We start from the raw sequence: 72089 nt of genomic DNA on the forward strand, positions 1-72089 counted from the left end.
GCCTTGAGCGATCACGACCCTTTTGGTTTTTGAACCTCTCCTTAGGCCTTCCTCTTGTTTCCACTGATAGTGCAGCACTTGATGATTCTCCTGTGCTTCTCCTTCGCATTTCCTCGCTTAGGAGAACACCCACAACATCATCAAACTTAAGAGTATTTGTGCCAGAGATAGAATTACTTACAGCCATCACAAGGCTATCCCAACTATCCGGTAGAGATGATAGTATAAGGAGAGCTCGCACTTCGTCATCGAAACTGATTTTCACTGATCGAAGTTGACTATGTTTGTGTTAAATTCATTTAGGTGTTCTGCAACTAAACCATTCTCTTCCATCTTTAGATTGAACAAGCGCATCATAAGAAATACCTTATTGGATGCCGATGGTTTCTCATAGAAGTCGTCAAGTGACTTCATCAAGTCCTCCGTGGTCTTCATCTTCGAAACATTGAAGGCCACCGTTGACGCCAAGCTTAACCAGATTGTTCCTAGTGCCTTTCGATCAAGCACAATCCATGCTTCATCTGCCATTGTTGCGGGCTTCTTCGTAAGACCGCCTAGTGGGAAATAGAGGTCCTTCTGGTAGAGATAGTTTTCAATCTGCATCTTCCAATGTTGGTAGTTTTTGCCGTTGAACTTCTCAATCTTGAGCTTCCCTTCCTCCGCCATAACTCCCACTCAATTCACGGAATCCTTTCCTTGAGATAATTTAGCTACGAGCAAACCTTGCTCTGATACCAGTTGTTAAGAAAATAAGACGTAACTAAATAGATTTTTGAGTAGATTACTTAATGGAGAGAGATAGATTTCACACACAAGAGATTATAGAGCAGAGAGAGAGAGAGAGAGTACACACGATATACGTGGTTCACCCAATGTGGGCTATGTCCACGGGAAAGTAGTCACTCAATGGCTTTAGCACTTCAAAAGAAGAAGTAGTTTACAAAGGGATTAAACCTTTGATAGAGCTCCCGCTTTGCTTCACTCTCACCACCTCACACTCACCTTGTTGCATCAACTTCACACTATGAAATGTGTGTAGAAATGGCCTCCTTTTATAGGCCAAAAGGGCTGTCCTCTCTTATGAGAGACAGCCATGTGTAGCCGCCCTTGTGCGAATAAGTCCAAATCGAATCCTCCAATCCGCCCATGTGTGGCCGCCCTTGAGAAGACAAGTCCGCTTTTGAATTCGGACACCGGTCATTGACTTTCGACCACCGGCCACCGGCCATTGACTTCCGACCACCGACCATCGTCCATTGACTACCGGCCACCGGCTAACCGACCGGTTGTTTTCCGACCACTTTTCGGCCGCCGTCCGGCCATAATATTCCAGCGGAAAAAAAAAGTCTCGGGGGCCTCTGCCCTCGAGTCCTCTAAAGTTGCCCCTGATTCTTGTCCGTGAAAATTTTTGTTTCCGGTGAGTGATTTTCCTTCACGCACGATGGCTTCTCCTCATAATGGGGGCCTTGCAAATGTGCGCTTTTACCACAGAAAATTACAAGGGTAAATCAGGCTCCATACTTAACAAATGTTAGATGGAAAAATCAATCTACAATATACTCATTGCTATAAAGAAAGTCAAAGTGCAAAACCTAAACTTTTATATGTTGCACTCTCTCTTAGTCTCAATATCATAAGTTCAATTAGATCTAAGTCAATTAGTAAGTACTACTTGTCAAAGGTATGCTTGACGTGCATAAATTCTTGACCAATTCGCATTTGTAGAACGGGTGCTTAGGTATCAAGTCTACCACTTTTTCAATATAAGATCCATTTGGACATGGAAAGAAAAACTCACAACCACTTGTGCAAGTGGTCAAATAAAGTTTAAATCTTGATTACTATAACATAGGGTTTTGACTAATGTCTACTCAATCTTAGCATATATAGAATTAAGGTGCACACTTGTCCAACCTAAGCATGGGACATTAATATAATGTACATGGCCTATTCTCAATTAAGGTGTACACTTGTCCAACCTAAGCATGGGACATTAATATAAGGTACATGGCCTATTCTCAATTATATAATGTGGATTTATTCTTAAGAATCCCAAATAATCTAAAGCTAGGATTCATTAAACAATGATGAAAAAAACTTCAACCATTATCCGTGCTAGAGCCCATGTGGGTAAATGAGCTATGGAATTCAAGGGAAACCACTTTTCTACAAACTTATGATTGTTTGTAGCATGGGGAATTCGTTTTGAAGGACCACTGCTTGTCCATGGTTGTAGCACGGAGAGAAGCAAGGTGAAATTATCCAAGTTAGGATTACTTTTATCATGAAGAGAATCAATGAGAATCGCTTGTCCAAGCTAGGATAACCTATTGATACAATGCCACCACATGTTCAACCCAAGTGGTGGACCTCCTCGTGGTTTCCATGCATAGATTGGATGAGCGGTAGAATTTTCTTCTATCCATGTGTCAGTGGAGCCCAACTTAGATGAATGATGGACATTGAAATTGAACCCCACATGCTACAACATATCATAAGTTGAGCAAATGATAGGAAAAAACACTATCCATTCTGTAAAATAACATAGGTGTTGGACATTATATCAAGTGGTTTTCCTTATATCTTGGACCAGTGGTGGACCTTGCTTCTGTCTATGCTTCAATAGGGCTTAACATGCTCAAGTGGTGGCTCTCACTTCTCTCCACTCTCCATTAGATCCTAGCTTGACAAATGCTAGACTTTGAAACATAACTCTTCATGATACAAGATAGAGAGGATTACTGGAAAAGTAATGGACCTTGTAGAGTGGTTTTGTTTGTTGAGATGTAGAGAGAGAGAGAGAGAGAGAGAGAGAGAGAGAGAGAAAGAGAGGGGGATAGAGACGAGACAAGAGACACACCATGTACACTCCCAAACACAAATTTATATTGAGGACAAGATACATATATATAGGTGAGACCAAGTTGAGTAGAGTGATCCATATATAGCTCCAACACCCCCACTCAAACAAAGGTATCTTACTTTGGATGAAAAAACCCTTGGGGAGTTCAAGGGAAAAACACAAGCCCCTATAAAAATGGAAAAATATGAACCAGCGATAATGATGTGAAAGTGCATTGTGTATCTATGTACAAATATACAAGTGACAAAGAGGTCACAATATGAAAATGTGGAGTGTGCATAGTGCATGGTACCTGTATGATTACAATGTCATATGTACAAAACTACCGTAATAATAGAGAGGCTAATCTAGAAAGATTGAGGCCAAAGCAGCTCCAAGCTCCAAGTACAAGAGGATGAAACGTGACTCATTGAGGCCTTTGGTAAAAATATCTGCAATCATCTGGTCACTTGGATTGTGTTCAATCATGATAGTGCATTCGCGTACTTCATACCGAGCATAATGATAAACGCACATCAATATTCTTTGACTTGCTATGTTGAACATAGTCTTTTGCAAGACTAATAGCACTCTGGTTATCACACTGCAAGGGTGTGCTAGAAAGAGGAGAATGACCAATATCAATCAGCATTTTTCTAAGACAGATCAAATCACAAGCTACAAATGATGCGGCAACATATTCAGAATTGGTCGTAGAAACTTCAACACAATGTTGTTTCTTGCTGGTCCAAGAAGGGCACACACTTTTGTCGGCACCAACACACGCAAAGAGCAATGGAAAAGAGAGAGGAAGGGGAGAACAACACCAAAGACGGGGAGAAATGAATTTAAATGTCTTAACCAGGGGATGTACAATCACCCAAGCACCACAAATGGCTAGTTCACACAAAAAAACCACCTTCAAAACTCACACTAGGCTCCTTTGCACTCAATTGTTCAAGAACAGGGGAAAAAAGCCAATAAAAATGAGCAAAAAAGGGGTTTATAGGGGAGCCTCACCCTTTTTTAGTAACTACAATTTGATTGGACCATTGAAAATCTTAATTTGACCACTTCGATGAGAAGCCCATGGGCCACCTCCTCTTTCACTGTCTCCCACATTCCACCGCTCAAGCTATCAAGGACGAGGGGCACTAGTATCTCGTCAAGTTCACCTTCAAAAATTTGTTTTGGGAGGCCACCATGTGAGCCCGGGCCCAAGCGGGCGCCCTCTACCATGTCATCAACTATACGCACCACAACCAGCACTATCCACTAGCATGCCACCACCGTCTACACCACCGCTCCACCACTTGACGGCCAAAACCGCTGACTGCGCCCACTCACGCCACCTAGAACCACCCGTGCACAACCGCATACAACACCCATGGAAGGACGCCACCGAGAACCACCCATGCATAACCACCCACTTGTGCCACCTAGAACCACCCGCGCACAACTGAATGCAGCGCCCATGGAAGGACATCATCACCACGAACAAAGGAGCTCGTTTCCTTTGCGATGCCCTCAAAGAGCTCACGCTCTATGATATATACACTACTCCTCATGCTCAAAACCATGCATGTGGAATTGTAGGGTGCCAAATGGTGCCTCCCAAGCGACTGTCCCTCCACACTCCACAATTTTACAAAGTGACCTCTTCATTTTTCACTACATAAAAAAAAAATCCCACCCAATTTAGGGTTCTAGTCAGCCTTCTGCTCAGTGATGCGATTCTTGAATTGCAAAGCCCAGCCAGTAGACCCAGAACTTGGTCCCCAACTTTGATCCCCATAGTTTTCCTTGCAAGCCGTAGGCCTCGAACCAAGAGCCCAAAATTCAAAAAAAAACAATTTGGTATGTCCACACCTCCAAATGTGTCAAACTTCAATTTAGCATATCTCGCCACCCAGAAATCTAATTCCCAAGCTCTCAATTTCTATCAACTCAACGTTGTCAGGAGTTTTTTGGAGTAAGGGATTGCACATATGTTCATACCCATACATGGTGCATCGAATAAAGGATTGCCCATTTTTCAGAGCCAGGTGGTTACGTGGGGCCCACGTGTGTACAGGTAGGACAACATGTACATAGTGCATTGATTTTCACTGTTACTAGTACCAGTGTGTTTTTTCTACAATAATGAGGAGTTGGTGGCACGTAAAACGTCTCGAGGAAGCTATCCACGAGCCGACGACATGAGGTAAGCAGGCGCGTCAAATGGCATCTAGTGGCGTCAGAAGGCCGAACGCGGTCAATATTTGCACGTGGATGAAGTACGGACACAACGTGGGTGTTTCCTTGTGATAATTATGCAGAAAGGTCATCGTGAGGACCACTTTTTGGGGCCACTTCACGTGGTGGCGGGATGCATTATTGAAAAGAAATGAGTGCCAGGTGTGCAGATGATGCAAAAAGGTGACAACTATGCACTGCGAGGTCAGTTTTTGGCTTGTTCAGGGTCCGTTTGAGGTCATCTAAAAGGCCAAGGGTGCCCAAGTAATAAAGCTAAGTGTGGGAACTGAAAAAACAGAGAGAAAACCAGAAAAACGTGGAGAAGAGAGGAGGAACGGCCGCAGGTGTGTTTTTGCTCATTTTGGAGCATGTTTTGGCCGTAAACTGCTCATCCGAGGTCGGATTTGAGCACTTTTACATTGTAGACTAGGGTTTTGGGCCGTTCCGGACGCGATGGCGCTCTCCATTTTGCCAAATTCCTTACTCTTTTTCTGCTATTTTTCTGTGTAAGTTTCTCCTATGAGCGAAATTTCTGCTCTAGTTTGTGATTGTATCTGGCTTATTTCACCCATATTGTGTGAGCTATTTGCCCCATTGGTGTTGGCCCAAGCTCATTTGTATCTAAACATCAGAAATCATCCCCTTTTGAGCTAAGTTTTTTGGGGGTGTGTGTGTGTGTGTATCTCTCTGTGGAGTGGGTCAACGAATCGTCTCTCTCCTCTCGCTCCATAGGTGTGTTCCCTGTCTCGGCCAGGTGTGTTGTGTAAGCCGAGTGGTGCCCCATAGTGTGTGTGTGTGTGTGTGTGTGTGTGTGTGTGTGTGTGTGTGTGTGTGTGTATCTTCCCAAGAGTGTGTGTCGGGTAGTTATAGAGGCGCTGTGTGTGTTTTCCTACCGCTCACATTCTTTTGGCACCCCCACGGAGGATCTTCTTCGAGTACCTTCTACTTCGAGCTTCAAGCTTCGAGATTCGAGATTACAGGTTACAGGGAGAGGTATAGGTACAGGTGATTCACACAGGTATAGGTAGCTGGAGTACACTGATATACTAGCAATGGTGTCACTTGCAGTTGTTGTGGGTATGCATCATTTAGCGCCTGTTTGAGCGCATTGTCTGTTGGATTGTACGTTACTTGTGGAAACTGCTATTGTACGCCTTTGTGGAGCCATACTTGGTTTTATTTGGCAGTCCCAACCATTTCTGAGACTTGGTCTGGAAGATAGTCATTTCTGAGACTTGACTATACGCGATTTGCATTAGCCTTCGTGTGAAGGTCGATAGCGTGAGGTTTTATTGAGCTGGGGGATTCTCAAATGTGGAGCTGCTTTCGGTGATACAGGTAGCTGGAGCACCCTTTTCGTGACCTCGCCATAGGCTATGTACTAGTGAGTCCTATTTGATGCTCGGGTTCTATTGTTGATAGTTTATACATACATATACAGTCTATATTTTGGGTTCCTACTGCTCTACTTCTGGGGAAACTCTGCCAAAATTTTTCCAAGGTGTGATGGCTGGTCTTTTGGTCTTTTAAGGCATTTATGATGTTATGCTGCTGAAATTTTGGCAAAATCAGAGGATAAGACAGGTGTGCTTTCTTGGGAGCTTCATGGTTGGCTTCAATGATGGATGATCAAAACGGACCTCAATTCACTCCTTTTCATTTAACTCAAAGAATCCAGATAAATGTTCATATGTCCAGGAAGATCTTTTTCCAGTAGCGCATAGTCTTCATGTTCGGTCCAAGAAGATTAAGGGAGATTTTGGAATGTCCTTTGCGTGTTGTAATTCCGATGATCAACTATGAAAACTCATTTGATGTGCATGTGTTTGTCCTTATCTAAAGTTGAGCTCCATTGAAGTTTCTGGGAATTGAGTTAGTAAAAGTTTTGGGTTCTTGCACGTGGGTTCAAAGGGGTTCTCAAAGCATTAAACTTGGGTAGCCATGGCTTTCTCTTATCCGGAATTTCATGGAAGAAGTGGTGAAGATGCAGAAGACTTTCTGGAGCAAGTCGAGGTGGCATGCATAAGCAACAATATGCGTGATGAGGAGAAGATTTTGAGGCTATTTGGATTGCTTTTGAAAGATGAGGCCTGTGTTTGGTTCATGGATTTGGAAGCTAAAGAAGCAGTGGCTTCTTCTTATGGTTTGAGTCTTGACAAGTTTATAGAAGCTTTTTTAGAGCGTTTCCAGGTTTTTGAAGATGCAAATGAAGTATGGAATGAGCTCAATTCTCTTAAGCAAGGATCTTGTCAAGGTGTTGATGCCTATGTACAAGGTTTTACAGATTTATGGACTCATTGGTGTGTTTCTCTTAAGGATGAGACCCCCTCTTGTTCATTGAAGAAAAGTTCTTTTGTTGATGGTTTGTCACCTTGGTTGCGGTTCGAGGTTAAGTTGAAGACGCCCGAGTCTTTTGAAGATGCGGTATGCATTGCAAAGCACAAGGAATGGAAGTTTAAGCGTCTTGAGGAACATGGTATCAGTACAGGTATGCATGTGCAAGATGGATTTGGCATGGAAGATGAAGTTAAGCCTAAGCAGGTGAAAAGTAGCCTATCCTATGATGTTTCTCGTTTCTTCCCAAGGTCTATTGTGAAGCGTAAAGAGATCTTGCAGGTTGACAGGTTTATGGAAGAGACTAAAGAGGTGAGTAATGCTTTGGATACAGGATTGAAAAGTCTTGAAGAGGATGCATTGGCTACTTGTGTACCTTGTGATTCTGGGTGTGAGTGTGAGTGTGAGGTTGAGGTTATTGATGATGAGCACGTATCTTTGGATACTAGTTCCTTGGAAATTAGGGAAGAGGGCAAGGTTGAGAGCCATTTTGTGGATTTGTTGGATGTGGAGCCTGTTTTGAAGCCATATTTTGATGTATGTGCAGTGATTGAACCGATTTATGAGCATGCTTGTGGTTTAGAGTAGGGATCTGTATTCTTGGAGAGTGATGAACCCATGCTAGAAGCTATGGATAGTGGTGCTAGCCATGATTATGATGTGGATAAAGTTATGTGTGATGATGAGTATGCTTATGATGATGAGAAGGGGTTTGGCATATATGAGTCCAATCTCAGCTATGTGGATGCCTATGCTAGGGATATGTGTGCTGCGGGGATACTTTTGTGCTTTGGATATCAACAACTTTACCTTCACACAATGCTTTTAGCTACTTGGGTGCATGATTTGCAGGTTGTTGCTATGGCTGGTGAAGCCAAGATGCCAGGTGATGAGTCACTTGAGTTGTCTCTATCGACGGTTGGGTTGAATGTGGCATGCAATATTTATGCTTTTGGAACTCCAGACAGGACGGATGTGTTATTTGGATATGGCTATGGTGCATTTTGGCTGATTGTTGACAAATGTAGGTGTGGTGTTATGATGCTTCTTGTGAATCAGGCGATATGCCTTTGGCCTTTTGATCCAGGTGGAATGAGCATCTACTAGTGCTGCTGCTGAGCATGAATGCTCTAGCAAGCTAGGGGATGGGCAAATTATGTCAAGAGTTTTTTGGAGTAATGGATTGCGCATATGTTCATACCCATACATGGTGCATCGAATAAAGGATTGCCCATTTTTAAGAGCCAGGTGGTTATGTGGGGCCCACGTGTGTACAGGTAGGACAGCATGTACATAGTGCATCGATTTTCACTGTTACTAGTACCAGTGTGTTTTTTCTACAATAATGAGGAGTTGGTGGCACGTAAAACTTCTCGAGGAAGCTATCCGCGGGCCGATGACATGAGGTAAGCAGGCGCGTCAGATGGCATCTAGTGGCGTCAGGAGGCCGAACGGGGTCAATATTTGCACGTGGATGAAGTACGGACACAACGTGGGTGTTTCCTTGTGATAATTATGCCAAAAGGTCATCATGAGGACCAATTTTTGGGGACACTTCACGTGGTGGCGGGATGTATTATTGAAAAGAAATGAGTGCCAGGTGGGCGGATGATGCAAAAAGGTGACAACTATGCACTGCGAGGTCAGTTTTTGGTCTATTCGGGGTCCATTTGAGGTCATCTAAAAGGCCAAGGGTACCCAAGTAATAAAGCTAAGTGTGGGAACTGAAAAAATAGAGAGAAGACCAGAAAAACGTGGAGAAGAGAGGAGGAACAGCCGCAGGTGTGTTTTTGCTCATTTTGGAGCCTATTTTGGCCGTAAACTGCTCATCCGAGGTCGGATTTGAGCACTTTGACATTGTAGACTGGGGTTTTGGGCCGTTCCGGATGCAATGGTGCTGTCCATTTTACCAAATTCCTCACTCTTTATCTTCTATTTTTCTGTGTAAGTTTCTCCTATGAGCGAAGTTTCTGCTCTAGTTTGTGATTGTATCTGGCTTATTTTACCCATATTGTGTGAGCTATTTTCCCCATTGGTGTTGGCCCAAGCTCATTTGTATCTAAACATCATAAATTCTCCCCTTTTGAGATGAGTTTTTTGGGTGTGTGTGTGTGTGTGTGTGTGTATCTCTCTGTGTGGAGTGGGTAAACGAATCGTCTCTCTCCTCTCTCTCCATAGGTCATGTGTTCCCTGTCTCGGCCAGGTGTGTTGTGTAAGCCGAGTGGTGCGTCATAGTGTGTGTGTGTGTGTGTGTGTGTGTGTGTGTGTGTGTGTGTGTGTGTGTGTGTGTGTGTGTGTGTGTGTGTGTGTGTGTGTGTGTGTGTGTGTGTGTGTGTGTGTGTGTGTGTGTGTGTGTATCGTCCCAAGAGTATGTGTCAGGTAGTTATAGAGGCGCTGTGTGTGTTTTCCTCCCGCTCACAACGTGATGTGAACTACTTTCTTGAACTTGGTCGGGACCCAAAAAAACTACTAGATGGCCGGATCTCCAATGCGACCACGCGGGCACAAATCTGGTCTCCCCACAAATCTTCAGCTGGTCATAACTTGCCTTGTAGAGCCCTGATTAAATATCCAAAAATACTGACATGCCCCATAATTTGAGATCTTAATAATAAGTGCTTGCACTATCTCTGACCACTTGCCCATACCTGCCCTACCCATCATGGATCTGCAATGCAGTCCAACTTTATAGAGCTCTATCTTTCACACTATGGCTCCGTTTGATGAGACGTTTGGACGAGCTTCTAGACAATCTCGAGTACTACATTCTCGGGCATTATCCTTGCACTTTGATCACTTTTATCAACGATCCCAATTGGAACATCTAGAGCGTTCTAGGCCTAAAAATATGCATTAGACATACATTCTGACTGGCCTTTGCTTGCCCAGAGCTTGCATACCTGCTTTAACTTCCCATCTTGTACATGTAGACACCGTTATCACTGCCTGGCACCGCTTCTATTTTCTACTAAATTTTCATGTACCATCATTGCCCACCCCCCTCTTCGAGCATTTATGTTTGACCAAAAGCATATTTATAGAACTTGAAAAACTGCAACACGTAACAAGCAATCAAAAGCACTCAGATAACAATAACCATATGTACGAGCTATATACAAAATACTTTCTTCTCCACTTACTGTAGGCTTTTAAGTGGGTTTCCCACCCCCCTTGGTTACAGTCTGATGCATGTTAGGCACCACTCCTCTATCAAAGTACAGCTTGAGCCGTACTCCATTTACCATGTGCATGAGAAGCTTACCATTAGCTCAGGTCCCATTTAGAAAGGCCTTTTGTACTTTATACAGGCCCATCCACTTCTTCTTGAACTTATTTTGAAAGGTAAAATCCAAGTAGCTTCCATACTTCATCACCATGTCTCCTTCTTCTATCTTCTTGTCTTGCAGACTCTTGTTGAATTTGGCTACTCGCTACTTTACATAGTAGTCCGCTATTGCTTCCTTATTCATCTGCAATGACTCAAGGATGACAATATTATCATGTAAGACCTCCTGCGGAGTGGAATTGATGCACCACATACCCTTTAAGGCACCTAGATGTGCAAGCACTGGCAGCATCCTTACCATAAACCAAGTCGAATGGAGTAAAGTTGAATAGATGTGCAGGCACTGGCAGCATCCTTACCATAAACCAAGTCGAATGGAGTAAAGTTGGTTGCCACTTTGTAGGACATCTTGTATGCCCATAAGCACTTCTCTAGATTGACCTCCCACTCTATCTCCTACCCTTATACACATATTTTATTGACATATGGATGATTTTCCCATTGGAACTCTCCATAAGACCATTGCATTGGGGATGATAAGGTGAGGAAAACCAATGCTGAATCTTTAGCTTCTCTACCAATGCCTGTGTAAGCTTGCTCCTCAATCCTTGTCCTCTATAAATATTGAACACCCACAACACTCCAAAACGGAAACAAATGTTTCAAAAACAAATTGGGCTACAACTTGTGCATTTACCTCCTTCATGGATTTGGCCTTGACCCACCTAGTGAGGTAGTCGCTGGCTACCACAACATACTTCTTACCACTTACAGACTTAGGGAGTGAACCGATGGCATCCAAAACCCCACATCTTGAAAGAGTTTTGAGCAATAATGTCTCCCTGTGACTCTACTACCAGATGCCTCTTTCCCAAAGTCTGACATTCGTGGGAGGTCTTGCACCAATAGTGCACATCTTTCACTACCGAAGGCCACGAAAAATCCGCTCGTCGTAACACTCAAAATAGTAGTTGAGCTTTCCCTGGATGTCCACTCTCCTCATGACATTTCTCCAACACCAAGATAATGTCTTCTTTATAGAACACTCTCCTTAGTAGTCCATCTCTACCGTAGGTCATTAGGTCTTCACCTACTAGTGTAAACTTGCAAGCTTTTTGTACTATCCTCCTCCTTTGTAGCTTGGACAAACCTTCAAGACATTGTCCTGTACCCAAAAAATCTTCTACCTCTTTCAATGATTCTCTACCCATGTGTGTGGCCGGGGCAGTATATATACTTGTGACATGTACCTGCACCTTGTTGCTTGCTAGGTGGTCCACCTCTTGGTTTTGCTCTCTTTTCACATGCTTAAACTTCTTTGTATCTGCTTCAATTTTGTTTTGTGACACCACATGGCCCAGCAACTATGCCCAAGGCTGTGCTAACTTGCACTTCTTAAAGTTCAATTGACCTTTTTCCTCATCAAGACTCTGAAAACATAGCCGTAGATTTGACAAACGATCCGCTCTTGAGCTATAACACCCAATGTCATCCATGAAAACTCGAATGCACCTGCCCAAGTAGGGACCAAACACCCTAGTTATCCAGTGTTGGAGGGTGGCATAGGCATTGACCAAACCAAACGGTATCCTGCAGTATGCAAAATATCCCATGGAGAGATAAATGTTGTCTCGGTTTTTCTTCAAGAGGAATCACTATCTGAAAGTACCCTAAAACCCATCCATAATAGAGTATCTCTCATGACCGGCCACTTGATTTAAGATTTCATCTTGAAATGGCAGTGGGTACTGGTTTCTCCTGGTCACCGCACTCAATGGATTGTAGTGGACGCACGCCCATCATTTCCCATTCTTTTTAGGGGTAATAAACATCGAGGAAACGCACCTTGACTCCTTCATGGGGTAGATTATAACTGCATCGAACAACCGGTTAATCTCGTATCAAAGAGTTTCTTTTTTAATCTCCCCTAATCTCCTTAGCTTTTGTGCTTTTGGTTTGTACGCTTTCTTAAGGAATATCTTGTGCTCTACCCCCTCGTAGATCCTTATACTTTGTTGCAAATAGATTTAGAAAAGAGGCACACAGCTAGACATAGCCTTCTCTCTCCTGATTGGTCAAATCTTCACTTAACATAGTGGCTACCTCCTCCGCACCTATTCCATGAACCTGTGGTTGCACCTCTTCTTTAGCATGGGAGCCTTCAACATTGATTCCAAAAAAATAGACATGTATCTTTAGCATATCATCCTCGCTTTCCTCTTCCTCGATAGTTGTGTAGCCCTCATAATATGTTGTCTCGGTCTCATACTCATAGCTTGTTGTATCACCTTCATCTCTTGCCGCCGTAGGCTGGAAACAACTCTGCTTGGCCTTTAAATTGAGCACCACATGTCTTCCTCTCTCCTTATCGGGCAAGGTCAGCACCCTGCTTAGCACCTATTGTAAGCAACCATGATCTACCCAAGATGTGAGTGGGTATGCATTATCACCTACTTTCATATGAATAAATCGATCAGGCACTCAATGGCCATCACCTTCACTCTTACATCTTGAGTCATGTCCAAACACCTGGCTTTGATACGATTACCCATTCTCATACGCACATTTGATTTAGCTACTTCTTTGACACTTGTTTTCTTCATAGAAGTCTCTCTTAGGATGCAAACTCGTGCTCCACCGTCTATATAGGTCTGCACCTACATCTTTTTTTCAATGTCCGCACCCACCAGAGGAAGAACATTCGCTAGGCTACCCACCCTTAATGCCATGTTTTGCACTACATGCACATTCCCCTTATCTTTTGGCAGCCTTGTGCTAACACTCGTAGACCACTATCTTTGTATCTTGGGATTCAAAGACAAAAAATGACCAAAGGTAATGTTAGCCATTTGGTTTTTCACATCACTTACCAGGTCATATTCAGTGTAGTCGCATCCTAGCTAAACGTTTGCTTGCTTGATTTTATGATTCCTCCTCTTTCTGCTAGTTTCAAGTTGCTCTTTGCCCTCATATACTTTCTCCTTACCTTTACAAGCTCTTGTTTTTCGCTCAATTTCCGTTTACCTTTACATCCTTGATCTTTTATTGGCCAAAAATTCCACATCCTGCTTATCTACTCCAACGATGTTCACCCTAGGGACTTCACCACCATTCAGAGGAGGTGGCTGCACTGGATTCTTGACTACCTGCTCTCTTGGGCCGTTGAGCCATGCTTGGCATCTCACTCTGCCAAATAGCAGATAAATACCACCTCGCTCTCTCTGTGGATGAGGCCAATCCGATGCATAGTGTCCTCATTCACCACAATTGTAGCACCTGTTGGGAAATGGCCTTTCCCTACTCCTTGCTCCACTTAGTTGTCCTCTATCCATCACGCTTAGCCATAATTCCTGCATTTTCTCAATCTTGCATGGTTCGCACCCAATTCTGTGGCACAATGTCTATGCCTCGGTTCCCATGGTTCTCTTCATGAACCACATCCCTTGGACCCGGGGTTGGGTAGGAATCACTGCTTTGTAGCCCGACATGCCCCGTTCGATTTTCCTTTTTATCTTCCTTTTCTTTGCCTTTGCAATGACCACTGCACAATTATAGTTCTCTGGGCTTTCAAAATCCAATTTCTCGCTCACCTTAAGATGTAGGCACGTCATGAATTTATCTAGCTTAAAGTAGTCTCCATTATCCAATTGCATGGCTGCCACTAACTCTGCCTAACACACTTCAAAATGATCCAAAAACAAATTAGATTCTTCACTTACATCCTCTTTGAGCACCTTCAGTTTGGCATCCATCTTGACTAAGGCCACCTCTTTGCGAAAGTCATGTAGGAAACACGCCCATAGAGCTGGCCAAGCATTCCTTGGCTCACTTTCCAAAGCTTTGTCCTATAACTTTGCTATACTGTGCATCAACAATGAGAATGACTGCATCTTGTTGTCCTCATTCCGCAATACATTGATAGAATATATAGCTCAAAGTCTGCAATCCACTTGTTTGGACTCCCTCCATCTGTAAAAATTGGCCCATAGCTTCAACATGACATGCCAAACAATGCCAAAAACTACTTCCTCTTGTCTAATTGTGAGCAATCAATGTGCTCCTCCATGGAGGCACCAAAATATGGAGAGTGGAAATGGGGAACACACGCAAAACACAAACAAATACCCCTGTTATAGCTCAAGGCATTCACAACACCCCTATCCTCTCGGAAACACATTCAAAAGATAGAAATCATGCTGATAGTATCTGCAAACTTCTCAACACACATGCTAGCAAGACCACCATCCAACTCACCCACATTGTCAATGCAGCTGACACACACCATCGCTCAAATTTTCACTTCCTTTACATGACAAATTGGGCCACAATCACACACTTACGTCAGCACTGACACATGCAAAGAGCAAGGGAAAAGAGAGAGGAAGGGGGAAACGATTCTAGAGATGGGGGGCAATGACTTTCAATTGCTTAACCAAGGTAAGTACAATCACCCAAGCATCGCAAATGACCAGTTCACACCAAAAAACCACTTTCAAAACTCAGACTAGGATCCTTTGCACTCAGTTGTTCAAGAATTGGGAAAACAAAGCCCATAAAATTGAGGAAAAAAGGTGTTTATAGGGGAGCCCCACCATTTTTTAGTAACTACAATTTGATTGGACCATTTGTAAGCTTAATTTGACCACTTTGATGAGATTTGAAGCCCATGGGATGCCGCCTCTTTCCCTCTCTCCCACATTCCACCCCTCAAGTTGTCAAGGACAAGGGTGCTAGTGCCTCATCATGTTTTCCTTCAAAAATTTGTTTTGGGAGGCCACCGTGTGATCCTAGACCCTAGCGGTGCCCTCTGTATGTCATCAGGTACACGAACCATCACCAATGCCACCCACTCATGCACCATTTCTATCTACACCACCACTCTGGCACCTGACGTCCCAAACTGCCGATTGCCCCGCTAGCGGCCCCCAAGACCGCCCGCCCACAACTGCACGTAGCACCCATGGAAGGACGCCATCACCACAAGACCAATGAGCTCGTTTCCTTTGTGATTACCTCAAAGAGATCATGCTCTATGATATATGCACTGCTCCTCATGCTCAATACTTCCCATGTGGGATTGGAGGGTGCCACATGCTACCCCCCAAGCAACTGCCCCTCCACACTCCACACTTCTACAAACTGACCTCTTCCTTTTTTTCTATATAATTTTTTTCCCACCCACTTTAGGGTCCTGCTACCTTCTGCTCGGTAACCCGATTTAGGATTTGCAAAGCCCAACCAGTAGACCTAATTCTTGACTTCAATTCCTTCCATTTTCCTTGCAATCCAACCTTGTCAAGGCCTCGAACCAAGAGCCCAAATTTTGGAAAAAACCATCTGGTATGTCCTCACTGCCAAATGTACCAAACTTCAAGAGAATATCTTGCCACCCGGGGGATCCGATTGTCGAGTTGTCCGTTTCTATCAACTCAGCATGATGTGCACTACTTTTGAACTTGATCAAGATCCAAAAATTTCCAGATGGCCCGATTTCCAATGCGACCATGCGGGTACAAACCTGGCCTTAACAAATCTTTAATTGGCCATAACTTGCCTTGTAGAGCCCTGATTGAAGATTTGAAAAGACTGACATGCCCCATAATTTGAGCTCTTCAATCCATACACTCACACTAGCTCTGACCACTTGCCCATACATGCCCTATCGATCACGGATCTGCAATGCAAGTAGAGAGCTATATCTTTCACACCGTGGCTCCGTTTGATGAGCTGTCTGAACGGGCTTCTAGGACATCTTGATTACTACATTCTTGGGAGTTATCCTTTTACTTCAGGCGCTTTGATTGACCATCCCAATTGGCACATCTAGAGCCTCTCGCCTTTGCTTGCCTAGAGCCTTCATACCTGCTTTAGCTCCCTAGCTTGTACTTGTAGGCACCCTTATCACTTCATGGCACCACTTCTAGCTTTGACTAACTTTGGATATACCAACGGATATGAGTTCCAACTGTACCAAAATTGGTAGAGTTAGGAAATAAGACTTCCCTCACTAGCCTCAACAAAATATCGATTCATGCTAGTTGCAATAGGTAGAACAAGACAAGATAGGTGAGGAGTGGTGGGGGTTCTACCTCACTCATGCAGATATGTCCAAACTCTTCAGCTATTGATGAGGCGAGGGTAGAAGATGGTCAGCAAGCCAACAAAATGTAGAAATAGGAGGAAATAAATCTAAAAATGCAAAAGAAAGAGAAGAACATGAGGTAAAACCTTGTTTTTACGGTGTTGAAGGTATTTATATGTGGGCCGAGGGTCTGAATGTAGTTATGGTACTAAAATACAGCTATGATAATGTATCATTATCGTGCCACCAAAATCTCTTGCTCCATTAACCAAGCATTCAAAACTGAATCTCCCTCCATTGGAAGCAAGTTCACGCTTTCTTCTACCACTCAAAAAGAGCCATGGTTTCTTCTTGTTCTTCTTCCCGCCCTAATAGCTCTAAGGGGTGTTGTGCTCTCTCCCCAGCCAGCCTCACCATTAGTCTCCCAAGGAGGCCAAGTGGTGCCATAAGATCTATCACTATCTCAAACTCCATCAATATTGATAGTCAATGGCAACAACAGACAATATACAAACGTTCTTGGGTTCTTATGCAACCAAGAAGGAGGAAAATATCCTCAACAACAAATCTATTTTTTTCAGCATGGAAAGCACGAGCGCTAGATTTCAAAGTGGAGGTGGGCAAGAAAATTGTTAAGGAGGTTTTGGCACAACATGTCTATAGTCACTTCGACGAGATTGCTAATGACGGAGATGTCTCATTGGCTTATCATCCTCGATGCAACTGTGACTGTGTTCATAGCCTTCCATCTCTATTCTTTTCTTTAAACCTTGCTGTTCTGTTTATTTCTTTTTTCTTTTGAAGAGGTAGAACAATATTAACAGAGCAAGATCAAGTTCTCATAAGTTCTTCATTCGTTTCAGTAGTTAGACTAGGTGGTCTATTACATTTTGTTGTTGCAATTGCAGATGTCTATCCTTCATCATACAAGGAATGGGAGCCAATGGAGTGTATTATAGGTCTCGTACCTGTAATCCATGCAAACATTGGTGTTTTACAATATGATGGAAGAACTAGCAAGAGTCTTGTAGATGAGGGAATTTTCTTCTACAAGCATTTCTACCAGCTCAACCAAGAAAATAAAAAAGGTACTCTGGTTAAAGTCCCTCTCCCTACCAATTTGAGTTGTATTGACTGGCTAATCCCAGACACCACCGTGTGTGAAGCTCTTAGAAGCAAGCTATTTAGGGATGTGTCGAGGTCCCTACAAATTCAGTGCACACTAAATTGGTAAAGATTGCTAATTTTTGTCATGTAAGTTTATTTGTGGAACTATTTCACACCTGTCACATACATGTTGCAAAGACAATGTTGGTATGTAAATCTCTAGATGCTTGCTTCTATGACAACCTGCTTGATAGAGGGTGGTATGTTAAAGAGGTGGATGACATACATTGCGAGGTTTCTCTGGACACTTTGGTGGCCAAGCCCATGATTGGCACACAGTCCCTTCTCATCTCCTTCTGGTACCAGTGCTCTCAAATTGTTGTAGGCTACTCTAAGTTTATTCCCATTGATCAAGAGTTAGCAAGCCTGGAGAACAATGGTGTCATATATGTGGAGGTATTTGACAAAGAGCTCAACCTTGTGACAGTGGTCACAATAAGAGAGCAATTCAACCTTTAGCAACTTTGGCACGACTGCGTGGATGAGTAGGTGGAGAACAAGCCCTCGTTGTTCTATTTCTTAATTGGTGGATGTAGAGTAATGCAAAGAAGGGAAAAAGAGATTGTCTGTAGACAACTAACAGGACGAGTCCAAATTGTGCCAATGGAACTTGAATGAATCTATACTCATGACTTCCGTTCCAACATCTCTTGCAATTTAAATCTTTGTTTCAATTGTGAGATGATTCCCACAATTTGGGTATATCTTTATTTCAATTGTAAGATGAGGTCTGTCTCACTACCTATGTCCCTTTGTTAGCTGGTAGTGTGATTACTGTATATTTTGAACAACATAGGCAGAGTTTAATGTATAATCTCTCTCTCTCTCTCTCTCTCTCTCTCTCTCTCTCTCTCTCTCTCTCTCTCTCTCTCTCTCTCTCTCTCTCACACACACACACACACACACACATTTCAAAGAATCATATTAATCTAGATAGCTAGCATTTTAGAGAGTATTTGTAAGTACAAATTCTGAAACAATCAATGGGCTTAAATACAAATTTTGGAGATAAGGGATCAAAATATCCTCTAGGTAAAAGTCATGCTCATGACTTTCAAATGAGGGTGGGGAGAGAGTGGTACCCGGTGGATTTAGCAAGCCCTTATGGGGTGTGTCATCTATCAACAAAGTGTTGATATCATCACGTGGGACATGGATTTGGGAAAAAGGTTTATAGAATAGCAATACATTTGGTTTGGTAGGGTTGTAGTCTCCTTCAATGTAAACAAACTCCTTCTGCAAATACAAAAAATCAAATTGTGAACGTTCAATTCCCGCTACGTTGCAAAACCATATTTACAAGGGGATTGAGGTTTCTCTGCAACATAGAGGACCATATCGCAACCCGCAACCTTGGAAGTAGAAACTGTATAAATTCCTTGGTTCTTGGATGCACAATGACTTTGTGATCTCATATCCTAAAGTTATGCAGGTTGACAACTTCTACGTGGGGATCATACAGCTCCCAAAACAACAACAATCCATTGACGTCCATATTCTTTAATATAATTTATTACCGCAACAATCATAGGGATGTCTAGCAAAGGTCCATATTGGGTTTTCCTGCCATCGAGGTTGTCTTGTCTAGTGTTGACATCCTGGAGCGTCTTCTCTTGTTCTTCTGCTATTTGAGACTCTTGTGTCTCCAGTGTTGAGGGCTCCATTGCACCTGAATTTGCTTCTAATGTGCTATGATTTGTTTGTATGTGAGACATAAAAACCTCTTGATTTTCAAGCTCAATAGGTGGAGGTGTGGCAGAGGTATGCTCTATTGCTTGAGGGTTAGAGTGTTCTTTCTTAGCCCCTCCCTCTGCATAAACTTCATCTTTTAGAAACCCTCCAAGCATAGAGGGAGTTTCAACATTTATTTCTTTGTGAGCCCCTCAATCTGTGTGATCTTTCTCTTGTGTGGGATTCCCCTCATTTGGATTTTTCTCCTTATCAAACTCTCCCTCTGCAGCATTTCTCTTGTCAGAAGTCCCTTCCTCCTCTTGTTCCTGTCCTTTCTCAACTGCCCTTATGGAATCTATTTTTTGCAGTCCATCAACAGTCATCATTAACTTTACAATGTGGTAATCCAATAGGGTTTGTTATGCATCCATGCTCACGATATGTGAAATTGCGAGCAGATGTTGGATTAGGGTGGCACGGTATCGGTACTCTCCAATGGACTTTGCAAAAGACAAAACAAAAACAAAAAGGAACTGCGACACATTTTTGTCCAAACTATCACAATTTTATAGTAATGCTGTCTAAAATGCATACCTTTGACATGAATGGCTTTAATGCAAAAAAGCTCTGCATTATATACTCAGCATGGAGGAGGCATCTCCATACATAGCTTCCATCATTCTGTAAAGGCATTGTGACTTCCATAATTTTTGACCTGTATAGCTCTAGATTTCAGCATAGCCTTCCATATACGTGCAGCAGTCTTTTAATGCATATGCAACAAGCAGGAGGAGTTGGTATGAACCCAACACAATAACTGTCTCCATTTTCTATAAAAAAAATGAAACCAATAATTATTTACAATACTCACAATCTCAATTTTGGATGCGTTCCTTGAATTACGTTTAAAGTCCAGACAGCTGGCTTGTCAAGTTCAATGCAAACGAGGCTCCTGTGTGGCGGTTGCTCTCATAGGGAGAAATTATGGTTGTTACTTGCAACATTGGACAATGAGCAGCGACTTCTCGAATGTGCTGATAGGGGATATTTTCATTCCGAGAAAGGAAGAAATCTAGGAATCCAATATATATATTTATGCATGGCTTTGTGGAGGTAGATGGCTCTTTATCAAACTACAACATAATTTGATGTTGTTAGTCTCTAGCCTCATGGATGAATAAAAGTATGCTAGAGCTAGTGAAAGCATCTTACTTCAGGATGATATATACAATTGAATCTGTGATTTGAGCATCTAGATCCCGCAATATATTGATATCCATAGAATCTAATGCAAGTCTTCTTATACTATCTTCTAGTTGTATATCTACTATTAGTCCTTCCTCCATAGATGACAAAATTTTGTTGTTGTTGCTGACATCTATTTCGTGTGTAACAATGTGGTAGCTATTAACCTCTTCTTCTATAGCATGTATTGCCTTTTCCTTCTCTTTATGTTTATTTATCTCCTCTGCACACTGATTTTCCTACTTAGCCCTTGCCTTGGTTTTCACATCGTGGGTGGCTTCTACAATCTTCACCGCCTCTGGCTTTGATGGAGGAATAAGCAAAATTTTCCTTAGTTTATTATCTAGAAATTTATTGGGCTGGAGCAGCTTATTGTATCTCCACCTTACTCTTTTCAGAGTTTCACTATCATTGTCCATAATCGTTACCCTATGTGCATGTGATGCAACAATTGTTATGTCATTGAAATATTCCAGCAGAAAATCTTATGTTGCCTCTTGTAGTGCTAGCAATGCAACAGGTTTCCACCTTATGGTCCCAAAACATGCTTCCTCACATATTGACCTCACTAGTCTTTGAAGTGGAAGCTTTGGTACTAGAAGCTTGATACATTTCTAAGCCTTCCTCATTTCCCTAAACAATCTGATGTGTCTTTGTAGCCTATTCATCCTTGGAGCATTCAAGATTTTCATGGGCTTTCTTGGTCTCTTCTTTTTACTGGTAGATCTTCCTCCTAATTTAGCAGCCAAACCTGGTCCTAATTTGCTAGCCTTTCTCGCAGTCGCCTTTGTTCTTGCCATTTACATGTAAGCCAATCTATCTCTCTCTCTCTCTCTCTCTCTCTCTCTCTCTCTCTCTCTCTCTCTCTCTCTCTCTCTCTCTCTCTCTCTCTCTCTCTCTCTCTCTCTCTCTCTCTCTCTCTCTCTCTCTCTCTCTCTCTCTCTCTCTTTGTGGCATTATGGCATGCAAGAACGATTTAGCGAGTGATAGAATGATATCCGTGCGCCATTGTGCATACAAGAGCTCAATTTTTTTACCACAACATTAAAGTTCTTCTCTCTCTCTCTCTCTCTCTCTCTCTCTCTCTCTCTCTCTCTCTCTCTCTCTCTCTCTCTCTCTCTCTCTCTCTCTCTCTCTCTCTCTCTCTCTCTCTCTCTCTCTCTCTCTCTCTCTCTCTCTCTCTCTCTCTCTGAGTGGCATTATGGCCACAGGAACGATCTAAAGATTGTTAGAATGATATCCGCGTGCCATTGTGCACACAGGAGCTCTAATTTTAACCACAACATTAAAAATATTTTATATCACACATAGGGACACACACGTACACACACATTTGGGACAAAGTGTCATTATGGCACGCATAAGATGTTTAGCTGAACATAGAATCGTCTCCAAGCGCCATTGTGGAAACGTGTCAAATTTTTGGAGGGTTGACATCTAAGCTTGTGTATCAGTACCAATAAAATACCATTTTGAGTTTAGCATTCACACAAACACACACAACACTACTCTCTGTCTCTCTCTCATACCTGTAGGTATATGCGGGCAACAATACCCTCTGCATTGTCACCCTGTGTGCTGCTCTCTGAGCTGTTGTCCCTCTCTGTCTCTCTCTTTGTCCCTGTCTCTCATGATGGATGCTGGCACTATCTCTCTCTCTCTCTCTCTCTCTCTCTCTCTCTCTCTCTCTCTCTCTCTCTCTCTCTCTCTCTCTCTCTCTCTCTCTCTCTCTCTCTCTCTCTCTCTCTCTCTCTCTCTCTCTCTCTCTCTCTCTCTCTCTCTCTCTCTCTCTCGATCCCTCTTACATTTTACTCATGTTGGCACACCATTGGCTCATAATCATAATCATAAAATCTTAGCATAGCATAGCATAGCGTAGAAGTATATCTCCTCACATAATCATAAAATCTTAGCATAGCTTAGTAATTAGCTGGTAGAGGAGATGAGCATGCATTGAAGCTTGGCTCTTGGTTGGATTTGCATCACAAAGCCAAGAGTTGTTGGTGTAGGCCTCCCTTCTCACAAGCTTGGAGTAGATGATGATCTTTCCATTAAAGCTTGATAAGGAGAGAGAGTCTTCTTGCTTCACACATGAGATTGTGAGTGTGTGTGTGTGATAATTCCTTGCCAAAATCAGCCCACTCTCTCTCTCTCTCTTGGTCGACCCCTCTTGTATTTTACTCATGATGGCACCCCAAAGGCTCATGCCAGGCTTAGCCAATAAGAATTTGGAAGCATAATGGCTATCCTTCTGACATGTGTCCCCCTTTTCCCTTTTATGAGATCTTTAGGTAATTAAATAAATCAGTTAATTTCTCATTGGATCCCTTAGTCTTCTGGCCAATAGGAATCAAGCAAGCCATTGGGCTGCTGAATGCTCATTGGACCCCTTGGAAGACTGTCCAATAGTCTTCTAGAAAGGTTAATTTCTATTGTTTATTTTATCAAGTGTTTTTAAATGAATTAAACTAAAATTACTCTAGCCTAATTCTCATTGGTCCACCTCTATGGCCATCCAAAAGGATTTGAATGCATCTTGGGGGCAACTGGGCTAGGGAGCTGACATGTGTCCCCTATTCCCTTTGTGTAAAGGGCTTGCAAGTGTGTATGCGTGTGGGTGTGTATGTGTGTGTGTGTGTGTTTCTCTCTCATCCCCTACTAAAAGGGCTCGCCCCCTCCCATCTAGGGATTTGCAAAGACTTTTTTGGTCTTCTCAAAGGCATCCAATTTTCCTAAGGTTTGACCATTAGACTTTACATTGAGTTTTGGAACCTTAGCATTTTGGAAGTCTTAATGGGCTGAACCTTAGGGTCTTTGAAGCCCATTGTTTGTACACTGCTCTTTTGCAGATGGCCCCCTCTTTGGATCCCTATATTTCCTCCTTTAGATCCCTACTATGGCCGGTCTGCCAGCTTAACCAATATTCTAGCTTTTTCTCCCCTTGTACTTCTCCATATTACATGATCAGTTTAACATGAGAAAATCATTTAGGAGATTTAGTTATTAGTTTTTATGACATTACCTCTCTCTTGAAATCATAGTCGTCCTCGACTATGGGGTAGAGAAGATAAAGCCTATTCATTAGTCTTTTTTCTAGCGGGTAGAGGATCCCTATCTTACCCTATGACATCATTCCAGAGTGGATGACTAATCCATTTCGCACTTGAGAGCCTAAGCTGCCGCAAGCATGTTTGCACATTAGTCCTATCAATCTTCCATAGTAGAGTGACAAGCTCTACTTGGTGTTTGGAAGACGTCGTCTCCACAAACTTGATTCTAAGCATGCATACTACTTAACATTTGTGCACAATAAAGAAAAAGAGAGTCTTATAAGACAAAAACTTTGTTCATTTTAAACATTTGTACATTTTCTTACTCTACGGAAGCATTGTAAGCATTGACAAGGTTTAGGCTATCCTTTAATTGTATGCCTTGCATCCATCTAGCATCTTCAAGAGGATAGTTCTTAAACTTAATTAGATACCGTCGGATAATCTTACCTCCTCTCAATACCTTGTCTTCATGTTGGAGAATGGACTCGGGCTGTAGCACCTCTTCTTGGTCGTCGATCTCCGATGGGTCTTCAATAGTTGGTTCTTGAGGTGGTTGTCCTTTGTAAGGCTTTAGTAGGCTCACATGAAAAGCATTAAGTATGAGCCAATGACTGGGCAACTTGAGTTGATAAGCCATGTCATTGATTGGTCTAAGAATCTGGAAGGGACCATAGTACCTTTTTTCTAACTTAGCATAGTACTTTTGGTGTCCCGTAGGATTCTTTCCTGTCGTGTGCCTTAATCGAGCCTTGGGGAATTTAAGCAGACCTAATCATTTTCTTTAAAGATTTGGGCTATTCTGTGCTTATCAGCCAACAGCCTTTTGCCTTTGTTGTAAGATAGAGATAGCATCCTTAATTTTTTGGAAAGATTCTTGTTGGTCTCAACTATACTCATCTGCAACGAAGATCTTTCCATGTAACTTAAGTAGCAGGGGAATTTTTTATCTTCCCTCAATTATCTCAAAAGGTGCTTTTACCGTGGAAGTATGTACAGTATTATTGTAGGCATACTCCACTAAAGGTAAGTACTTCTCCCATTGGGACCTTTGATCTACTTCCGTTATGTAGGCTTTTAGTAGATCAAGAATTGTTAGGTTAGCTATTTCACTTTGGCCATCCGTTTGCGGGTGATAGGCCAAAGAGAAGTTTAGCCTTGTCCCTACATTCTTAAAGAGACCCTTCCAGAAATTACTATTCATTCTAGGATATCTATCTGACACTATGGACATCGGCAAGCCATGGTACTTGAAGATTTGTGATATGAAGAGGATTGCCATTTGATGGGCTTTGATAGTCTTTTTGACAGGTATAAAATGAGCTTGTTTGCTGGACCTATCTACTATCGTCCATATTCTCGTATTCCCATGGATAGACTTGGGCAATCCAAAGATAAAATCCATGTATATGCTCTCCCATGGTGAATTAGGGATTGGCAAAGGTTGAAGCAAACCAGGTTGCTTCCCTCTATCAAACTTTGTCTTTTGGCATACCACACATTTAGAAACATACTCTTGTATGTTTTCTTACATGGCAGGCCAATAGAAATATGTTTCAATCCCTTTTAGGGTAGACTGAATCCCTCTATGTCCCGCATAAGGAGGAGCATGAGATGCATACATTGTTCTCCTTGGCAGACCATGTATACCTTGCATTTTTCTTTGTTATGTCATGTAATGGTCCCGTGATTTGTGATAACTTTTCTATGAAGCGTCTATAGTATGCACACATATCTATAAAGCTTCTTAGTTCATGAATTCCTTGGATTAGGCCATCCTTTTATTATCTCTAGCTTTGATGGATCCATTTGGATGCCATCTTGAGAGATAATATGACCTAAACACTAAATCTCTTCTATAAAAAACTCACTTTCTTTTTATTAATATAAAGTTTATTCTCTCATAAGACTTGAAATATTACCTAGAGATGTTGCTTGTGTTCTTCTAATGAATTAGAGTAGACGATAACGTCATCAAAGGACGACCTCTTCCACGCGGCATAGGATTTCCTATGGCCTCTTCTTTTTGGTGGTTCAAGAGTTGCACCATCGCTTTCTTTAGAAGATGAAGAATTTGAGGAAGATCGAGAAGAGGGTGACCTCTTTCTCGTCTTTTTCTTGCCTTGTTCGTCCTTGTCTGCACCGTCACTTTCTTCGTAAGAGGAAGAGGATGAAGAAGATGGAGAAGGGGGTGACCTCTTTCTCGCCTTTTTCTTCTTTTGTTTTCTATCATCCCTCTTTGAATTATGGTGTGGAGAAGTATGTGATGGTCTTCTCCATTTAGGAGGTGATGGAGAGCGTTTTGCCCTCCATCTTTGTGGAGCCATCTCCATCGAGGTGGCAGGAGACTCACTTCTTTCTCGTTATTTTGGTGGTGGCTCTTGAGTTCTCCTCTGGGAAGGAGATGCGTCATCAAGAAGTAAATTTTTGATCCCTTCGTATGGATCCTCTTCTTCTTCCCGAATCGGAGAGAAAACTCTTTTGGAAGTCTCACAAGGAGGCTTCCTAGGTACTCTCTCTTCATGGTGGGGAGTTTGGAGAATCCCATGAGCACGAAGCTGCCGTTGCACTTCACTTTGGAGGAATGGATTGCCCATGGCTTGTTGAAGCCTAGAAACAACGTAGTTAACAAGCATAGGGGCATCATTAGTAGCCTGCTCATTAGCAAAATCAAAGCTATCAACATTAATTTCACTCTCTTTACTATTGTCAGCCATTCTAACAACTTTTAGGTGTACTTCGGCACTTCAAGCCCTAGTTGCTACTCCTCTTTACCCCTTTAGAAAAGCACTCAAGCTACTGTACCCGTGGCTCCAACATCATTAATTGCATTAAATAGAAGAGAGTTTCTTTTAACACCAATACAATGCCGGCTCGTGTCAAGCTTCTAAAAATAGCTAAATAGTGGTTAAGCCATAGGCAAGCCCCATAGGACTCTGGGATCCTCCTCCCTACCGCCCCTTATATAGGCTAGCTCCTAGCACTTGCCCTAAGCGGATCCCCAGTCCGCACTGGTCCAGCCAGCCCTTGGCCTAGGTCCCTTACCCCCTAGGTTGGGCCTTGCCCTGTAGGACCCTTGTCCTGACATTACTCCCCCCTTATGAAAGAGTTTTCATCCTCGAAAACACAAGTAGTAATATCTTCTTAAGAATACTGATGTTCTCTTTATTGACGTCCCATAAATGAGCCAGTTGTCTGTATGACCAATAATTGGTGCAGTGAGGAGGTTCAATGAAACCAAGAGCAATATCTTGATTTTCAACATTGTTGTCCGTTTGCAACCACTTGGGTCTAAATGGTAACTCCATTTATAACTCACTTGAGTACTATAAAGGAGAAACCATAACGAAGAGTTCCCAAAGGCATAACCAGTGTTTAGATCTTCTGAAGGTACTGGAATAATTCAAGGAAACCTTGGTGCAACTGTCCCTAAAGTTGAGAGCCAGATTTCCAACTTGTGTGAGTATCTTAAAAAGCTTCATAACTACGAAGAAGTATAGTAGGGTGTGTCCTTATGGCAGACTTTTGAACATATTGGAACACATAGAACTACAGGTTCTTCCCTAATGAAGGTTACTTGCCAACATACTTTGTCAGCACACCTCGTAAGTCCTTGACGTATGAAAGTATTGACACAATCTCCAACCCCACCACAAGAGGTGTTCAAAGTCGAAAATCGTACTTAAGCAAATTCTAGAATAGGGAGAAAATCATCTATTCAAAAATGCGTTGTGCTAACGTATGCTCTTAGCAGATCATTTAGCACAAGATTACTCTTTGTAATCTGCCTATCCCCTTGGATAACTGATAGTACTGAGGTGTGTTTTCCTCACGGTTTACAAACAGTCGTTCCAGATGACTGGCAAACGGGGAATCACAGTAGTGTTTAACATTGGTGAGGAATCAACAATGTCCGAAATAACCATAGTGGTTAACTTGACAAAATCCACAAACACCCAAACCGAGCCATGACCTCTATTGGGCATTAGTAGACCCAAAAGTATTCCAAAAGAGAGTGAACATAGAGTGAAAAATGCTTCATAAGCAACAACCTGAGGAATATGGATGCCGTTCCAAATTAGCCTTTGCTAAACACTAGGACCCATAACACCTAGTGTGCATGCATTTAGCAAAAACTAACCCGAACCTGTATATCCATAATAGTCCTTGCCAATACTTATGGAAAAATGTGATGCGCCTAGCCCACATTGAAAGGAATCTAAATAGTTCTGAAAAGAAACTAAATACTTTTACTTGCAATCTTTTGCAAGCCTTGCTGAAACGTCTGAATCACAGTAGAAGGTGAAACATTGATCACTTCTAGGTACATACAATGAAACTTTTCATTAACAACTTATAGCCTTGCTATATGTATAAACAACCATCTGTAATGTTGTTTAGCAGTACTTGTACCTTAACAAGTCATTCTAAGTATCCGACATTTTCTGGCCACGAAATTGCTCATGATACGTCGTGCTAAAAAATGGTCTAGAAAACAGATGTGACCAGCACCTAGGGACTTTGTCGTGACACATAATTTAAATAATGGCGCCATTGTCAGTCCAGAGACTCATATTCTCCACATGTGGAATATGTCTCATGTAAGGATGTGTAAAAAAGGACATCCTTCAAGTACAAGATGTACATGTGTGTGGAGGTAACTGCAAACACTCTACGACGGGAGTGAGAGGGACTCTCATTAGTCTTGCTCCACTGGCTAAACCGAACTCCTTGAGTTCCTAGACCATGTTGTATCCCATGTGACAACATGTGCCAAATTGAACCCTACCAGTAGGTTCCTAACAATATAAGGCAGAAAGATAGATTGGACACTGGGTCCAAAATACTTTGTGCCGACATGCCCTTGGCATGTCTCCGTAACATTCAAGCGTACTTATTTGTTTTGAAAAACCAAGAAAAGCATACTAAAAATGGAATAAAACCAAATCAATAGATGCGTACCTGGAAATTTGAACGTAATGTTCACTTACCCGTATTCAAATGGAGAGGAGCACGTCCCCTACCGAAAAAAAAACAAACATCCTTGCACTGGGAACCTGGGGTGTTGCCCTTGCAAACCGTTCCCTTGGATTTAGAATCTACGTAGTCAAACCCCTTGGTAAGATGCCTTGTAGAAACTACTCAACTAGCAGATAACGGTAACCAACATAGTCAACCGTGTACAGAATGATTGGAAACAACTTGAAAAGTGTGTTCGGTCGCTACCGCGTGGTAGATTGTGGAAGTCTTTCCTTGAAAGTAGAACTGGGAGAGATCAACTATGCATATCAAACTGTGATCCATAATGCCTATGGGGTGATGCAGCAACGGGTCTTACCCCAAAACAGTATGTCCATAGACACGCCGTAGTGCTAGAGATAGAGCATGAAATCCACACAAGTGAATTGCCAAGCTCTTATGGACAGCCATGCTGTCACAACTGATTGTTGCGTCTATACTCCGTGGTAGAGAGCAGCTGGTGTGAGTGTAGTCTGAAAGCATGTTAACTTGTCATGCTTTTTCATGTCCCGAACAATGCTAACTAGCACAATTTTGACATATGCGAACTAGTACAATAACTTGAGCTACATCTCCAAGATCTATGACATATGATATATCAATAGAAAGCACTTGAAACAAGGAATCCAAATGTACAACCTCCGCCAAATTTTGATATTATTTGTAAAAAATTTACCGGACGCCCAACTTTTTGAAGATGTGCTAACTTGAAACTGCTAACTAGCACAAAAAGCGCGATAGGTTAACATGCTTTCACCCTGTAAGATTAGCAAAAACTTGCACTAACAACATATAGTGCAAAAAATGACACCCTAAACATTCGTAATGACAAGATGCTTGCTTGTCAATTAACGTCAATGTGTAATCCACTGGGTAGTGTTGTTCAATCTTGAGAACAATCATCCAAGGAATACCAACAAGTGGATCTTATCCTAGGTTTAGCAATGGCTCTTAGCCACCGTGCGTGGTTCCTAACCATCATGGAAATTAGTGTTCAGTCGTATGAAGACTAATATGGATGGCACCTTGCCTAATTTCTAGCTGAGAGTTTTAGAGCATCTTCGCTTAGTAGTGAAACATGAAACCAAACTTCGTAGAAAATTTTCATTTTGTTCCTTAGAGAAAGAGATGCAGAACGAACAGAAGAGCATGCTAGGTTGAGGAACTTTGCTTAAGTTTTCAGAGTGTGTGCCCAAGCTATGTGTTCTTACGCATCTTAAGCCTGACTTGCAACTTATCATATAAGCATTCCCCAGTTTTTCGGTATGATTGTCTCATCGAGAGAGGTAACAGAAAAACACAAAACGCTGTCCGATCCACCGGCCTTGGCGGGGTTGTGATTGTCCTTGACAAAGTTGCAAGTGTGATAGCGGAAGTGTAATGCATGAAGTGGTAGAATTGAAGCCATCGCCCTCGCATGCCTTGCATGCAGAATTTTAATCCCTTGTGGAGAGTGATGGCCTATAGTGTGAGAACCAAAACTATAAGTGCCTTGCACAGTTTTAGACTAGTAGGGATGCAGTGATCTGTGATTCCCTGGTCATTGCTGTAACCAGTTGTCATGAAATTTGGAAGGAAAAACTCATTCCAAAATGGCTTATAGCCATATCTGCACAGACGCCATCGTATATCCTATACATCTGTCTGGTACATAATGAAATACCCTGCAATATGAATTAACCTACAAACACCTTGCCTATTTCTTCGCAATTTTGTATGGTCAAACCATATGCCGAACCTGCGAAGTCTCAATACGAAATTGGGCAATTATGAAAGCCGTGCTTCACATAAATACTTCTATGCGAGATATGCTTGCCAATTTATAGAGCAAAAGAAAGTCGACGTTGTTGAGCATTTACTAATAATTGACCTTGTTGAATTGGCCCCATGTACTGAAAAGCAAAAAAACTTGCAAAATAAGTATTGTGTACCTGCTTGGCTTGATTTCGGTTGTCCTTGACCTGATAGATTTGTCGAAATTGACAGAACCTCTGGAAAACTTTGTCGAGGAACCATATCTGAGCAAAAATGAAGATCTAGAATGCGATAGAGAGAAACCCGCGCCGACTTCTCAAGCTGGAACGGGGACTTTTCCCGTCTCGAATGCGGCTCCTAGCCTTGGCATTTGTTACAAATTCAAGATGGGGACTTTCCCATCTTGATTTCAGCTCATAGCCTTTGCATGTCCTTCCCTTCTTGATTGCATGTAGCTGCCTCTTGCGATGTGCACCCATTGCCATGCAGTTTGGAGAACAATGGAATAGCAAGAGTGTATCGGGTCTGGAAAAATTTGCCTAGGAGCTATGCCCTAGCAAAACGAAAACACCGAAGTATGGAAATAGAGGCCTGTCGACTTCTTGGGTCAACTCAAGGGCACTTGAACATGTGCTCCCTAATAGTTTCCATACTCAAAGCATAAAACATTTACATCAATAGCACAAACAAAGCATACCTGAGCTGCCATTTTTGTAAACAAAAGAGATTAAGCTATCAGGCCAGTCCGCACGGTAAATTCTTCAAGCAGTCTCATGATGAAGCTTTGAGATCGTAAGTGGGGATCCTTTGCTGATACTTGTGAGCACCGTAGTGGAGAACCATATCCGCTACCATACCTGGGATAATCACAACGCAGAACCAAGTCCGCTACTGGCTCGGATATTCCATACTTTATGTAATGTGCCCGCAATTGATGAGACGCCATCAACCAGTGTAGCATGCCAACATGGATGCCTTCTCAGCTTTCTGCAGAAAATCTGAGAGCCCAAGACGGTGGCCCTTGGCCCGCATGATTCCATGCAACAAGCATGGTTGTTTGGTTCATCCATGGGGTGCGTCCTTGCATAGCATGGGCTGCAGCCCTTAGCAAAAGTGGGTGCCCAAAATAGGGCGCCCAACCTTGGATTCCAAAAAAAATTAAAAGTTAACGTATAATTTTACCTGGCCATGGCGCGTTGCACAAAGCCATCAAGGAGTTACTGTAAACCGTTGATGGCACCCTCCATGGGTCTTCGTTGCGGGCGAGCCTATGAGATGTCCTGGCGCCACCAAGGCGACTCCATCAAGCCTATCAAGGGCCGTTTTCCCGCTAGGCAATTCCGCCCACTATGTGTGTGCAAGCGGGCTTCCCGCGGCCCTGTATGCTCTTCTTTCCCGGCCTCGACTGCTAAGGGATCCTACCCATGGCCTGGATCGGCCTCTTGCCCTCCATGGAAACTCTCATGAAAGAGAGAGAGAGAGAGAGAGAGAGAGAGAGAGAGAGAGAGAGAGAGAGAGAGAGAGAGAGAGAGAGAGAGAGAGAGAGAGAGAGAGAGAGAGACCAAAGAGAGAGAGTCCTTCCCCTTCCTCCATAGCTCTCACCTCCCTCCCTGAGCTCTGATACCAATATAAGACCTAGGGTAACTGAACTTGGGATCCTCCTCCCTACGCCCCTTATATAGGCTAGCTCCTAGCACTTGCCCTAAGCGGATCCCCAGTCCGCACTAGTCCAGCCGGCCCTTGGCCTAGGTCCTTGACCCCCTAGGTTGGGCCTTGCCCTGTAGGACCCTTGTCCTGACACTTACTCAATTGAAATTAATAATACCAACCATTTTTAGCTAGCTTGAAGACCTCCCTTCTTGAGCAAGAAAAGAGAAACCTTGTGCTTTGATACCAATGTAACGTTTAATGGCGTAGTAACTTGTGTGTAGCGGAAAATAACATGAACATAGTGAGCATTTCATTAGAATAGGGTCCTAATGAGCATAGCAAGAGTGCTTGGATGGAGAGAGCAACAAAAAACATAAAACCTAGTTAGATAGGCATAAACAATACTTCAAAAGAGAGAGAAATTAAGCTATTGACAACAATTGAGGACCGCATTTACATGGAGACGGTCCCCCCTCCAAAAGGCTTTGAAGTATAGGTTTCCCCCATCAAAGGAGACATTTTACAATACAATACTTTATGTTCCTTCAGTAACTTGTTGGTGCAATGAAGATGGACGCTTCAAGCACCATGCACACACTTATAAAACACAATATCAATTCCCTCACGGTCTCAGACCCAAGACCTCTCACACCTTCAAAGATGGTGAGAGTTAGCGGGGTATGAGAGTAGATTGAGAGGAAGAAGGAGTATTCTTATGAGAAAGAAGTATATCTACTCACATAATCATAAAAGCTTAGCATAGCTTAGTAATTAGCTGGTAGAGGAGGTGAGCATGCATTGAAGCTTGGCTCTTGGTTGGATTTGCATCACAAAGCCAAGGGTTGTTGGTCTTAGCCTCCCTTCTCACAAGCTTGGAGTAAATGATGAGCTTTCCATTAAAGCTAGAGAAGGAGAGAGAGTCTTCTTGATTCACTTATGAGATTGTGTGAGTGTGTGTGTGATAATGCCTTGCCAAAATCAGCCCACTCTCTCTCTCTTTCTTGGTCGACCCCTCTTGCATTTTACTCATGTTGGCACCCCAATGGCTCATGCCAGTCTTAGCCAATAAGAATTTAGAAGCATAAAGGCTAGCCTTCTGACATGTGTCCCCCTTTTCTCTTCTATGAGAGCTTTAGGTAATTAAATAAATCAATTAATTTTTCATTGGATCCCTTAGTCTTCTGGCCAATAGGAATCAGGCAAGCCATTGGGCTGCTAAATGCTCATTAGACCCCTTGGGAGACTGCCCAATAGTCTTCTAGAGAGGTTAATTTCTATTGGTTATTTTATCAAGTGTTTTTAAATGAATTAAACTAAAAGTACTCTAGCCTAATTCTCATTGGTCCACCTCTATGGCCATCCAAAAGGATTTGACTACATCTTGGGGGCAACTGGGCTAGGGAGCTGACATGTGTCCCCTATTCCCTTTGTGTAAAGGGCTTGCGAGTGTGTGTGTGTGTGTGTGTGTGTGTGTGTGTGTGTGTGTGTGTGTGTGTGTGTGTGTGTGTGTGTGTGTGTTTCTCTCTCATCCCCTACTAAAAGGGATCGCCCCCTCCCATCTAGGGATTTGCAAAGACTTTTTTGGTCTTCTCAAAGGCATCCAATTTCCATAAGTTTGACCATTGGACTTTGCATTGAATTTTGGAACCTTAGCATTTTGGAAGTCTTAATAGGCTGAACCTTAGGGTCTTTGAAGCCCATCGTTTGTACATTGCTCTTTTGCAGATTCTCCCCCCTCCCCCCCCCCTCTGGATCCCTATTTTCCCTCCTTTGGATCCCTATTGTGGCCGGACTGCCAGCTTAATCAATATTCTATCTTTATCTCCCCTGGTACTTCCCCATATTAAATAATTAGTTTAACATGAGACAATCATTTAGGAGAATTAGATATTACTTACTATGACATCTATGGTAAGCCTTTGCTTCCACCGATCATTGTCACTAAGGATAAGTTTTTTATAGCAGATGAGTTTGTCGGAGATTTGGGCACAGTCTATGGGCAAGTTAATAGAGCAATTTTGCGTTCTTAGGAAAAACATAACAAAGCTGCAGAGAAGCACATATGGAGTCTGGCCTTAATAGTCGGTCAATTAGTCTTACTCAAGTTTGAGAAGGCAATACTAAAGAAACAAGCGACTCATAGAGGAAAAGTGGTAAAACTTTCCAATCATTATTATGGGCCGATTAAGATAATTGACGAAGTGAACTATGTGACATTCTGATTAGATTTACCATCTGATTGGAAGATCCACAATACTTTCCATGTTAGTTTACTCCATCCATATAAGGGGCCACCTCCAAGTCAAGCTATCGCTAAGGAACCTCTTGAGGTTGAGGAAACAAAAGAAATATTTCAATCGAAGCAGATAATTCATCATCAGGAGCGGTCACTTAAGTCCGGGAAGATTACGCACAAGTATTTGATAAAGTTCAAGAATTATTCTACTTTAGACGCTAAGTGGATGACCGAGCAAGAATTAGCATCCTATCCTAAGATTTTGGAAGGATATGTACAAGCACTACAGTTGAGGACAATTGTTTAGAAACCAGTGATATGTTGCTAAATGGACTATTTGCTTGTTTTTTTGAGTGATTTCTTTTGAAATTAGAATATTTAAATATGTGCACTTGAACCGTAAGGTTAGGAACTGTAGATCTACTCGAATGATTAAAAATCCATCAAGAAATGGCAACTTTGATATGTCATATAAAGGGTGACATTAAGCATTGAGAAGGGCTTGTACCATTAGTTCGGTAGGAAAGACCGGGAATCGGATATTCCTGATGCGTCACTTAATGGGTGACGGGCCCAACGAAAAGGGAATATTCCGTTTTTCTGGCATAAAACCCGAACTGGAAAGGGGAATACGCGTAAAGATGGAAGCACAAGAATAAAGATAGGTTCTGGGAAGCTTTTCCTAAAAAAGCAAAATATTTTAACATGTTTTCTGGGAAAAGCAGACGCTTTCCCGCAAGGAATCTCTATTTGAATTGCATCTGTGCTTGAGAACTACACCCGAGGATGCTTGGAATGTGCCTGTGTAGCATCAATTTTTAGCTCACTAAGTTTTATTCAGTTTTGTCCAAGTGCACATATTTTTTTAAAGGTGACCGACCATCCACTTAATAAGTGGAAAGCCCATTAAAAAATACAACAAGGGCTTATTAAAAAAAAACACAACACCAACAATCTCTATACACTGCGATCAAAAGCCAATGCTCTCTCTCCTCTTTCTAAATCTGTCGCCAAGTCTCTCTCTCTCTCTCTCTCTCTCTCTCTCTCTCTCTCTCTCTCTCTCTCTCTCTCTCTCTCTCTCTCTCTCTCTCTCTCTCTCTCTCTCTCTCTCTCTCTCTCCTTCGACTACACTACAAGAGGCTATTCATATTAGCGACGCTCAAAAAAAAAAATCCCGGCGTCGCTATGAGCGTCGCAAATTTACTTGTAAATTTGCGACGCTCATAGCGACGCCGGCTGGGGTTAAAAAAAAAAACAGAGAGAGCCCAAAAACTCAGATCTCAGATCTGAGTTTTTCGGCACCCTCAAGCAAGGAGCAGGTAACGCTCTCTCTCTCTCTCTCTCTCTCTCTCTCTCTCTCTCTCTCTCTCTCTCTCTCTCTCTCTCTCTCTCTCTCTCTCTCTCTCTCTCTCTTTCTTCTCCACACACACACACACACACACACACACACGAGGAGAGGAAGGCACCCAAAAACTCAGATCTCAGATCTCAGATCTCAGATCTGAGTTTTTCGGCGCTCTCAAGCAAGGAGCAGGTAACGCTCTCCCTCTCTCTCTCTCTCTCTCTCTCTCTCTCTCTCTCTTTCTTCTCCATACACACACACACACACACACGAGGAGAGGAAGGAGAGCCAGGTATGCTCCTTCCCTCTCCTCACTCTCATGTTCCCTTCCCCTCTTTCTCTCTCCCTCTCTCTCTCTCTCTCTCTCTCTCTCTCTCTCTCACACACACACACACACACACACACACACACACATAGTGCTTTTGAGAGAGAGAGAGAGAGAGAGAGAGAGAGAGAGAGAGAGAGAAAGAGTACAAACATAAACAAAAACGCACACACACATACATAAACAAAGAATGCACACACACATTGAGAGAGGAAAAGAGAGAGAGAGAGAGAGAGAGAGAGAGAGAGAGAGAGAGAGAGCATGCATAAACAAAAAACGTACACATTGAGAGAGGAAAAGAGAGAGAGAACATGCATAAACAAAAAACGCACACAGAGAGGAAAAGAGAGAGAAAACATGCATAAACAAAAAAACGCACACACATTGAGAGAGAAAGAGAGAGAAACTAATTTAACGTCGTAGGAAACTAATTAAAATTAAAAGACCTAAAGATCTAGCCGACGAGGAGTTGAACTCAAGACCTATTATTCAAGAGGGAAATGGCATAACCAATCTATCATACTTGGCATGGGTGATAGAAAGGTTATACCATTTATCTCTTTTTATTGGCATACACATCCACACACGCGCACACACACAAGAAGAAGAGAGTTATAACGTCGTAGGAAACTATCCTAAAAGACGTTAAAGATTAGGTTAGATGTAGACTTACGTTAAATTAGATTTAGGTTTATTTAAGTTAAATTAGATTAGATTTAGATTTATTTTTAGTTAGATTTACGTTTATTTACTCTAGATTTCGATTTTCGTTATATTAGATTAGATTTAGGTCTCCATAGACTGCGATGCCTGCATGAAGTGGGTGAAGAAAGCCCTCAATGGAATATAGGGTATTGCTGCCTTCACTCATGGTGGGTCCGTCGATCCAAAAGTACTGGTGAAATGTCTTCAAAAGATAGGGAAGAAGGTGGATCTTCAGGGCAGCAAGAGTCACTACATCCCCGACAATGAACATCTAGACAACCTCTAGTCATTCAACAGCAACTTCAAAGTTAGTAACAAGAGCAAGAACGGTCCAAAGGGCCAATTGCTGTCGTCAGATGTGGATGGAGATGAGGCAGCGTCACCGCCGGAAGTAAACTCTCACATCTTTAGTGATGAGAATGCCAACTCTTGCTGAGTTATGTGAAAAATTATGTGTTAAATCAGTTTTAAGGTTCTTATAATCCCTGTTAGTTTAGTTCTTTGTTTTTAATATAACATAATTTACGTTAGATTTAAATTTATGTTTTATTAGAGTAGACTTAGGTTTATTTAGGTTTACACACACACACACACACACACACACACACACACACACAAGAAGAAGAGAGTTTTAACGTCGTAGGAAACTATCCCAAAAGACGTTAAAGATTAGGTTAGATGTAGACTTACGTTAAATTAGATTTAGGTTTATTTTTAGTTAGATTTACGTTTATTTAGATTTACGCTTATTTACGTTAGATCGAGTCCACGCAAGAATTACTTACGGTTTAGGGTTTAGAGTTAGACGAACAGTGAAAAGATCTACTGTGAAAAGATGTTAAGATGCTATGAAGTGCTACAGCTAGAGAAGAGGCAAAGGGGTTTTGTCCACTACATGCAGTATCATGTAGATGTGGGTCTGTAGATTCCTTGTACCCACAAATATAGGTATTGACCAATAAAGACGAGATTATAACCCGGTGGTTCTGATCTCCGTGCACCTCTAGACCGAGGTGTGCGGGGATTGGACATGACTAGAGAATGTGAGGTAGAGAGAGAGAGAGAGAGAGAGAGAGAGAGAGAGAGAGAGAGATAAGACGAAGAATGCCAATAGAATATTAAATTTGTTGTCCAGGTTATAAGATTTTTATCCTCATTAAGAGTAGTGACGAGGATGTGGGACCGTCCAACCGAAACACCTATCTCTCAACGAGGGTCTTATGTCCTTGTAATCAATGCAAGCATGCTGTGCGACGGACAAGATGTGTTTCTTTGCAGCACGTTCGCGAATTTGGCGAGTTCGATCCATCTATTATAGATCGAATTGTTGCTAATTATAACTCATCGGACTCTGACGCTGGCCAACAAGCAGCAAATTTGCAACCCAATAGACGTGTTCGCAAGCGCTTTGGTCAAGTAGCATATGTGAGGCCACAAGATGTAGCCTCTGACAGCTCGGGGGATGATCATGCAGAGCACATTCCCAACGAGGCAATGTTTGAGCCCGAGATTGATGAAATGGTCGAGACGATCATGGATTCAGAAAGGCTTATCTATGATGATATGAAAAGTGAAGCTGATACGCCATTGTATAATGGAGCACGTATGTGTAGATTGAAAGCACTCCTGGTTCTTCTCAACATGCAGGCAAAGTTTGGATGGAGTGACACTGTAAATCTTGTTTTTTCCCATAGTTGATCTATTATCATGTGTATACATGCAGGGCTTCAAACAAGCGGATACAGAGCATGTGTCACATGTGGACCTAGACTGAATGCACGTAGGGCGCCCTCACTGAAGAAGCAAATCTACGAAGGTCATCAAGCGTATCTTCCAGAGAATCATGTGTTACGCGACGGCTTTTTGGGAAGAGAGTCACCAAGGATGTCTGCACAAGCATGGTTAGAGCAGAAGGAGATGTGCGATGACGGATTGCCTCCAGGGATGAAGAGACTATCTCTATGGTATGAGTTACCATACTGGCCCCGACTCATGATCAATCACTTGCTCGATCCAATGCACATATTCAAGAATGTGGGTAATCTACTATGAGACCATCTGACCGGCAAGAAAGATACTTTGGGAGCCAGAGTTGACCTTAGAAATGTGGATCGTATGGAGCAATATTGGCCGCAAACAGCGTCTGACGAATCGATAAAACTCCCTAAAGCACCATGGATTTTCATAGGAGCCCAAGAACGCAAAGTAAAAGAGACCATTCGATCTTTGCGAACCCCCACTGGCGTAATGCACTCGCTTCGAACGTGTTTTACTAAAGAAGGAAAGCTTACCGGTTTGAAGTCACACGATTGGCATAAAATGTGTCAGGTACGTTCATAGTGGACTTTAATATCATTGCATAAAATGTGGACATTAATATCATTGTTGCACATACTTTACAGTTTATTTTACCGGTTGCCATTGAGGAATGTTTGTCTCTCGACATCCGTAACACAATCTACAAACTTGCAAAGCTGGTGCAATGGATCTCACAAAAGGAGATCAACGTAGACTCCATACCATTCGCCAAACTAAATGCTGCGGAGCTTGTGTGCATGTTTGAGAAACATTTTCCTACTACCATGCTAACCATTCAGGTGCATCTTCTTGTTCACATAGTTGATGAGGTGGAAATAGCTGGCACAGTTCATTCCAGATGGATGTTCTTCTTAGAACGTTTCATGAAAACGCTTAAGGGATATGTGCGTCAAAAGGCACGTCCGGAGGGTAGCATGGCAGAAGGTTGGTTGGTATCAGAGTCCGTAGTGTACATTGGAGAGTGGCTAGACGGATTTGATAAAGCCCGGGACACGCTATGGCGAACCATAGATGATGAGCGCATATCTGGGATTGTCATGTGCAATCTCGGTGTTGAGAAGAAGATGACGGAAGATCTAGAGGCTAAAATCAACCGATTTTGCATGCTTCACAATCCAGTGATGCAAAAGTAGATTTCACAATATGAGGATGCAAAGCAAGAGCGACAAAGGGCACGAATCGAGTGGAGACGGGGAAGACGACCACCGATGCACTATCCGACGGGTCTGGAGAGCCTACCAACATTCATGAGTAAAGATGGTTGCACAACCAATTGAAAAGCGCACAACAATGCGGTGACGAAGTGACTGAGAAAGAGTGGGAGTACTCTCGGGGTTGCGCGACCAAGGTAAGTTTGCAATGTACGACTAGCTAGTGACTTTATTTCTAAACGTTTGAACGGCCACTCATAATCTTTGTTCGTTGTAGTATAAGTCATACACAGCAGCATGGTGTCAAGGTCGACATTTTAGGGTGGAACGGATCGACAAAAAGCGTTTTACTCAAGATTGTGGAATCATGGCAAAATTTGAACAGTCTAGTTGACGACGTTCCTCTGATGCAGATCCTGTGGTGGCGGAACTCACTTACTTCGGCACGCTACAAGAGATTTTGAGGATCGATTACAGAGTATTTTTTGTCGACTTGTTCGACGTGCAATGGTTCAAGATAATCATGGAGGGTCGCAATGCTACTGTGCGTAGAGGAGAGTCTGGTTTTCTTGAGGTGGATTCTACTAAGAAATGGACTGACCTAAGAGACACTTTCGTACTACCCGAGCATTGTGAACAAGTAAGTATGTAAATAGTTAACATCCCCCTTTTACAAGTTATGTGCTTGAAAGCTCTCATGTAAGTTATGTGGCTCTGGCAGGTAATATTTCATCCTACAAAGTCTACATCAAACTGGTGGTAAGTCATAGAGGTAGCCCCTCGTAGTGCAAGGACGTATGAAGGCTACCATGTGCCAATCACAACGGCATCAATGGAGGAGACCATAGAAGATGCTCAATCAGAAGCCGTTGCGGTGGTGCCAGACGAGAATCAAGATGCTACTACTCTAAATGGGGTGCATGCAGAGGAGCTACAAAATGAAACAGAGGATATGTGTTTAAACGGAGAGCTCTATATAGATATAGGAAGTTATGCTGAGCTATGCGAGGATGAGAGAAAGATCTCTTAAAGCCACAAATATTGTATTTGAACAATTTTGCTCCGTGTTGTAAAAGCTCTGGCTCTCTAAGTACTTTCCATGGTGTATAACGCTCTTTTCTACTCGCGCTCACATCTTTTGATTGATAATTCTGAGTTTTTGACTTGCCTCTTCTAGCACTCAATTCATTGCGTCATTGTATTTATATGCGTCATTACGTCATTGTATTTAATGGTCTTTGCGTCATTGTCTACTCTATTCATTCAATATTAAGTTTAAATATTCGTGTGTTTAACGCAGGTATGGATGATGAGGAGTTTCTTTCTTCTTTGTCACCGCAGTAGAGACAGTGGTACGTGGAGCGTCATCGCTCTGGCGCATCATCGCGCATTCCTACTCCATCCGCATCTCCCTCTCTTTCAGAGCATTCGGCGCGCTCCGAAGCTTCGGCGTCGACGAGACGATCTTCACACTCGGCTAGACACCGACGCTCTAGTGGTGGCGGTGGCGGTTGTTGTGGGGATTCCGCCGCCGATGCCTCCACACCGCCTCGTGTTCAACGAGGCTCTTTACCCTCCCCTTCTTTTCCCGCCCCCACACCAGCCACAACATTGCCATCTACGCCAGGTTTTGCGCGGCTGACTGTTCCTAGTAGCTACACACCTCTACCTACTCCGCCAGGAGCCACCCCACTCGACACTCCTCGCTTCGGGGCCCGGACGCCGGTGGAGACACCTGACGTCCGTACCCCCATCGACACGCCGCTAGAGACCCCTACCGGGACACCCAGGTTCACGCGTCATCGGCCAGAGGGCTTGCCTTACTCCGTCGACTTCAGCGGCGGCATCATCATGGATGATGACGGCAAGAAGGTGATCTCATGCATGCGTGGTCTTTGCTCTCAGCTGTTTAGACACTACATACTAAACAAATGGAGTGAAGTACCAAGTGATTTAAAAGCCAGAGTCATCAGCATACTTCATGATGAGTTTCCCGTTCCAACACGGGATGAGCGCTTCAATGAAGACCTGATGAGGATTCGAATGCGCGAATACTACAAACACAAGCATTCCAAAGTGCAAAAAGCAATCAAGCATGGGTGGAACAGGCCAGATTGGCTGGCCAAAGAAGATTGGAAGAATGCGAAGAAAGCAGCGCGCGAGAATCCCGACAAGTGGAAGCAACAAAAGGATGCAGCCAGAGCGCGAGTAGATGCAGGGAGCTCGCACCACTTGGGGAGCAGTGGATGGGCATCATTTGAGGCCGATTTTGTAAGTGTTTTTGCATTGCTCTTTATGTTCGATAGTTTAGGGTTTATGAGTTTTTTAATTCTAACATAATGAAATCTTTGTATGTTTTGACAATGGTCGATGACAGGACATGATTCCACACCGTACGAGCGCGAGTACGCAGGCAGGAAGGGCTTAAACTCCCTGATGGACATTCTCAGTTCTCGCAGCGGCATGGTTAGTATTAGGGTTTACTCTTTTCTATTTTTTGTATTGTTTTATAAATGTCGTTATATGTTTATACTTACTGAAAGCTGTCTTATTGTCTTTTTTTGCAGAATCCGACAAATACGCCGCTTGGACGCGATGAGACGTCTGACTAGACGACGTCAGTTTAGCCGTAGCTAGATAGCATTAGTTTAGGGTTTCTCATAGCTTATGTATCATGAGACGGATTTTATACGTCTTTTTGAACCATGTATATTATTACATTTGTCACCGCAATTCATTTTGCCAATCAATTCTTTATGCCTATGATGTTGTACAATTGTCATTATTACATTTACCAATCAATTCATTTTGCCTATGATGTGTACAATTGTCAATTTTACGCTTGTCAATTTTGCAAACAATGCGTCTTGTGGGTGACTATTTTGGGTCTATTATCTACCCTTGCACTTTTTTTAAAAAGTGAATCAAGTACAATATGGTTGATGGGTGGCAGGGCATTCAATGCCCTGTCACCAAAAAAAAATTCTCTCGGGCGTCGCTATAACCGTCGCTATTTATGGCTCTGGAGCGTCGCTATAAGCGTCGCTATAGACTTCTGTGTAAACGTCGCTATAGCCGTCGCTATGAGCGTCGCTATGAGCGTCTCTATATAGCGACGCATGTAGCGACGCATATAGCGACGCTCTCGTAGCGACGCTATTAGAGACGGTTTTAGCGACGCCAGGGGTTATAAAAACCCAGTGTATTTCCGTCGCTAACAGCGTCACAAGAGCACACAACCTCTTGTAGTGCTATTCCCAACACGCATTGGCTTCACTGTTTATGCGGAGGCAAGATCGGCTATTCCTACCGTGATCGAGGAGGCTATAAAAGCATCACACGCCCCCCTATTTGCACACTAGATTGCTAGCACTAGCAAGACGAGACTCTATCTCGCCAAAAGACGCAAGTGGTCGCGAGACCACGGAGCACTGGGGTCATTTTTCCAAGTTAAGAGCGATATATATACACATGCAAGGCAAGTGCACCAATCTATCACGCCTTTCTAGGTGACCCATTTGTAGCCAAGGAATGCTATTTTAGCCAAGGGCGCCTCAACGTACACACACAGGCGATTGGGTAGGAAGCCACTTGTCCATGCCTACCCATTCCAAGCAGTTAGGAGATAAAAGTGTTGACATGTGATACATTGATTATGTATACACACACACACACACACACACACCCCTCTATGAAGAGGAAAGGATAGCAAATTCTAAGGGTCTTTGGTACTCTACCTCTCCTAGTCTGCTCTCTAATATGCATAGCGTCCTCTCTCTCAAGAGGCTTGTACCATCTTGTGTTATCTAAATAAACAAATGTCCAAAAGGGGCACCTATTGAGGGCCATTGCCCTGTAGGAGAGGAATTCCGTCTCTCCATGTCCCCATATCCCTTCTATGTCTCTCATTCTCTCACTCACTCTATCTCATGATCTCTATGTTAGTTATCAAGTATGCCACAGTTTTATCAATTATTTGCGACCAAAAATTCTATTTTGGGATATCTATTACTGCCTAACAATAGGCCAACCTATTACAGAGGAAGTATCCAATAGTTTTATCAATTATTTGTGGCCGAAAGTTCTGTTTTGGGTTGCCTATTACTGCCTTAAAATAGGCCAACCTATTACAGAGAAAGTATCCAATAGCTTTATCATTTATACGTGAGTTAAAAATATTGTTTAGGGTTGTCTATTATCTCTTGGGTAATAAGCCAGCCGGTTACAAAGAAAACTAGGAAAAGCAGGGCCACCAATTACATAGTACAACAACCACAGCTAAAGGAGCATCGGGTTGGACCTAAAGATAGCCCTGAAAACAAAACTATTAGCTGAAAATAAAATACACCAACCTTGGTGCTGAGGTAAAAATGCATGTGAATTACTTGGAAAATACTAAAGCAAGGTTATTCCCATGCTATTCTCTCAAAAAAGACCATCATCATAAAGTCTCTATGCATCCTCAACAACCTCCAAGTTTGGCATGAGGAGGAACATAGAGACATACACCAGCTAAAGAGAATGAGAGAGAATGACCCAAGATAAATAATTGAATAATGCAAAAGAATGCTCATACAATTGGATGAGTGAAAATGTGGGGCTATGGACACATATATACTAATTAGTACCGGCAATGGAGGAAAAATTAAAAAAATGAGATAGATGGACAAAATAGTGCCACAAAAGCCAATGGGCTAATGTGGGCATGCAAACATGTCATGCAAGGTCGATGTGTCAATACAATCATGCAACACACACTAAGATGTCACCATCTCATAATGCCAAGTCTCCAATACTGTATTCATATAAGCTTCGATGGACCCACATCATATTTCAATATTTCTATGTATGTCTAGAGGTCCATCGAAGCAAGGGAGGGTCGAATGCTCTAAGGCGAGGATGAACTCCACCATGTACAAAAATTGCCTCTGAGATGGAGGATCGATGGTCCCACACATCTATGTTTAGCATCTTGCAAGATAATAGTCATGATCTAGTGACTCTAGCCTCTTGCTCAACCCCTTGTAGCATGATCATTGATGATGATGACGACGATGGATGTATGCCTTGCGTACATGTAATGCAAAGTTCAAAGAGCTCAGTCGCATAGAGTGTGAGATGGGGACAGTGGGCCTATACACTACATCCCACGGGGTCTTTGATCGTGTCATGGGATCTACGAAAGAGAGTTAAGCGAGTGTCCAAGTTTACCTTTTTGTCCTAGTTCACTTTTGCCCTCACTTTATAACCCTAAAAATGGGCATAGATGGCACTAAAAGGCACACGCTTTCATGGTTAGATTGCTGTGATGCCAAAGCCTAGGTGGCAAGTTCGAATCCCCGAAGGCCCACCCACTTGCGCATTTTACTCACCCTCCGTCCCCCTCAAGATTCCGTTCCCACCGTTGATCCCATGATGAGGTCTTCATTGATGACCCCGCGGACTTTAGTGTTGAGGGGCAGTGAGTGAGAGGGAGGCGTTCACCAAGGGGCAGGAGATTGAACGTGTGCTTCTCTCTGAGAAGAATCAGTAGAGCTGACGCGTTTTAGTTGGCGAAAGTGCCTATGAGAAACAAGGAGGTAAGAGATTCAACGAAAAATAACGTAGACCCTTGCGTGAGGAGAGTGCGGATTCTGGCATTACCCTTCACCCCCCACTCGCCTGAGGTGCGACTCGGCTCTACAGTCTAAACTGCGGAGGTGATGCCGTTGGAGCTTTCAGCTCTCACATCATGAACGACACCGATCGCCAAAGAATATACTTATTATTATAATATATACATGATGTCGACGATGATGAGACAATCACGATACTTCCACTTCTGGACGATGGGTCAATCACGATGCACCCACTTCCTCATCCATTACAACTTAGAAGCCCGACGGCCCCGACTCTCTCCCATCTCTCTCTCTCATATTGATCTTTCGAGTCTCGTCCGATAGATAGTTCGGATTATTCCGAGCCTTCCACGTAAAAACTATATTACTCCTGCAGGGCAAAGGATGAAGTCAACAGGCACAAAACCTTATATTTCACATGCATTATCTTGCAGACAACACAAAATACCCCTCTAATTTGATGAAATTCCCAAAATGCCCCTCATATTTTCAAAATTCCCGATCTGTCCATAAAATACACCTAAAATTTCCCAAAATATCTTTAAATAATTTGAAAATTCCCAAAATATCCCCAAGTCCTAAATTAAGCAAATTGGAGAGAAAATCGTTCATATGCATTCAAGCTTTCAACAACCAATGAAGGCAAGTCAAATCTCCGCTACATATACAACAAAATCGCAAGAAAAATGTGGTATGGCTTCCTAATACAAAATGAAGCCAAATCCCTGCTATAATCGGAAAGAAAATCTCTCACATGCCGAGAGTAATGCATTCAAGCTTTCGACACAAAATGAAGACAAGTCAAATCTTCGCTACATATAGAGCAAATCGCAAGGAAAATGTGGTATGGCTTTCTAATACAAAATGAAGCCAAATCCCCACTATAATCGGAAAGAAAGTTCCTCCCATGCATTGTGCCTTTCCCGCACAAAATGAAGCCACTCCCAGCTACATATTCAATCTGCATTGGAGCTTTGCAAGAACGCTCATTGTGGCCAAGACCACCACAACATGAGCATGTGAAAATACGCTTTTCCTTGAAGCGATCCTCAGCTGTAATACGAAGTTTTCTAGGACGCCCAGGTGGCCTACGTGTGGCAGGTGGTTTCAATTGATCACTAGCATCTTCACTTGCATCCACAATTGGACTTATGACACCACTATAAGTGTTACAATAGGCCTGCAAAGCATCTATACTATATATTAAGCACATAGACATTGAGGGGGCCACGTGGCGCAGTTTACCTCATCCGGTAGTGTGGCTCTGCAGTTGATTTGGTAACGCTGAGGACAGTGCACGCTATAGAGAGAGAGGCGGCCGAAGGCCGCCGGCCACACTACTATGCCTTATGTACATACGATTGAACACACTCTCTCTTGAAGAGAATAGCTGCAATAGCATGTGCACATGGAATTTCAAATGTTTGCCACTTCTTACATGAGCATGACCTTGTACATACATCAACCACACATGTTTTTGTACTTGTCAAGATCTCAAAAACCATATCACTAGAGGGCAAGATTCGATATTGCCGAGCACTATTTCCAACCTCACGCAAATTCTTCTCTACGTTTGCAACCAATGGAAATGGTGCTCTATCTCCTAAAGACTCACATGCCTTCTTTCCCTCCATTCCACGTGCATAGAACCAAGCTGTTAATTGGCGACGAATGATATCAAGCATAGATATGATAGGCTTATCTCTAGCCTCAAGCAACCATGCATTCAATGACTCAGCAATGTTGGATGTAAGATGCCCATAACGCTTTCCTTTAAAGTGTGTCATCGCCCAATGAGAAGGGGGTGAAGTAGTCAATAAGTAGTCTGTCGTGGCATGACTTATAACTCTCATCCCTTGGATAGCCGTGTCGTAGTCGCTCATAGTGTTAGCATAAGCTGCTACCCAAAACAACCAAATAAATTCTCCATTGTTGCATTTCTTCTTGAGATTAGCATCCAAATGGCGCATACAATATGCATGCTCACATCCTGGAAAGACAAGCTCCACTGCTGGGAGAAGACCTTTTTGCTTGTCTGATACAAAAGTAATCGCATTGACGCTCACCATACAATCATGTACATTTTGCAAAAACCATACCCAATTGTCTTCATTTTCTGCATCTACAACACCAAATGCTATCGGAAACAAGCCCCCCATAGCATCAATCCCTGTGGATGTCAACAAAGCACCAAGACATTTGCTTGTCAGGAATGTGCCATCCAACCCAATAAAGTCACGACAATGCATGAAACCAGTGATGCATGCTTCGAACGCAAGAAACATTCGAAAAAAATGACCTTCAGTGGTTTTCCGCAAATGGGCCACAGTGCCCGGATTGCTAGCCACAAGCTTGTCGCAATAAGACTGAAGCTTTCCATAAGATTTTGCATGATCACCATGAATAATATCCAAAGCAAGTTGCTTCGTCTTCCAAGCAATTTTGTACGAAATTGACACTCCAACTTCTCGATGCAAATCGGCCATGAGCTCCTTTGGCCTATACATTGGATGATCTCGAAGTTTCTCTACATACCTTGTTGCAACCCATTCAGCAGTGGCTTACTTGTTTCCAAGTTGTGAAGCACCACCACAAGTGTGCTCATCATGAAATGCCTTGACCATACACCCAGGTCCACCAGAGACCAAAGACGCATGCAAGCGCCACATGCATCCCTCTGCCTTGCATACAACGGTATATCTTGATTGCTTGCATACAACGGTATATCTGAACGAAGCACATCAAGAGATTCAAATTGAGCACCAAGAGAAAGAGTTGCAGACATGGTAGCATTATTCTCTGATGTATTTGCATTACTCTCAACCATGGTTTCGACCCTCTTGTGTGTACCCGCAATACCACACTTGTTTACATACAAACAACAACGAGCTCTTGCATCAATCTGTATCTTGCACTATGCGGATGGACATTTGCCTTGCACATAGCCATTCGCATACATCGCACAAAAGGCTCCCAACTGGTCTGGGGAGAGAGATGCACTGTAGACTCCCTCCTTTTTGTGATCTGTCGACCTCAAGGGCCGTGTAAGCAGACAATGGCCTGCGTTGCTGGGACTCAGAGCTGGCGAGGCGACAATTTTTCCTGCGCGACAGTTTCGGTGTTGCTCGTTGTTTTTTTTAACAGTTTTGGACGAAACCGTATGCTGAGGGAATACGAGAGGCTTTTTGGGAATTCTGAAAATACGAGGGGCGTTTGTGGAATTTCGGCAAATTGGAAGGGTATTTTGGTAATTTTCCCTAAAAACTATATTACTCCTGCAGGGCAAAGGATGAAGTCAACAGGCACAAAACCTTATATTTCACATGCATTATCTTGCAGACAACACAAAATTCTGCAGCTTTCCCCAGGACATCGAAGAGAAAAAAAACAGAGGGGAACTAGAAAATATACAAGAAGAAGCCACAAAAGTGCCTTGCTTTCCAATCCCATCAAGAATGTATGCAAAACTAGAATCTATACTAATAGATAATGGGGGAGGGGATTCCCCCCCCCCCCGGACACATGTCATGAGCACATTCAACCGGCCTCTGTGCCCTGTAGTTCCGGAAAAAACAGTGGACACCGTGTGCACACCTGGAGCTAGAGAGAGAGAGAGAGAAAGAGCGAGGGAGGAAGGGAAGGAGGTGGCCTATGTTTTCTGAGCCTCAGGCTGACAAGAAAGAACTTGGCTTACACGTGTCGCAAACTACTAAGTGTAGGCAAAAATCCAATTCAAAATCAGCCTGAGGTTGTGTGTGAGAGAGTGATAGTGCCAGGTAGTCCTTTCCCCAATTTCCTAGGCTACAGGAGCGCCAAAACATAACGACTGCTGACAAGTCTCTTTATGCAACGAGCTCTAGACTAGCTCACAACCTTCACCTCCGCTCTTCATCTGCCCATCTTGTTCGGCACCCTTTGCCTACTTATCATCAACCTACTGCAGCCTTAAGTGTTAGCTCAACGCATGCGCCATTGTCTGTAGCATTAACTACTACTACTCTCAATAGAGAGGAGACTCAGCGAGTCAGCTCTGAGTTACAACGGATGTAGACCCTCCCGCCAGCACCTCCAAGAGAGGCCGTCCAGGCTTTCCATATTGTCCAGTTCTCCATCGCCTTCTCATGGCATTGTTGTCGGAGGGCTCAGCCCTGAAAGGCGTTATTCTCTCTCTCTGGCCTGCATGCTACCCATTCTTTTTTTTTGCGTAGGCTATCGTTAATGGAGCTCCCATCCTCAAAACCTTCATTTGCAAGCTCTATAAACCTTCCCCTATCTCTCGCCTGTCCTACTGCACCATCCTTGATGCCCTCAACATAGCTACCCTCCATTTGTCTCTACATGCGGGAAATTGTCGAGGTGGACGCCTGACCATTGCAAATGGAGCCGGGCATCATGGGACTGCGGGCAATCGTCGAGGTGGACCGTGGAAGCCCTATGAGCGGCAGTATGTCTCTCTCTCTCTCTCTCTCTCTCTCTCTCTCTCTCTCTCTCTCTCTCTCTCTCTCTCTCTCACACACACACACACACACACACACACACACACACACACACACACACACACACACACACACACAAACACACACACACACACATGTTTGTCATGATGTGGTGCAAGCGAGTGAGCTGCTACTGCACGTGGATTGGAGCCAGATGTTGACGGACAGATAGCAATAGCAGTTGACGAACGACAGACAGGTGCTGCAGGGGATGACGGCGGACAGCAGTAGTAGTTGATCAATGTTGCAGACCCGGGGCGGTCACTTATCAAAAGCTTCCTATATCACGTGCGTTCAAGAGATTATTAATAATACCTCAATATACATACTATATGTACACTACATGCCTATTTAAAAAAACCCCACCCCCCTCTGTATGTATACATTTTGATCTTTTAATAATCCTCTCTAGTTAACTCACGTGATAGCATACACATTCTAAGAAGTGGCCGCCCCGGGGATGCAGAAAATCATGGCGGACAGTAGCAAGCAGAATAACGATGCAGCAAGATTGCAATGGAGGACAAAAAGGACGCACAGTAGATGTTTAGAAGGTGGCGGCGATGGACAGGTGCATGTCGGGGAGCAGAGGGGATGGGCAAATCTCTCTCTCTCTCTCTCTCTCTCTCTCTCTCTCTCTCTCTCTCTCTCTCTCTCTCTCTCTCTCTCTCTCTCTCTCTCTCTCTCACTCACACGCACACACACACACACACACACATATGTTTGTCATGATGTGGTGGAGGCGCTGAGTTGGTGCACGTGGATTCGAGCCACGAGAGGTAAGGTGGACTAGGATCAGAGGAGGTGGAACTAGAGGACCCGCCAGATCAGCTCCTCAATCAAGCAGTTTCTAACCCTAGCTCCAGCTTCGAATAGTTTTGAGGCAGTGGAGGTGGCCTACGCACGGTCTCTTCTCTCTCTCTCACACACACACAACTAGGTGGTTTGCAGGAGTGGAGCTGAGTGAAACTCGCCATGATGAGAATAGGGGGGGAGGGTTGATCCCTTTGGAAAAAAGTAAGGCAAGGAGATCCAAAGAGTTTTGAGGCAGCGGAAGTGGCCTGCGGAGGGTCTCTTCTCTCTCTCTCTCTCTCTCTCTCTCTCTCTCTCTCTCTCTCTCTCTCTCTCTCTCTCTCTCTCTCTCTCTCTCTCTCTCTCTCTCAACCAAGTGGTTGCAGGCGTGGAGCTGAGTGAAACTCGCCATGATGAGAACAGGGGGAGGGTTGATTCCTTTGGAAAAAGGTTAAGACAAGGGAATCTGAACAGATCTCATTTTCGAGCCATGGAGGGACTATAGCAGTGTTCGGGAAAAATCATTTTTCCAAACATACAAAATTCCTTTCCTTTAATTTTCCAAGAGGAAATTTTAGAAAATTAAGGTTTTACACTTTTTTTCTTTATTTTGGGACGGAATTTCTTTTTCCCTTACCTTCAACCGACATTTTTGAAATTGAAAATGGAAAGATATTAAGTTGAGACACATTTATGACAAAAAACAGGGCCAAGGGCACACCAACAATGCCTGGCCAAAGCGGATGTCATTTGGCTTTATCGTCGACAATGCCATGAAAGAAAATAGGAAAAATTACCCTCTACTTTGTGAAAATTCCCAAACCACCCCTCAAATTTCAAAAATCCAAAAAATAACCCCAATATTTTGTCATAAATTCCCAAAATGCCCTTCAAAATTCCCAACATACCCGTGCAGGTTACGATATTATCTAGAGATACATAAAAATTGTAGCTTTCCATAAGAAGCCTGATCGTCTATCAGTACAAGATGCTAAAACTAGAATTTGTGTTGGTTATATAGGCTTTGGAGATGAATTGCTTCATTATTTTTAGACATGATTGTCTTTTTTTTTATAGATAATTTGTGACAAATTACATGCTAAGCACTCAAAAACGGATCTTAATTGTCACAAAACAATAAAGATTAGAAAATATTGAACAATCCAACCAAAATAGATACAAGGGTACTTTCAAGAATTTTGAAATTTAAGGGGTATTTTCGGAATTTCCAAAAATTAGAGGGGTATCTTGATAATTTGCCCAAGAAAATAATGGACTCTTATTATTGAGAAGCTATTATTACAATATGGGCAAAGGAATTCATGATGATATGGTTCACCAAGGTTTATTGAAAGAAAACGGTGTGCTTGGCATTGCCTTTATCGACATGCATGATCAAGAAGCTATGGGCTATTTTAGCTTATGCGAAGAGAGGGAATCTCTCCAAATGAAAAACACGATGATATGATTAGTCAATGGGTTGATGAAAGAAAATGTTGTGCTTGGCTCTACCTTGCTGGACAGGTATGCCAGATGTGGTGCACTTCATTAAGCACAAAAAGTGCTTGAGGAGCTTCCTGTCCGAGATGTCGGGGGAGAGAGAGAGAGAGAGAGAGAGAGAGAGAGAGAGAGAGAGAGAGAGAGAGAGAGAGAGAGAGAGAGAGAGAGAGAGAGAGAGAGAGGAGAGGAGAGGAAGCTCTCGGCTGTTTTCTGTTGCGATCGGGCCTCGCAAGAGTGCATTGATCGCAAGATATGTCCAACAGCAGGGTCAGGAAGCTTTGGGATATTTGAGCAGATGCAAAGCGAGGGCACCTCTCCAAATGAAATGATGTGGGCAAAAGATGATGCTGGTAATCTTGCATTGTTGAAGGAAAATATCATGCTTGGCACTGCCTCGGCCAACATATATGCTAAATGTGGTGCGCTTCATAAAGCACAAAAAGTGCTTGAGGAGCTTGCTATGCAAGATTTCATCTCTTGGAATACACTGATTGTGGGATATGGACGATAGCAAATGAGCTCTCTCTCTCTCTCTCTCTCTCTCTCTCTCTCTCTCTCTCTCTCTCTCTCTCTCTCTCTAAATATAGGGCTTATGTAGATAGTGTTGGCATGTGTGAGCACCACTGGAAGCCTCACCATTGTAGAAAATTAGGTTATTTTTTTGGGGTTTTACACTATTTTTCTCTATTTTGGGGTGGAATTTATCCTTTTCCCCTTACACTTTTGAAATTGAAAACGGCATTATATTAAGCTGAGACACATTTTCCCCGAACACTGGGGTCGGAACAATTGCCCGTGCTACTGGGGGAAACTGTGGAGAAGTGAAGAGGATGATACAAAGAACAAGAAGAGAGAGAGAGAGAGAGAGAGAGAGAGAGAGAGAGATTACAAGAGGGATGGAGAAAAGGGAGAGAGAGTTAGAGGCCCTCCAGCCAAGGACTCAACATGTGTGTGTGTGTGTGTGTGTGTGTGTGTGTGTGTGTGAGAGAGAGAGAGAGAGAGAGAGAGAAAGAGAGGCAATAAGTACGACACATACATGGATACACAAGGGTTCGATCATGCAAAAAAACGTATAGGGGTTCAAAGCCTCAATTATGGAGTAATACAAACACGCACAAGGTTGGGCATTTGGCAACATATAAAGAAGGGGAGGCAAAAGCATAAACATGCATAGGGTTGGGCATTGAGCAACATAGAAAGAAGAGGAGGTAGAAGCATGGACATGTGTAGGATTGGCCACCGGCTAGAATAGAAAGTGGAGATGAAGGGAGGCAAAAGACAAGGTGTTACGAGGGAGGAGTAGTGTTCGGGGAAAAATCATTTTCACAACCAAACATGAGTCCGTTTTATGGATTTTCCAAGAGGAAGGATTGAAAAAAAGAACAATTTTTTATTATCTTTACACTTTTTCTCAAAATCATTCTCACAACCATTCATGACTCCTTTCTATGGATTTTCCACGAAGAAGTATTGAAAAATAGAGCGAAATTTTACTAGTTTTACACTATTTTTCTCAAAATCTAAGCGGGAGTTTTCCTTTTCCTATTCCTCTCAGAAAGCGTTTTCAAATTTCAAAGCGATGCAATTGTAAGACGCATTTTTCCCGAATACTGGTGAGCAGCCTTTGGCAACCAAGCAAAGCCGTAGGCTTCGTGCAACTGAGGGGTTGACTGAGGAACAATGGAGAGAGAGAGAGAGAGAGAGAGAGAGAGAGAGAGAGAGAGAGAGAGATGCTAAGTAAGAGAAGGGGTATGAGGGTAAGAGGGGCCATGCCACCACCGTGCCGCCACCGAAGGTGACGCCGTTTTACTAGTAAAGATAATAAGGACAGACACGAAGAATGGCCTGGGACTTCTAGTTTGAAGGGAATAGTTCAATTTCACCTTGAGGTCGCTTGGGGGCCATTCCTCCAAAGTGGGGTCCTCGACTCCTCATCCAGATAGTATGGAATTGGAATTCGAGCTCTACCAGGTCCCTGCCACGATAGTTGTGATTTGTAAAGGCTACCCCCTAGCTGCTTGCAGCAGCTGCTGCAGCTGCTAGGTCGGGATAGCCATCATTCCCGCACACCGGTGCTCCCCATGCACCAGCTAGTTCGTGCTCGCGAGTACCCCCTGTAGACTGTCTTGAAACTACTGCTTCGGCGGCTCGATATGGCTCCAAGCTTGTCCCCAGATAGGCCTCCCTATTTTCTCTTAGCCTACTCAATATTCCAGTAAATCAGCGTCTGATTGAATTGCCAATGCTATTGCTCTTGATGTCCTGCTGTCATTAATGCCATCCCCCTCTCATGGAGGCCGTGAATGCTCTCAACTTTTCACGCAGTAGTGATGTTGACATGCAAATGGCGTAATGCAGTGCAGGGCACCTGTAACGTACAGCTCCTGTGTATGACAGGACATCATTTAACCATAACCATATATAGGAAGTGCAGCATCATATTCTAGCTGCGCTTCAATGCAAAACCACGTTCACCTATGAGAGTTCCGATGCTCTTTAACAATCCAGGTAACCTAAACTTACAACAATGGTGTGGTATCATCAACATTAGCAAGTGTGGCCAGACGTTAAAAGACAATTATCATAGATTATCATAGACTATTTTATTTGGACACCGACATGAGGAACCAATATTTCCTTGCCAAAAAAAAGATCGCGGCATGGCATGTACAAGTGTTGGCCAATTAACCTTAAACCAGATGGTAAAATTAAATAATTAACCGCATCCGATCCATCAAGGTTAAAATACCTTAAGCGGTAATAAGGTTAGCTGGACCTATAATTAGAGTCATTTACCAATTTTGGTCTTTTGTCTCTGGCAGCAAGGAATCTGGATGGTTGATCTGTGATGTCGACAAATTTGGGCCGTTGGTCACGGCTCGGCTCGTCGAGAGTATCCGGGGTCAATCTGGGCCGGTGGTTATCGTTACAAAATCTGGACCGCTGATCTTGGATGTTGAGTGCGGGCCGTCGATCATCTGTGCGGTCCATGCTGGATGATCTGGGCCGTTGATCGGACGTGTCGGGCTGGTGCAGCAGCTTGCCGTCCTCAGCAGCGGCAGAGCGCCGCTCTTCTTTCTTGTAGCGGATGCCACATGCGTTGCACAGCGACTGTCAAGAAAGGAGAGGAGACAGTCAAAAATGGAAAAAAAAAAACAGAGAGCCAGAAAACAGACAGTCATGATACACCCACAACGGTCACGATATATACGTCCACAACAGGAATCAGAGAATCAGGATTCCCTACAAAACGATTCTCTCTCTCTCTCTGTGTCTGTGTGTGGCGCGCTCGCGCGTACACACACATATGCAGCATGGCAGAAGACGAAGTCAAAAGGCTCAAAAAACATATCCTTCTGGATTTACATTGCAGACAACCACACAAAGTAACACAGCGTTGCAGCTTTTATCTCGAAAAAAGAGAAGGAAAAAAATAAATAAGAGGGGGCAGAAAAGATACAAGAAGAAGGCATAAAAAGGTGCTTTGCAATCTGTCTCTAGGTAGAATGTTTGAAACCACGGGTACTAGTATATTGCACAATGCAAAGTCGAGTAAAGATAAGATAGTAGACGTGAAGGTGATCATATTAATATAGGCCTATTGGATGGCTTGAGACTTTGAGTGGAATTGTTTTTACCTTGGGGCCTTGAGGTCCATTCCTCCAAAGTGGGGTCCTCATCGTCTTGCATTGAGCGCAGATCCTGATAACATAACTGGAGGCCTCCTTGGAATTCGAGCTCTTGCTGGTCCCTGAAAACACATTAGTTGTAAAGGCTCCCCCCTGCCCTGCCAAGCTTGCTCCTGCTGCTGCTGCTAGGTTGCGATAGCCATCGTTCCCGCACACCGCACTCCCGGCCAGCTTCGAACCAGCAAGCACCCCTGCCATGCCATCTTGAAACCACTGCTTCGGTGGTGGACCGATGTTGCCTGCTGATACCGCTCCCAGATAGGCCTCCCTAATCTCTCTTGGCCTGCTCATTCCAGTGGAGTCTCTGATTGTGTTGCCACTGCCATTGCTTGATGTCCTACTGCTACTCCCGCACTCGTCAATGTCAAGAGTGTTCTCTCGGAGTAATGTTGTGGACATGCATGCACCATCCAATGTATTGCTTCTCGTCATGAAAAGGCCGCTACTACTTGCAGTACCCCAATGCAGGGCGCCTACATCGTACTCCTGTGTATGGCAACGCATCATTAAAACTACCCAACCTCCTACAATAAATAAAAAGGATGGTATGATATCATCAATGCTTTACAAACATTTTTCAAGTATATTATCTAAGACCACAATCACCAATCAGCACAAAGTGTGAACCAATAGAAGCGAAAAGAAAGAATCCTCCCAAATCAAAAAGACGAAAAAGGGGAGAAAAATAGAAGGGAGGATCAATAATGCAAGGAGATGTATGATTAACATCAAGGCAACTCAGCATCTCCAAGCTAATCCTACGCACATAAATATATGTACAGAGGTAATTAATAATCTGCACTGTAAATATTCACCTTCCTTTGTGGCTGGACAAACTCGATTCTATTGTGTAGTGCTTCCCTACCAAGGCTTGGCAGTGTCGATATTCTACCTGCGAGGAGTCGCTGCTGCTCGGAGGATATTCCTCTCACATCTAGCATTGATGTTGACAACTCTTGAGAGATGGATAAAACATTGCGGCCGCGGTCGCACGTCGCTGCTGTTGTACTGGGTACTGTGCCAAGATGCAAGGTGCAGTCAACATCTTCGTGAGCCAGCACAGGGCAACGTTCCTCTTCGGCCATATGCCGCAGAAAATCGTACTCGCGGATCTCCCTCTCCCTGGATGTGGCAGGCGCATGAGCATGGCTGCTTATCTCTGGCTCGATATGCACATTCAGATTCGGGCATTGCATCGCCTGAATGGCCATTGAACCACCTTTTATACCTGGGAAACATGCCATAAGGTCATCCTGCGGGGAATCTACAGCCTTATGGAAGCGAGAGTGCGCATCTGTGTTGAGAAATTGCTTGCATTTAGGCAAACCATAATCATCATTAGATGAAGAAGCGCGTGGTTGTGATATTGACTGCGCATGACCGTCTACAGCTTCTGATGCTCTGCAGCTGCCTGCATCATATTGCGCGGGTGGGGAACTAGAGAATTGCTTGCTGTTCCTAAACATATTGTCTAGGGTGCAGCGGATGATGCAGTTGCTGTTGCTTCGCATTGCAGGCAAAGCAAACTGCAAGAGGGAGTGAATCCAAGAGCTGCATCAACAAGCAAGCACGAACGGGCCGATGTGTGTGTGAAAGGTGTGGAGAGAGAGAGAGAGATGAGGAAATTCCGCAGGGCTGCAGCTAAAGAGAGGCGCCAGATACGACGTAGAAGCGACAGTGTTTGATAGATTTGAGGGAGTTACTCTACACACGTATGTGTGTGTAGTTTAACCCACGCAATTTATTGAAAATTGGTAGTATTGGAAGTCGCATACATATACACACTAGAAGCAGATAGAGAGCAAAGTGTGGAGGACGTAGCACGTGCGAGATGGTGAGTGTGAGTTGTCAGAGATAGAAAGAGAAAGAAAGTAGAGAGAGCGAGAGAGAGAAGGTGCCACACGCTAGAGAGAGAGAGAGAGAGAGATTCTGCCGTGGCCCAGAAGGGCAGTCTGCCCGTCACCATTGGTGGGCACTTCTGCGTTAAAAGAAGGGCGGCGCCAAAAGCATGTAGCAGTGGCTGTCCAGTGCCAGGCTAAAGAGCGCTCTGCCTTTTTCAGCGACTCAAAAGCTATCTTCCGCTAGTCCCTAATCAGATCCAATAAATGACATATAAATTAGACTACCATATTCTCCCTAAACGTTCAAAGGGAAAATTACCAAAATACCCTCTAATTTGTGGAAATTCCCAAAAACCCCCCTCAAATTTCAAAAATTCCCAAAGTACCCTTGTATCTATTTTAGCTGGATTGTTCACGTTTTCCTAGTCTTTATTCTTTTTTGACAACGTATATCCATTTGTTAGTGCTTAGCATGTAATTTGTCACAAATTACCTCCCAAGAAAAGACAATTATGTCTAAAAATAATGAAGCAGTTCATCTCCAAAGCCTACATAACCAACTAAAATTCTAGTTTTAGTATCTTGTATTCATAGACAATCGGTCTTCTTATGAAAAGCTACGATTTTTTTAATTTTTGGATAAATTTACTCTCACAACCAGGGGTATTTTGGGAATTTTGGAAAATTTAAAGGGCATTTTGGGAATTTTTTACAAAATACGAGGGGTATATTCGGAATTTTTGAAATTTGAATGGTATTTTGGAAATTTTCACAAATGAGAGAGATATTTGGTCATTTTTCCATGTTTAAATTTTCATTAAGGACAGTCTCATATTAGGTGTCCTTGCACACTCTTGTGTGTACAGATGGGCCTTGCAGGCGTCACAAAGGCTTTGAAGTTTACCCTCGCTCTTCTACCATGATGATGCCCAAATAGTGAGGATGCAATGTTGGCGAGCTATGCCTAATTGGTAAAGTTCGGATGCCTACCAAAATAGATAGTACACCAATGCGTTCCACTTGAGACTCATCGATAACCAGTTCCAATAGTAGCTCCCTCTAAACCTCTAGTGTGTTGGGAGGAGCTAAGTAGTATTATTCGTTATTCGAAAGACGAATAATACGCGAATAATAAACGTATTATTCTTTCACCTATATTATACGCTCGTTTTATAGAGCGCCATGTCAACAAAGACGAGGTGCCGTATAACTTCTTAGTTTTTCGATTTTAAAAAAATGTATATAAGAAGACAACATTGCCTTTTGGGCACATTTGAGCAAAATTTTCAAATAAAACAAACCCTTGACTTTTAGAAATAGATTTGAAGTTAATAAAATAGTCCTAAAATAAATAAATAGCCATTCACACTATGCTCTCACTCGAATTAAAATTTAAGAATAGCATGTCCAAAATATATTGATATCTAATATTGATATTGATTGCAAGATCTATCATACTGTGTGATCATATACACGCTTGAACTATAGATATATAAGCGTTTAAAGATCTGTGGTGGAGTGTGAGAACTTCATGTTCGCACTTCAGATAGATATGGTAATCATCAAGGTCTGCGATTGATTATCATTTAACAATATCACTTGTAGCTCATGTACGTAGCTTGTGCATTTTGTAATGATAATCATTTTCAAAACTTGGTAGATATTATTGATTATCGTAATGTGTGAAAGTGGCCAGCTTGCACTTTAGATAATCAATATAGTGCAATGTGAAATGATTTTATTTATTTGTATTGTTTTTTATAAGTGATTAAGATTATTGATTATCATAATGTGTGAAAGAGCATGAGAATAATAGATAGAGTATGAGACTAGATATATTTTGGCCATGAGATTAATAGAAAGGGTATTCAATTAGATTCTCTATTGATTCATCGCATTGCTTGTGTTGTTTAAGTTATTTTTTGACCTCGAAATTAATACTTGAATTTGTTGTTGCTAGCAAGTTGTCCTTCTGCAACATGGTGGAGGACACGAGTGGAGTTATATGCACGAGTTGCATGTGAGAAAGAATACATCTCGATTGAAATGCAAGTCATGTGGCCATGAGTTCAGTGGTAATACGAGTAGAATCAAAGAGCATTTGTTTCGAGACCCTGACAAATGTGGAAAACTGTACGACCCTGCCAAGAGATATTTATGTTAGATTTCTTAAGTACTGTCATAAAGCAAAGTAGATTATTGTAGCTAAAAAGAAAGGTGGTGCCTCTAAAGAAGTTCCTGTGGATATTGAAATATCCGTTGGTAACAATGAGCAGATGGAGCATGTGTTTACGCAAGTAACACTATGAAAATCTCCAAGTGTTTACAGCGCTGTTTTACCGCGTTTTGTAGAGAGAAGGTGTAAATTCAATGAGAGAAACAAGAGAAAGGAGGCCGGGGTTTTTTTTGGTGTGTTTAAAGTATTATCGCGACTTTATCCGTTGTTATTACCGCGCTCATTACCATCGTTATATCTGCTGCCCAAATTTAGCACCTAAACTTTCAAATTATGGCTTAACCCCTCCCCCCCCCATTCAAATTTTGGTGTTTCCCTCCTCTTAATAAAAGTTAAAGAATATTGTATATAATTTTCAAATATAAGAAAGAAGAGAAAGAAAGAGAGAGATAGAAAGAGAAAGAGGGGGAAGAAGGAGGCGGGGGGATATAAGATTACACTTGGTTACAACTAAAATAATCATTGTCAATTGATTAACATAATTGAGCATATTCTCAAATCTAAAGAGAGAAAGAGGAAGGAAAGAGAGGTGAATGGATTACACGACCAAAAAACTTCATAACTGTAAAATGTTTATGAATCATCTTCCAATAGATCTCTACATGAAGCATCATCCAATTCTAAGCCCATGGATCCTAAATCAATAAAGAGAGAAACGGAATTGTCGTTTGTGGATGCATTGCCAGCTTCATCATCTTCGAGTTCGCCATCCTCCATCTCATCATCTTCATCATCATGACAATCATCCTCACTAAAACTTGCTGCCGCCGGACTTGATTCATTGAACTCCCTCTCCTCTGTTTCCACCTCATCCAAAGTCGGAGGTGGAAGAGCATCGAAGATAGTCTCCACTTCATTAGTGTAAAAAATGGTTCTCCCCTGAGGTGTTACGAGAATTACGAACCAAAGTTTTGGTTGGTGGATTGTTGGGATATAGATGACCTATAAAATAGAAGCTTAAAGTGAGTAACATTGGTATAACTAACGCTACAAGTAAATAAGAATAAAAAAGGTACATGTCACTCACCTGCTCACAATTGCGCGGTAAAACTAAATTGTCATACCTCCCTGTGTGATGCACACTAGAGTCCACCATGTAGAGGCCATTTTCATGTCATCGAGACACATTTTATTATCACTTGCACTCGAAGATGAAGCTATGAAAGGTTCTAAAATTAACCTTTAGTATCCTTTCAATAGTTCTGCAGTACCTGGCTTCATTACCATCCGTGTCAAAGTTGCCCATGATGGCACAATCCATGGTGGTTCTACGCTCGTCAATGTGGCGCGTATGAAAGTGACGACCCTTTGACCACATAGAGTTAAAGAAAAGGCACTACAAAATAGAAAAATATATTAATTTATCAAATACATATTAAAGATAATTTCAAGAAATAGAGAGACAATATGGTTTAGGTATATGAGTACTCTACCTTTGGTACGCAGCCTCGTGCATACTCCCATTTTTGTTGGTGATGTCTTCTCTGCACGCTTTGGCCTCAGTCACACTACAAGAGGTTGTGTGCTCTTGTGACGCTGTTAGCGACGGAAATACACTGGGTTTTTATAACCCCCGGCGTCGCTAAAACCATCGCTACGAGCGTCACTACGAGAGCGTCGCTATATAGAGACGCTCATAGCGACGGTTATAGCGACGTTTACACAGAAGACTATAGCGACGCTCATAGCGACGCTACAAAGCCATAAATAGCGACGGTTATAGCGACGCCCGAGAGAATTTTTTTTTGGTGATGCCCTGCCACCCATCAACCATATTGTACTTGATTCACTTTTTAAAAAAAGTGCAAGGGTAGATAATAGACCCAAAATAGTCACCCACAAGACGCATTGTTTGCAAAATTGACAATTGTACACATCATAGGCAAAATGAATTGATTGGCAAATGTAATAATGACAATTGTACAACATCATAGGCATAAAGAATTGATTGGCAAAAGGAACTGCGGTGACAAATGTAATAATATACATGGTTCAAAAAGACGTATAAAATCCGTCTCATGATACATAAGCTATGAGAAACCCTAAACTAATGCTATCTAGCTACGGCTAAACTGACGTCGTCTAGTCAGACGTCTCATCGCGTCCAAGCGGCGTATCTGTCGGATTCTGCAAAAAAAGACAATAAGACAGCTTTCAGTAAGTATAAACATATAACGACATTTATAAAACAATACAAAAAATAGAAAAGAGTAAACCCTAATACTAACCATGCTGCCGCGAGAACTGAGAATGTCTATCAGGGCGTTTAAGCCCTTCCTGCCTACGTACTCGCGCTCGTACGGTGTGGGATCACGTCCTGTCATCGATCACTGTCAAAACATACAAAGATTTCATTATGTTAGAATTAAAAAACTCATAAACCCTAAACTATCGAACATAAAGAGCAATGCGAAAACACTTACAAAATCGGCCTCAAATGATGCCCGTCCACCGCTCCCCAAGTGGTGCGAGCTCCCTGCCTCTACTCGCGCTCTGGCTGCATCCTTTTGTTGCTTCCACTTGTCGGGATTCTCGCGCGCTGCTTTCTTCGCATTCTTCCAATCTTCTTTGGCCAGCCAATCTGGCCTGTTCCACCCATTCTTGATTGCTTTTTGCACTTCGGAACGCTTGTGTTTGCAGTATTCGCGCATTCGAATCTTCATCAGGTCTTCATTGAAGCGCTGATCCCGTGTTGGAACGGGAAACTCATCATGAAGTATGCTGATGACTCTGTTTTTTAAATCACTTGGTACTTCACTCCATTTGTTTAGTATGTAGTGTCTAAGCAGCCGAGAGCAAAGACCACGCATGCGCGAGATCACCTTCTTGCCGTCATCATCCATGATGATGCCGCCGCTGAAGTCGACGGAGTAAGACAAGCCCTCTGGCCGGTGACGCGTGAACCTGGGTGTCCCGGTAGGGGTCTCTAGCGGCGTGTCGATGGAGATACGGACGTCAGGTGTCTCCACCGGCGTCTGGGCCCCGAAGCGAGGAGTGTCGAGTGGGGTGGCTCCTGGCGGAGTAGGTAGAGGTGTGTAGCTTCTAGGAACAGTCAGCCATGCAAAACCTGGCGTAGATGGCGATGCTGTGGCTGGTGTGGGGGCGGGCACAGAAGGGGAGGGTAAAGAGCCTCGTCGAACACGAGGCGGTGTGGAGGCATCGGTGGCGGAATCCCCACAACAACCGCCACCGCCACCACTCGGCGCCGGTGTCTAGACGAGTGTGAAGCTCGTCTCGTCGACGCCGAAGCTTCGGAGCGCGCCGAATGCTCCGAAAGAGAGGGAGATGCGGATGGAGTAGGAACGCGCGATGATGCGCCAGAGCGATGACGCTCCACGTACCACTGTCTCTGCTGCGGTGACAAAGAAGAAAGAAACTCCTCATCATCCATACCTGCATTAAACACACGAATATTTAAACTTAATATTGAATGAATAGAGTAGACAATGACGCAAAGACCATTAAATACAATGACGTAATGACGCATATAAATACAATGACGCAATGAATTGAGTGATAGAAGAGGCAAGTCGAAAACTCAGAATTTTCAATCAAAAGATGTGAGCGCGAGTAGAAAAGAGCGTTATACACCATGGAAGGTACTTAGAGAGCCAGAGCTTTTACAACACGGAGAAAAATTGTTCAAATACAATATTTGTGGCTTTAAGAGATCTCTCTCTCATCCTCGCATAACTCAGCATAACTTCCTATATCTATATAGAGCTCTCCGTTTAAACACATATCCTCTGTTTCATTTTGTAGCTCCTCTGCATGCACCCCATATAGAGTAGTAGCATCTTGATGCTCGTCTGGCACCACCGCAGCGGCTTCTGATTGAGCATCTTCTCTGATCTCCTCCATTGATGCCGTTGTGATTGGCACATGGTAGCCTTCATACGTCCTTGCACTACGAGGGGCTACCTCTATGACGTACCACCAGTTTGATGTAGACTTTGTAGGATGAAATATTACCTGCCAGAGCCACATAACTTACATGAGAGCTTTCAAGCACATAACTTGTAAAAGGGGGATGTTAACTATTTACATACTTACTTGTTCACAATGCTCGGGTAGTACGAAAGTGTCTCTTAGGGTCAGATGGTCCCATAGTAGATTACCCACATTCTTGAATATGTGCATTGGATCGAGCAAGTGATTGATCATGAGTCGGGGCCAGTATGGTAACTCGTACCATAGAGATAGTCTCTTCATCCTTGGAGGCAATCCGTCATCGCACATCTCCTTTGGTCTAGAGGTGCACGGAGATCAGAACCACCGGGTTATAATCTCGTCTTTATTGGTCAATACCTATATTTGTGGGTACAAGAAATCTACACACCCACGTCTACATGATACTGCATGTAGTGGACAAAACCCGTTTGCCTCTTCTCTAGCTGTAGCACTTCACAGCATCTTAACATCTTTTCACAGTAGATCTTTTCACTCTTCGTCTAACTCTAAACCCTAAACCGTAAGTAATTCTTGCGTGGACTCGATCTAACGTAAATAAGCGTAAATCTAAATAAACGTAAATCAAACTAAAAATAAACCTTAATCTAATTTAACGTAAGTCTACATCTAACCTAATCTTTAACGTCTTTTGGGATAGTTTCCTACGACGTTAAAACTCTCTTCTTCTTGTGTGTGTGTGTGTGTGTGTGTGTGTGTGTGTGTGTGTGTGTGTGTGTGTGTGTGTGTGTGGGTAAACCTAAATAAACCTAAGTTTAATATAATATAACATAAATCTAAATCTAACATAAATTATGTTATATTAAAAACAAAGAACTAAACTAACAGGGATTATAAGAACCTTAAAACTGATTTAACACATAATTTTTCACATAACTCGGCAAGTGTTGGCATTCTCATCACTAAAGATGTGAGAGTTAACTTCCGGCGGTGACGCTGCCTCTTCTCCATCCACATCTGACGACAGCAATTGGCCCTTTAGACCGTTCTTGCTCTTGTTACTAACTTTGAAGTTGCTGTTGAATGACTAGAGGTTGTCTAGATGGTCATTGTGTCGGGGATGTAGTGACTCTTGCCGCCCTGAAGATCCACCTTCTTCCCTATCTTCTGAAGACATTTCACCAGTACTTTTGGATCGACGGAGCCCACCATGAGTGAAGGCAGCAATACCCTATATTCCATTGAGGGCTTTCTTCACCCGCTTCATGCAGGCATCGTAGTCTATGGAGACCTAAATCTAATCTAATATAACGTGAATCTAAATCTAGCGTAAATAAACGTAAATCTAGTTTAAAAATAAACCTAAATCTAATCTAATTTAACTTAAATAAACCTAAATATAATTTAACGTAAGTCTGCATCTAACCTAATCTTTAACGTCTTTTAGGATAGTTTCCTGCGACGTTATAACTCTCTTCTTCTTGTGTGTGTGCGCGTGTGTGGATGTGTGTGCCAATAAAAAGAGATAAATGGTATAACCTTTCTATCACCCATGCCAAGTATAATAGATTGATTATGCCATTTCTCTCTTGAATAATAGGTCTTGAGTTCAACTCCTCGTCGGCTAGATCTTTAGGTCTTTTAATTTTAATTAGTTTCCTACGACGTTAAATTAGTTTCTCTCTCTTTCTCTCTCAATGTGTGTGCGTTTTTTTGGATCGTATGCATGTTTTCTCTCTCTTTTCCTCTCTCAATGTGTGCGTTTTTTGTTTATGCATGTTCTCTCTCTCTTTTCCTCTCTCAATGTGTGCGTTTTTTGTTTATGCATGCTCTCTCTCTCTTTTCCTCTCTCAATGTGTGTGTGCATTCTTTGTTTATGTATGTGTGTGTGCGTTTTTGTTTATGTTTGTACTCTCTCTCTCTCTCTCTCTCTCTCTCTCTCAAAAACACTATGTGTGTGTGTATGTGTGTGTGTGTGAGAGAGAGAGAGAGGGAAGGAGCATACCTGGCTCTCCTTCCTCTCCTCGTGTGTGTGTGTGTGTGTGTGTGTGTGTGTGTGTGTGTGTGTGTGTGTGTAGAAGAAAAAGAGAGAGAGAGAGAGAGACAGAGGGAGAGCGTTACCTGCTCCTTGCTTGAGGGCGCCGAAAAACTCAGATCTGAGATCTGAGTTTTTGGGCGCGCTCGGTTATTTTTTTAGCCCAGCCGGCGTCGCTATGAGCGTCGCAAATTTACAAAGAAATTTGCAACGCTCAATCCGACGCCGGGAAAATTTTTTTTGAGCGTCGCTGTGTGAGCGTCGCTAATATGAATAGCCTCTTGTAGTGTCATTCTCTCATGAATCCACTCTGCACAAATGAGATCTGGGAAATATGCAAGGTGTCTAGGCACTGGGGGTGCCCTCCTTCCTCCATGTGCTTGTTTCCATGCTTCCCTCTCTTGCAAACGCCTGGCCTTTGCCACTGTCCACAAGTCCACCCACTTGGTCATAATCTTTGCATTGAGAATGCAAAAGTTATCGACCACTCGGGATAGATTCATATCCATGTTAAGTAGTTTTCCCTTTCCACTTGTCAAGTGTGAAGTCATCCTTGCATCTTCCTCGTCTGACCACATGCGAGGCATTGAAGGATCAACTTGTGCCAAATACTCTGATATGTAAACAAATGCCTCTTGAACATTCCACCCTTCGGCCATACATGCCTTTGGTTGAGACCATAGCCGCACAAAATCTTTGAGAGTCTTTAAAAACCTCTCTAAGAAGAACATCCATCGTGCGTGCACTACTCCACATATAGCTATCTCCTCCATCATGTGAACAAAGAGGTGAATTTGACTAAGAAGGACCGATCGAGGAAATGCATCTTCAATGGCACACACAGTTTTTGTTGCAAGTGTTTGAGCAGCAGGGATAGCATCTATTTTGATTTCCTTGGAGCTCACAAATCTGCAAGAAAACACACAAGGATACACTAAGTGCTAGTTGAAATTATTGTGTACATAAAAAAGGTGTAGTTGAGTGGAGTCTTGTGGTGTACCTTACTAGCTCTCCTAATTTGAAAATAGCGTCCCTGACTTTCTTGTCCCGACTTATATACATACTCACCGGCAGAATGAATTACAATGTAAATCAGGGAAAGGGAAAGTGAGTGATAGTCATACACACAAACTATAGAGAGAATAGGGAGTATGAAGATTACCTAAAGCATCTTGTGCCAATCGTGGGACTTCAACCCATACAATTGAATGCTTCCACCCTTCTTCTCTTTTGTGAAAGCTCCCTTTAGCGACCTCATGTATCCCGTTGGTGTGCGAATAGAGGCGATGGTACCCTTCACCTTGTCTAATTCTTCTTTTGCTAGCATCCATGCTGCTTTAGGAAGCACAACCCTGCATACATATCATATGGTTAGAGCAATGAGTGAATTAAAGCAAGATAAAGGGAGAGAGAGAATGAGGGAAAGAGAGATAGAGGACAGGGGGTTACAGAAATCTCTCCAAGCCCAAGATAGTCGTGCATAGTCCACATAAGGATTCCCCTCACTTGAGCCTCTCTCCCCCCTTTGCAAGTGAGACATCGACAACAAGAATGCCTCTCCACAACTCCTCCAACTCCTCGATGAGGGGCTCGAGGTAAATGTCAATATTTGACACTTTGTACTTCCCTGGCACAAGCAAGGAAAGAAGTATATTGCCCTTTTTGGTTGTCTCCCATGGTGGAATATTGTAGTTGACAATCACCACAGACCAAGTGCTCCATGAAGTAGACTTAGTGCCGAAGGGGTTGACACCATCACTTGCTAACCCAAGCCTCAAGTGTCGAGGCTCCAACCCAAACTCTGGCCATTGAGTTTCGATGTGCCTCCATGCAGGTGAATCGGCAGGGACACGTATCATTCCATCATTTGAGTGATGGTTTGCGTGCCATGCGAGAAGCTCTACGGTAGACTTGCTTTTAAACATGTGTTGGATGCGAGGAATTAATGGAAAATGTCTTAATACCTTGCGGGGTAGGTGTGCCCCGCTCACACCTGTCTTGTATCGTGCCTCCCCGCACACGGGACATGAGGTAGCATGTGCATGCTCATTGCGGTATAGCATGCAATCGTTGATGCACGCATGGATGCGCTCATAATCCATTCCAAGTGCAATGACATACGATCTAGCTCATCGACGATCTGGAGGCATGTGGTGATCTTCTGGCAACATTTTGCCCATCAAAGTACAACAAACATACGTATTAATATAATTCCTAGAAGATGACACCATAAAGAGAGAGGGAGAGAGTATATAAAAGCCACATTCCATACTTATAGAAGTAGTGCATTGACACTTCCATTACTCCAACCGAATTTTTCTTGCAAGTTGAGTACTTCCAATGATGCTTGGAGCACCGAGTACCGTGCACCATCGTAAAGAGGTGTTCGGGCACTCATCATCGATCTATCCTCTGTTTTGGCAGCCCGTTTAGTGCAGGGCTGACAATCCTCCTCGCACACGTCGCGCTCATGAGCTAGTAACTCATCACACATGTCGAACATGTGCTCATTCTCTACCTCAAAGTGAGACGAAGACGCCATAGGAGCTGCCAACGTAGAGCCAACGGGAGGATCACCATGAGGTGCACCCAAATCGCCCAGTCGCTCTTGCCTCTGTCGTTCGGCCTTGTGCGCCGGTGCACTATAACTGAACACAAACCAATGCGGCACCTCCTCAAGCAACGGGAGAGTCGCACTATCATCTCTCCGAGCGCTTTTCCGAGGATGCCAAAGCCCTTCATTCTCCACGTGCTCCAAAGCAATGCGCCTCAAGCGAGGAATTGCCCTTTTGCACTTGGTGCAAGGACAAGGTAGTTTTTCCTTGAGTCAATGATCTCGCTCTGGGCCTCCAGGAGGACCACGATCATCCCAGTTCGATGTCTTGCACACGCGAAAGGTTGTTTATTTAGTCATGTGTCCTAAAAAATCAATAATTAGAAAAACACTTAATTCCATTAGAAAAATTACATATAGTTAAAGTCAAAGGAAATAAATGACAATGAGTGTTAAAATTATTATTTAACTAAAAGAGATTTTAAAAAATTCAATTAATAAACATTTAAAAGTATTACAAAATAAAGTATCCATAAAAAATAAAAAATCTTCATCAGAAAACTCAAAAGGCTAAAAAATGAAATAATGCATAGCTAAGGGTAGAGGGGGTGGTTTGTACCCCCCCCCCCCCCCCCCCCCCCCCCCCCTCCCACCCCCCCTACAACTTCGGATTCGCATGTATCCGTTTGAAATGACTAGCCGTAGTAATATAGGCGGTAATAAGCGCGGTAATAGCCGTGGTAATAAATGGCGCCTAAAAAAGGAAAGAAGGCAGAGTATGCCACATTTTTACAGTGTACCCTACGTTCTTGCTCTCCGCCATCGCTCCCAAGCTCCACCCCCCATCTCCCTACCCTCTCTCTCCTTCAACAAGCCTCTCTCTCTCCCCCCCCCCCCCTCCCTTCCCCCTCTCTTCTTCTCCAAGCTTCTTAATTAAGTTTCGTCGAAGAGGGTTTCGTCCAAGTTTCGACAAGGGGGTATTGCGCCATCGTCTTTGGAAGCTCAACCTAGTCGAAGCTCAACCGCGCTACAAAGAAGAGGTAAACACAAAAGTACGTCCTCCCTCTTCCCCTTTTGTTTTCTACTACACACACACACACACACACACACACACACACACACACACACACATAAATGGTTGCTTTGCTAAGCACGCTTGAAACTGGTTGCTTTGCTATGCACGTTTGGAAATGATTGATTTGTTACGCACATTTTGGAAATGATTGTTTGGATAGTGTTAGATAGAAATACAGAGAGAGAAAGAGATAAATGAAGAGAGAGAGAGAGAGAGAGAGAGAGAGAGAGAGAGAGAGATTTAAAGAGAGAAAGAGAAATGTTAGATAGAGAGAGAGAAATAGATAAAGAGAGTGAGAGAGGGAGAGAAATGTTAGATAGAGAGATGTAAATGTTAGATAGAGAGAGAAATAGATAACGAGGGAGAGAAATGTTAGATAGAGAGAGAGAATTAGATAAAGAGAGTGAGAGAGAAAGAGGGATAGAGTTAGATAAATAGAGAGAGATAATTAATGAGAGAGAGAGAGGGATAGGGATAGCGAGAGAGAAAGAGGGAGAGAGATAGGGAGATAGAAATAGGGAGAGAAAGAGAGAGAGATAGAAATAGGGAAAGAGGGAGAGAGATAGAGAGATAGGGATAGGGATAGAGGGAGAGATAGGAGAGACAGAGAGAGACAGATAGGCATAGGGATAGAGAGAGATAGACAAAGAGGGAGAGAGATAGAGGGAAAGAGGGAAAGAGGGAGAGGGAGAGAGAGAGAGAGAGAGGAGAGAGAGAGAGAGAGAGAGAGAGAGAGAGAGAGATAGGGATAGGGATAGAGAGAGAGAGAGAGAGGGAGAGAGATAGGGAGATAGAAATAGAGAGAGAGAGAGAGAGAGAGAGAGAGAGAGAGAGAGAGAGAGAGAGAAGAGAGAGAGGGATAGGGATAGAGGGAGAGATAGAGAGAGAGAGAGAGAGAGAGAGAGAGAGAGAGAGAGAGATAGGGATAGGGATAGAGAGAGATAGAGGGAGAGAGGGAAAGAGGGAGAGAAAGAGAGGAAAAGAGAGAGATAGAGGGAGAGAGGGAAAAAGGGAGACAGAGAAAGAAAGAGAGAGAAAGTAGAGGGAAAGAGGGAGAGAGAGAAAATAGATAGAGGGAGAGAAAGGGAGAGAGAGAGAGAGAGAGAGAGAGAGAGAGAGAGAGAGAGAGAGAGAGAGAGAGAGAGGGAAAGAGGGAGAGAAAGAGATAGAGAGATAGAGAGAAATAGATAGAAAGAGAGAGAGATAGAAATAGGGAAAGAGGGAGAGAAAGAGAGAGATATAGAAATAGGGAGAGAGATAGAGAGATAGGGATAGGGATAGGGATAGAGAGAGAGAGAGAGAGAGAGAGAGAGAGAGAGAGAGAGAGAGAGGGAAAGAGGGAGAGAGGGAGAGAGAGAAAGAAAGAGAGAGAGAAAATAGAGGGAGAGAGGGAAAGAAAGAGAGAGATAGAGGGAAAGAGGGAGAGAAAGAGAGGGAGAGAAATAAAGAGAGAGATAGAGGGAAAGAGGGAGAGAACGTAGATAGAGGGAGAGGGAGAGGGAGAGGGAGAGAGAGAGAGAGAGAGAGAGAGAGAGAGAGAGAGAGAGAGAGAGAGAGAGAGAGAGAGAGAGAGAGGGAAAAAGGGAGAGAGAGAGAAATAGATAGAAAGAGAGAGGGAAAGAGGGAGAGATAGAGGGAAAGAGGGAGAGAAAGAGATAGAGATAGAGAAATAGAGAGAGATAGAGGGAGAGAAAGAGATAGAGAGAGAGAGAAATAGATAGAAAGAAAGAGAGAGATAGAGGGAGAGAGGGAAAGAGGGAGAGAGAGAGAGAGAGAGAGAGAGAGAGAGAGAGAGAGAGAGAGAGAGAGAGAGAAATAGATAGAAAGAGAGAGAGAGATAGAGGGAGAGAGGGAGAGAGGGAAAGAGGGAGAGAAAGAGAGAGATAGAGGGAAAGAGGGAGAGAAAGAGAGAGAGAGAAAGATAGGGAAAGAAAGAGAGTAGATTGAGAGGGAGAGAAAGAGAGGAATAGAGAGAGAGATAAGGAAAGAGATACAGATAGAGAGAGAGAGGGGGGAAAGAGGGAGAGAGAGAGAAAGAAGTTAAGGAGATGAAAATTGGGGCTTCAAAGGGATACTTGAGCAACCAACACCAAGATTACCTTCAAGGCGAGGACGCTTTGTTGAGCGAAGAGCAACCCATTCCCAAGCTTGGAGGGTGTAGGTAGAATACAAAGGGTTCCACTTGTAAAACATGCTGATCTATGTTTTGCAATAACGGGATGAAGGAGCTGCCTCAGTTTGTGAGGCCAATCCAGGACATGGTGGATGTCCTTGGGGTCGCTCTTGTGGATGTACGCGAAGCCCGAAAAAGTGGTGCCCAAGTCCAAAGCCACCATGACCTTAGCCGAGACCTCTATGCCTCGGCAGAAGATGTCGTCCATGTTTGGCTTCTCATCTCTGAGAGTGCTTGCTTTACATGGAGACGTAGACA

The 72089-nt window shown here is 43.1% G+C and overlaps 1 protein-coding gene and 1 pseudogene across 1 annotated transcript; both read right to left on the bottom strand.

The window, feature by feature from the left end:
* Positions 1 to 19829: 19829 nt before the first annotated feature.
* On the bottom strand, positions 19830 to 48358 carry LOC147428971 (uncharacterized; annotated as a pseudogene).
* Positions 48359 to 54886: 6528 nt separating this feature from the next.
* Positions 54887 to 57718, bottom strand: LOC147428972 (uncharacterized). Its single transcript, XM_086495208.1, has 3 exons — positions 56824 to 57718; positions 55958 to 56494; positions 54887 to 55430 (listed from the first exon to the last, which is right to left on the bottom strand). The coding sequence occupies exons 1-3, from the start codon at positions 57517 to 57519 to the stop codon at positions 55086 to 55088; spliced, it is 1578 nt and encodes a 525-aa protein (XP_086351334.1). The 5' UTR covers positions 57520 to 57718; the 3' UTR covers positions 54887 to 55085.
* Positions 57719 to 72089: the final 14371 nt, after the last annotated feature.

The sequence above is a fragment of the Adiantum capillus-veneris genome, chromosome 22, assembly GCF_014529385.1.
Source record: "Adiantum capillus-veneris isolate H3 chromosome 22, ASM1452938v2, whole genome shotgun sequence".
NCBI classification, from domain to species: Eukaryota; Viridiplantae; Streptophyta; class Polypodiopsida; order Polypodiales; family Pteridaceae; genus Adiantum; species Adiantum capillus-veneris.

Excerpts from the sequence above, each read along its gene's own strand:
- LOC147428972 (XM_086495208.1), bottom strand. The coding sequence starts at position 57,519 with ATGCGAAGCAACAGCAACTGCATCATCCGCTGCACCCTAGACAATATG. Across the intron at positions 56,495-56,823 it reads TTGTCCAGCCACAAAGGAAG|GAGTACGATGTAGGCGCCCT; the intron begins GTGAATATTTAC and ends TGCCATACACAG. Across the intron at positions 55,431-55,957 it reads ATGGACCTCAAGGCCCCAAG|TCGCTGTGCAACGCATGTGG; the intron begins GTAAAAACAATT and ends CTTTCTTGACAG.